A 61,155-nucleotide genomic window follows, 5' to 3' on the forward strand; every position below is an offset into this window, starting at 1 on the left:
GAGCATAAAAGTTCTTCCCCCTCTCCCCTCTCACTTAATCTCTATTTTTCCCTAAATAAACAGAAAGCGATGATTATAGTGTATAGATCATTGTTGCTTGAAACTCAAGCATGTATTATTGCCTTCAAGGTTATTGGTGAAGAATTGGAAACACCTTAATTGCTCTGAACTTGTCGATTATCAAGCATCGATCCCCGATAATCTCTACCCCCAATCACAAACCCCAATAAAAACAATTGAGTCACCAACAAGTTTCTCTCTCTACAAAGTGTGAAATGAAACCAAAACAAAGATCAATCAAACGAGTGTATTAAATCAAGAGAGAGAGAGGGCAAAAGACAGAGGAAGAGGTCAATTTATGCCGATTCATTATGATTTGAACCTCTGTTTGCTATTGCCTAACCACCACCATTTATATATATATATATATTTTTATTTTTTTTTTTATTTTATTTTGGTTTTGTTTTGGGTTTAATTTCACAATTTTTGATGTTATAGAACCAACTTGTTTTCAACATAAACATAGTTTCACCCAGGTTTCTTCTCATGCTCAGTTGATCTATTGTTACTTCATGGATTTCATCTCTTTTCCAATTAATGACTCTTTCCCCTATGGCAGTAGAGCTCTAACAAGTCTATTTACGTTGTGTTTGGTTGAGAGATTTGGGAAGAAAGAAGCAAGGTCTGTAATTTTTTTATTACTATATAATTTCTATGATTTCTAACTCAAATACATTGTTATTCTTTGTGTTCCTTTGTTTGTTGGAATGGTGAAATTTGGATTTTGTAAAATTTTGTGAAAATTTTGAGTTACAGGACTGATCTTCTTGTTTTGCATAATATCTAGGAATGTCCCTCTTTTTTCATCTTTTCTTTTTATTTTTCTATATCAATTGTACATTTAATAAGACTTTCTTCCTCATAATATTTCCTAAAGGCATTTAATCAATGATGATGATTTTTTATTTTTATTTTGAATATGATGTCTTCATTTTGCAATATTGATATATTTTTCCTCATTGGCTCTTAAATCCTATGTAATTCATGAAGATATTCTTTTTAATTTTCATCCCACTTTGCCAAGTAAAACAGAGGCATCTCCAAAATGATAAAGCTGATAATTAAAACAAAACCACTTATTAAACTTACAAAAATGACTTTATCTAGGTAGTGCTATAGAAAAGAACAATCATTTATGCTATAAAAGAACTCAATTCATGATTCACACAGTTTTAATGTGATGCCTAATACCTACCATCATATAGCACATTCTTGTGTGTGCCCTAAGAATAAATGTCTATGTGACACACAATGAACATAGGTGTTTCCTACTTAGTTTCAATATAATATAAAAATAGGAATTTTGCTTGGGATTCTTTGAACTGACTATGTACACCCAAGAATATGTCCTCCTTTCTTAAGCATGCCTAATAAATATATATTGGATGGAAATTTTGTAAACATACATGTCCATATGTGTCTTGTCCAACATGGGTACCTTTGTTTATTTCCAAGATATGTGTATCATGTAATGTATTACAAGCAGTGGTTTTTTATTTTTATATATAATGATGTAGTGCTACTGCATTTCTAAGAATAGGTATTGTTAATTATATGCAATGATTTTTCCTCTTTTTTCTTTAATGCTACAGGTTATAGAGAGATACATGCAGTCAATGTCAGGGAAATGATATTCATAATGATCAATGTCTCTTTCGATATGATTATCGGTGCCTATCTACTTGGTAACATGGCAGCATTGATTGTGAAAGGATAAAAAACAGAAAGGTTTAGGGACAAAATGGCACATCTTATTAAATATATGAATACACACAAACTTGGAAAGCCTTTAAGTAATGAGATCAAAGAACATGTAAGGCTATAATATGAGAACAGATACACAAAAGTTGTTGTTCTTCAGGATATTCCAACACAGAAGTTGTTGACACCTAAAAGTAAAAAATAAAATTTAAAAAACAGTATATACTGATTTAGTGCTTTAAAATAGTTGACCAGTCTCTTGCATTTTGTTGGAAATGTGTACCTGCAGTTTGCTTCGTTACCCAAAAAAGAATCGTACGTTGTAGATTGTTTTGCCCTATTAACTGTTTCTTCTATGCAAATTGCACAAAAGTTATATGAGCCATATGTTAAAGAGGTTCCACTTTTCAATGGGTACTCTTTGGGATTCATCAAACAGATTGTAAGTCATCTTGTTACTAGTAAACAAATGCTAAGATCATACCTGCATTGATTTTACAAAGTCATGCGACATTTATTGGCTTAATTATCTGTGCAAGGTAAATATTTACTGCTAAGGAGGTTAATGAATCTAGCAACTCCTGATCTTATACAACTTCCAACTTATTTAAGAGCATCAACTTACTAATGTCTAGCTGTCTTCAGTGCATCTTTTATAGGATTTTTGGAGTAACCTGAATATTGTCTATTGCATTTCCATACTTGTTCTATCTTTCTATATTATCTATATTATTTTAATAATTACTGGTTTCTTGGTATTCCTTTTTAAAATGCCTCATCTGAAGAGCCATTTTTTTCGTTAATTTGTTGTTTTTGTTGTCTACTGTCATAATTTAATGTCATGTTTATTTCTACTGGAACATTACAGATCTGATAAGATTTGGAGCCTAATATCATATTAATTTATAGTAGTCGGCCTTACTCTTTTTTTTTTCTTTTGATTTTCAGGCAACCAAAGTCCATGAGGAATTTTTCCTCCTAGGAGAAGTAATTATAGAGCAGGTAGATATACTAGATCAACTGTATCTTGTTTGTTTTGGGGAACTGGTATAATTTTTTTCTTACGGGCAACTTGCTCAAGCCTAAATAGACTTGTAGGGACAAACGCGACCTCAATTGGATTTCCGTTTAGAAAATTAGAAAGAAAATTGTAAAACACAAGACTTAAAAGGCTCGTTCGGGGGGGCAAAATTGCAAAATGACCACCGAAACCGCTGATACTTGGCACGAGCAACTTGCTCAAGCCTAAATAGACTTATAAGAACAAACGAGACCTCGATTAGATTTTCAGCTTGAAAATTAGAAGGAAAATTGTAAAACACAAGACTTAAAAGGTCCATTCGGAGGCCAAAATTGCAAAATGACTGCCAAAACCGCCGACACTTAGCACGATGAGCTTGCTCAAGCCTAAATGGACTTTTGGGAACAAACGGGACCTCGTTTGGATTTCTAGTTAGAAAATTAGAAGGAAAATTATAAAACGCAAGACTTAAAAAGCCTGTTCGGGGGGGGGGGGAAATTATGAAATGACCACCGAAACTGCCGAACCTTAACACAGGTAGTTTTCTCAAGACTAAATAAACTTGTATGAAATCAAAATTGGACTTCCCGAATGGACTTCCCGTTACAAAATTACAATCAAAATCGTGAAATTCATACCGAGTTTTTTTTTTTTCAATCTAATATTGTTTTTTCTTTTTCATGTGACAGATTGGCAATGGTGGAAAATAGTTCAGGCTGCATTAGAAGATTTGATTTTGTGTTTTTGGAAATATTTTGACATAGAATTTTGATAAATGACTTATGGGTTAGATGTTTAGTATCAAAATATTTGGTTTTGTGTTTTTGCAAATATTTTGACATAGAATTTTGGTAAATGACTTGTGGGTTAGATGTTTAGAATTTGGTTTTGTGTTTTTGAAAATATTTTGACATAGGATTTGGTAATGGATTTGTGGGTTTGATGTTAATAGTTTGTAAGTACTTTGGTATGAATATTTCAAATTGTTAGAGAATTGTAATTATGTTTATTAGGATGTTTAATAGCTATTAATTTTGAATTATTATGAATGTCTTGCATAAGTGTATTACTATTTACATTGCATTTGTGCGTATATTTTGTAGAGAAAAACAGGTGTTTTGGATTATTTTTAACAAGAAAATAATAAAAATCAAAATTTGTGCAGTGAATTTTTAGTGATAGGTGATATTTTGGTCGTTGTTAATATATTTGGCGACAACATATTGTTTTTGTCGCTAAAAGTTAGTGGCTATTCCAAGAACTTTTTAGCAACCAAAACTTAGTCATCGCTAAAAAGTTGATTTTTAGCGACCAAATTAATTTTGTTGCTAAATAGTTCTTTCAGCGACAAATAAATTCGTCGCTAAAACTACATAGCCTATCCAAATCTTAACCTTTTAGCGACAAATTAGAATTTTACATCGTCGAAATATATGATTTTTGGAGACCAATTTTGCTTGTCGCTAAACGCTTACATACAGTGACAATTTATGATTTGGTTGCCAATACTTTTAGTGACAAGCCTTTGGCGACCAATTGAGTACTTGTCGTCGATTCTTTTGGCGACGAAATTTATACTTTTGGCGACCAATTTTTTGGTCGCCAAATGTGCTTTTTGTTGTAGTGTCAATTCAAGGTGATAGTTGATTAGCTTGCTTTAGTATCTTCACTTGTTGATGATGATGATCTTATTCTTCTGATTTTAAATGGCTTGCCTGATGAATACAATGCCTTGAAGACTACTATACATGCTAGATTAGATCCTATCTCCATGGATCAACTGTGCTCTCTACTTTGTTCTGAATCAATTCATGTAGAGGCTTCTCTTAAGCACATGCAAGCTGCTGAAGCTCCAGATCTTTTCGCTTACAACACACACTGAGGCAATTTTTCCAATAGAGAAGGCCATAAAGGCCATTATAGAGGCAAAGGTAATTTCAGAGGAAGAGATGGAGGTAGGTTTTGAGGAGTCAAGCTAATAAGTCTGGTTATTCTTAGAGAGGTAATACCTTCTGCACTTTTCACAGAGGCAGACAAGGTGTAGACGTGCCCGAACGTCTCGGGCTCCGCATGCGAAATGGCGCGAAAATCCCGTTTTGTTCATTGGACTACTACTGTTCGGACTCAATGTCACGGTTCTGAATCTAATCTCGCAAAGTGCAATGCAAGACCAATAAATCACCAAACAGTCCAAATCTGGCAAATCGTTTTGGAAAATTGATTTTTGTAAAGAAGTGCCAAACATGGACTGCTTTGTCAGATACAGAGTCGCCACCTAAATATTTTGTTTTGGGGGAAATTTAGGAAACCCTGACTCGTGCCTAAGGCCACGTGTCCGTCATCACCAAAGTTGCCTCAGCTCGAGAACTTGGGTACAAGAGGGGAAGGTCATGCAATGAGCACCCCCGCTTGCCCGATCAAAGATCGACCGCTACTAACATGATATTTTGTTTTTGAAAACACATGTGTTCTTATTCCGGTTATTAGCTAGAATTACTATGTGATGCGCACAGCATACAAGTATAGACTAGATCGCCTAAATTGGAACAAAACATTGCATATTCGTTTGTTTGAAAATGGTTTGAAGTTTGCTACTCGCAAGTAGGCTAAATCGAGGATTTTAATGAATTATTCCAATTCAGATAATCCAACCTTCACCCACAAGCATTCAGGCAGTTATATCAACTAAGCAGTTAGCCTCATGGCAAGCATGCTTTCATGGCAATCAATAACACACATGTAGTATGCTAAAGTGTAAATACTTACAGTGTACTTCGAGTCAAAACAAGAGCTAGTTAGTAATCATGCATGATCCTAGTTCATGTTAAAATCGCTAATGCAACGTATATGAGAATGCAACTAGAAATAGGTCGGTTATTCTAAAATGGCATGTGAAATGCAACAATTGATACGTGTATTCAACTTGGTATTGAAATACAATACATTTAGTACGATGCACCGAGCCCGGTGCATGCAAGACAAATGAATGGATGCATACATGCAAACATAAAGATGCTAATCGAAACATGCCCTAAAACTAACCATCATAAGCGGTTAAGTAAAAGGAAGAAAGATGTGGGGTTGGAAGACATTCACACACACACGCACACTCATTACAAAATTTGCCCTCGCGACGGAGGGTCCGAATGAATAATACAAACCGACTAATTAACTAACTAACAAGCTAATTAATTATTACATAACCGAATGAAGAACTAGCTACAACTAATTATTACAAAACTTAATTAATTAACAAATTAATTAATTAATTACAAATTCGAATACTAACTAACAAGTAAGCATTAAAATATGTAAACAATGTTGTTCCAACGCTGGTTGAAGGAGAAGAGGATGCATGCTCAGTTGCCGTCCTGAAAAGCTCTCTGGTTGCTCTCAAGAGGCTCTGTCTGCAGGGTGTCCTTGAGAACTAGCTGCTGGATCTTACCAAAACAGTGCTGAGGAGTGCACCAGTGGCCTGCCGGCCATGAGGAGCTTCTGCCGACCCCCCTGCCGACCAAGAGCAGGTACTGCCGGCCAACAATAAGAGAGTGCCGGCCACTGGTGTGCTGTGACACCAAGCTGCAGCAGAGCACAAAATAGAGAAAATTGAGGGTCTCCTAAGGATATGTATGCACTATGCCACTCCATATCACCTCAAAACATCAAGGGAGAGACATAATCTGATCCAAGACCATCAATCACGCATCTCGATGCATGATGGCCAAAGATCCAACATGTGCAAATTTTAATGTAAAATGAAGGCACAAATAAACATATATGCCTAAAACTCTATCATGCGTTATCAAGAACGTCGGCGACCAAGAATCGAGGCACGTTTCATCACTTGAAGTATGAAACGTCCCTCGTTTCTCGTGCTCAGATTAATACTTAATCCAAACAACAATGCAACACAAGCATGGCAAACATGCAATATGACTTAAGCATGCAAACATACAACTACATGGCATACTCAATGCAATATGATATGATTAACTTAACAAAGCTAATGATATGTAAACAATGCTAATGCATGCATGCACAATGCAATGCTAAAAGGACAAATTAGCCATGTTAGGGGCATGCATACTCAATGCAAGGCAAAATAACTTGGCATACACAATGCAAATAACCACGTGGCATGCACAATGCAATGTAGGATGGCATACTACATGCAATGACCAATATGGCATACTCAATGGACTTAAACCAAAAGGGTAGACCTCAGTCATGCCCCAAATCAGTGGCCATGACACAAAAGTGAAGGCACCAAAAGCATATATAAGCATGCACATGCAATGGCCCATCAAAGAGGCCTAAGAGCACAACTCTCAAGAGTGCTCAAAGAGTGACCAATGTGGAAGTGTAACAACACTAAGTGCACTGAAACAAGGTACTAAATGGTGCCAAACCATTCAATCAATCATAAGTATAGCATGCAAAGGTCCTAAAGCATGAAAGCTAATAAAGAGGACTACAAAGGAGGCGTGCAATACATGGCAAGCATGCATGAACTAACCATGGACAGAGCTGAGATAGGTCAAGACAATGACCGAAACATGCTGAGATGAGGGCTTAAACACCTAGGCAAGCAAGCATACAAGCTAAGCCAAAAACTAGGCAACAATGCACATCACTCAAAGGCACTTAAAGCATGAATGAAGTGAGAACATGGCATTGTTATAAGCTCTGAAATGAAGTATTAAATGATGCCAAATCATCTAAATAGCTTAAAGATAGCATGCATGAGTCGACAAAGCACAAAGCTAGCAAGGCCAATTGCACTACAACTATACAAAGCATGAAGCATATGGCAACGACAACCCAAAACAGTCCTAGAACATGTCAAAATGAGTCTAAAACATGCATGAAAGGAAGTCAAAACAAGCTATCATGAAGGGCATAAGGCATGGTGCATAAAAGGCAAATAAGGTGGATTACACTACACCTATTAAGACCAAGCATGGGATGACTTAACCAACAAAAATTAGAGTTATATCATGGCAAAATAACCCCAAATAAAAACTAAAACGACAGCTCGCAAGCTAAGGCATGAAGGCATACACAATGGTTCATGTTAAGGCATAAAGGGGCCAACCATCCAACACATTGAATGAGTGACAAATGTGAATACATGGACATGAAACATGAACTGAAATCACATTATGAATGATGTCAAATCATTAAAATAGTCCAAGTAATGCATACTAGAAGACTCAATACACAAAGCTAACAAGCTAGATTGAACCAAGGCTATACAAATCAAGTCATGCATGACCAAGATAACATAAATCAGACCTTAAACATGCTAAAACATGAACAAAGTCCTCTCAGAGCTAAGCCAAAAGCATGCTAAAATGACATGTCAAAGCATGATGCATGTTAGGCTATTTCATGGAAATGCACTACAAGTGCATGGAGCATGCAAGGAGCTATTAAACCAAACCCTAACAAAGGTATGACATAGTAAAACGACACCAAGAACATACTGAAATGGACTCAAATCAAGCTAGAATGACATGCTACTTCATGAAGCACACAAGACTAGTTTGTGTGATTTACACTACAAGTGCATTAGGCATGCATGGAGTGACAAAACCAAGCAAAAACAGTGGCATGCCATAGCAAAATAACCACAAATACATCCTAAGATATGGCCAACATAAACTTAACAAACATGCTCACACATGAGGCATTCAAAACAAGTAAACAAGACACAAGGAGAGGGGATGACCCTCTCCTATTTAAGACTCCAAAACCACCTTTCCACCACTGAAAATCCTCTGGATTTCAATGGTAAAAAGGTCATGCAAAGGTTGCAACAAGAGCCTAAAGGGATGGCTCAAAACAAGGCCTAAGAGGGGGTAGATCACCCTAAATGAAAAAGTAACCTTAAACAAACTTTTTAAGCATGCAAAAATAGAACTTTTTCCAGTAAGAAGCTAAGCTTAAAACAGCATGAAAGAAGGGCTAAAAGCTTAAGCAAGAATGGGGGTTTTAAGGGATAGAAACTCACCCTTGAAGACCTTCTTCAAAACTGCAGCTCCAGCAAGCTTTTCAAGCTCAAATCAACCCAAGAACACCAAAAACAACTTCAAGAAGCCTCAGTAACACAAGCAAGGTGTTTGAGTGTGTGTTTGTGTGTTAAACTAAGACAAAGCTACACTTTTGAAGCACAAAACAAGAACAAAGAGAGATATAGATACAAAGCTATATCTATAACTCTCAGCCCGTTTTTCTGAACCTCTAAAATGAAAGAGGAGCCTCTCCTTATATAGAAGAAAGGCAATGCAAAGCTTGTTAAACAAGCTTGAAAAAGGCTTCATCCCTCCATACACGTGTATGGAGGAGGGATGAGTGAAAATCAGCTGGCTCAAAAGATCTGGAGTGAAATCTGCTGAGACAAAGTGTTCTGCCGGCCATCAGTTGTGGCTGGCAGTACCTCATTGATGGCCGGCAGGCTTCATCAATAGCAGGCAGGGGCAAAAACATGGCCGACAGGGCCAAAAGGTGGTTGGCATTGCCTCACAAGAAGCAAGCAGAAAGGGCCAACACATGGTCCAAAAATGGGGCAGAAAGGATACAGGGTTTGAAAAGCTCAAACCTGTGATGTTCCGTTGCGAAGGTCGAGTACTCGACGAGCAATCGAACTTGTGGCTGGATGCACCTACAAGCACAACCAAGTCTTGAGGACGGTCAAAAATGGGATGTCTACACAAGGTTATAATAGCTATAGCTATGCTCCTGCCAGCAGTTCATCTACTTCCTCAGTGACTTGTCAAATCTATGGCAAGTCCAGTCACATTGCCCTAGACTGTTGGCATAGGATGGATACAGCTTTTCAGAATACAGGTTCTTATACCTCACCAAATTCAGGCAACTCTAAAGCCTATGTAGCATCTTCTCATTCCTTAACTTCTGAGGTCAATTGGTTTTTAGATTCTGGAGCTACTAATCATGTGACTAATGATCTTAACCATCTCTCCTTCTGTCAACCTTATCAAGGACATGAGCAAGAAGCCATTGATGATGGATCCACTCTTCCTATTGCTCATACTGGTAAAGGTCTTCTTCCTAAACCTTCATTTCCCTTTCATCTTACCAACATGCTCCATGTTACTACTCTTCCAATTTACTTTCAATTCATCAATTGACTAAAGATAACTATTGTACTGTTACATTTGATGAGCATTCCTTTATCATTCAGGACAAGGCTACACGGTAGATTCTGTATAAAGGCTTCTTCTCCTACTGTTGTGCTACCTTCTTCTCCTACTGTTGTGTCACCTTTTTCACGCATCTACCTTTCTTGTTCTACTGCTGCCTCTCTTATAGTCACACCAAATTGGCATTTTTGACTTGGTCATCCTTTTTCCAAGAAGTTACATCTCATATTGACTCATTATCGTTATAGCGATTCCGGTTTTGGCCCATCACTTGTTGTGTTCCAAACTCGGGTTGTATAGTTCTGAATAGTGATTCATATCTTGTTTCCCTTGTCTCCTCTTTTATTTTGGTTATCGGGTTGTGGTTGTGTGTTTGGAACAAGTTGGTTGCGTGTTTTTCCAAACTTGTGATGCCCAGATTTTGGCTCTTCCACTCGAGTGGCCATTCTTGAGCTCAAGCGCTATTTGTCAACTCTCAATATTTTTGCAGACCTACAAATACTGGGAGAGTGTGTTTAATACTCGAGCAGCATTTCTTACACTCGAGCGAGTGGACACTCAAACGTCCAATCCTACGCTCGAGTAGGGTCCTTCGTTTGCAAAACTTCTGGAAATGTATATTCCACACTCATGCGTAACTTTTCACACTCGAGCAGAACTTTGTGTCTGACGCTCGAGCGTCACTTTCCACGCTCGAGTGGACTGCGTGTATAACAATCCGTGAAATGATGTTTTTGTTCACTTTTTCACTTCTCTCTCTCTCTAAAACCCTTCAAAACCCTAGATCTTGAGTTTCTCTCTCTAAAATACTCTCTCTCTCTCTCTCTCTCTCTCTTTACATTTTGGCCTAGATCCTTTGATCTCTTCACCCTAGTGTCTTTGGAAAAAGAGTAGAGCATCTTGAAAGCTTCATTTTGATCCGATTGGAGTTTGGTTTCGGCACCTTTAAGGTTTCTGTCTTGCTTTTCTTGGTCTTCTAACTTGAGGTAGGGATTTTTTCTACACTCTCATATGGTCTTTAGCTTAGTTATTTGTTATCATGTAACAATGGTGGGATTTGGGGATAATTTAAACAAACCTAGGGTTTAGGTGTGAATAAAAAGAGGGGTTTTTGGCGAATGTGAAATAAATGAGTTTGGGGTTTGAATATGAGGTCATGTTATGTCAAAATGGTGGATTTTGGTACTCGGGTTGATATTTGGAAAAGGGGGGGTTTTTTCCCTAATTGAATAAAATTGTTATTTTCTATAAATAATTGTAATTGACATTGAAAATGTGAAATTGGAGGATTATTGATATGAATGCTGAAATTGGATATGTATTATCTCATACCTTTGGAAGTTTTGAATAAACTATATGTCTTGAGATTTAATATTTGTTTAGAAATAACTGTATTGGGCTATCGGTGGAGGATAACTATGATTGTTGTAGAAATTGCATGAGGATTAGGCAAATTAAAACTAATCCATGGTTGGCTATCATTGTACATGATCATGTTGAAAATACATTGTATATGTATGACTATTTGGGAGGAGAAAATGGATGTACTCCATGTGTGATTATATTTTTTTTTAAATACCACTACAAAAAAAGTGATTTTTTGCGACGGTAAAATGCCGTCGCAAATACTCAAAACGCCGTCTCAAAAGGTTTTTTGCGACGGTAAGTGGCCTTTTGCGACGGCAAGTGGGGGGTCGCAACAGAGGGGGTTGCAAAAGGGCTTTAGCGACGGTATAACACCGTCGCCTTTGGTTTGCAACGACAAAGAAGCCTTTTTACGACGGAAAAATGTCGTCGCCATTAACGCGTAAAAATCTGACTTTTTTTGAGACGGCACTGTTTTGCCGTCGCTAAAAGGGGTATTTGCGACGGCACAAGTACTATCGCTAAAGGGTTATTTGAGACAGCACTTGGTGCAGCCGCTAAAGTACTATTGGCGACGGCAAATTACACCGTCGCTAAAAGTCCTCATTTTCAACCAAATGCCCTATCTTTTGCGACAGCGTTACTGCCGTCGCAAAAAACCCCTATTTGAGACGGTGAATGGGCTGCCGTCTCAAAAAAAATATATTAAAAATATGAAAATAACCTGTATTAAATGAAAAATAACTATAAAAAAAATCAACAATTACATAATAATATAAAAAGTCTAGTATATAAATAAAAATTCATCCATAATTAAAATATTCTTCCATTCATAACAATACATCAGCAAAATTATCCCAATACATAATGTTGCATAATACATACATAATGTTGTTCACAAATCTAAATAACGTAAATCAAAAACAAAAATTTTCGTCATGTTTCTTCCGTGGGTTACAAAAATAAAAGTTAGTCATAATCTTTACACGCCTGCATTCCATAAGAAACAAACTGCTACTCCGAAAATATCTGAAAATAACAAAATAAAAATAATTAATGACAATATAATTGTGTTAATATTTTAATTACAGAAAAACATAAAAAAATAAGTAGTCTACCTTCAAATGCCAAGTAAAGCAACCATCATACCGTCAGTTCTATTAACGACACAAGTCTCTTCATAACTAACATTGGATGACATGTACTCTACCTTCAAATGCCAAGTAAAGCACCAGGGATTTATTCAATATGCACGTAATGTGGGCACATCGTTCAATAATGATAAACACGAGTAGGTGAATTTGTAAAAAAGTACAGGTGATTTTTGTCAAATTTATCAAATCCTGAATAAAAGAAAATGAGAACCAAATTTCCATAATGAATAAAAGTTTGATATGGCTAGCATTTATGGAAATCATCACTCCCATTGATAAAAAGAAAGCAGTTATGATGCACCATCACATGTTCTAAATAGTGGAGGAGCATATACAAACAATATTTTAGAGCACAAATATTGGTATCTCACTCCGTAGTGGAAAGAGCTGACTGCAATACATCTTCAAGGTACTTCTCAGCAGCAGCATACTGCCTTTTCTTGTCCTCAATTACTAGTGCCGCCAAAGGTTTATCCTGCACAAATAGGAGTTTCCGTTATTCATTATTTCATTGGAAAAAAGAAAAAGAAACTCAAATGTATAAATTGAAATATGGAGTTACAGGTGGCAAGTCTTGGTAGCTTCTCAAAGTATCAAGGATGGGCTTTGTTTTCTTCTCCAATTCCTTCCTGTGCTCTGCCATTTCAACTAGCACGCCATGGCTAATCTCTGGGGTGTAGCCCACTCGATTCAGTATTGCCTGCTCCCAAGGATTCTTTGGTATAAGTAATCAACAAAATAATTTAGATAAACCTAAATGAAGATCAATTAAAATTACCAAAAACAAAGCTAAAATATCAACCGCTTGATTGCAAGTCTGATGTCTCATTCTACAAGTTGGTGTCAGCAACAAAAATCCAAAATAGTTAACCATTCTTGCTAATATAGTAACATGTTAGGTCGAAAACAAGATCCAAGATTCTGACCATTGTAGCTATAGAAGCATGAAATTTGATTACTCCAATTCTAGAATCTACCATATCATTCAAATTGTAAGAGCATCTTCCCTGTAAATAGGATCTTTCTTCATAATGTGTCACCATTTATCTTCAACCTGATTTTATCCTCAAAAAAACACTAAGTAATTGTTAAAGAAAGTGTATCTTAACTATTTAAATCCTTAGCATAACTTACCTACCAAAAAACCTTCACTATCGGGTAGCAAAACAAGCTACATAAAGCTAACTAGAAAACTGACCATGAGTGAGATAATACAACCTTAAACTGTTTTCTGTGTAAAACAAATACAATGAGAATTTATGGCATGACAACATTATGACCCAATGCCCACCATAAATAATTGGGACAACCAAATTCAAATAACGAGAAAGATCACCTTCACATTTCTCTTTATTTGTATAAGCAACAACATCAACACAAACAACATGAAAATTATTTTGTTCTTACCTTAGTTGCAGGCACAGTTGATGCGGTGGAACCTTCACTAGATGAGCCCTTATTCTGACATTGTTCAAGCACAAAATGAAAAATCAGTACCAAGCAAATAGTAAGTATTGTTACAACTCAAAAAATATGAGTTCAACTAACACAGAGAAATAAAACAAGACTAACGAGCAACACAAATAAACAAGGGCTAATGATGACTAGTGAGCATTCTGAACCAGGGGATCATATTTCTCTTTGAAAAAAAATTGAATACCACGAATACAATAAAAAAGAATGCAATTCTACAGATCGAAATGATATGGATCAGTCATGGCATCACTATTATCTCAAAACACAAGGGATTTCTTTTCAAAATGAAAGCAAATTAAATAAAATAACTACTTACCATTGGCAGGTCCAATTAATTTATAGCCCTAGAGCACAACCCATATTCACATGAGGATTGGTGATTGATGAGGTTAGATACATAGCTTTGTGAAATAATTCTAGCGCTAGCTACTTGAGAGAACTGAGTTGGTTAAGTTCAGGAAGAATAGATCACATTAATAATTACCCAAAGAGCACATTTCTTCTCTTAAAAGCCTCTTTCTAATACACACTTCCTCGAGCTTCATCATTTCACCGCGTATAGGTTCTAGTTGTTCATTCCATTAGCTACATGAACAACCACACATGGAATAATGTAGTATCTCCAAGAAGCAAAACTCAACTAGGCAATAGAAGCCTTGACAGATCATGAAGCTGACAGCCTTTTGCAATCTCTAAAACCAAAATTTCTGGAATTTCCTTTTAACAGGATTCTTTGGATCTCCTTCAATAGTAAAGACAGATTGACCAAAGCCAATCCCAAAATGGTATGGTCATCGCACTGATATCTAGGGGTGAAATCAGTTCGGTTTAGTCAGCTTTTGCATGTTTTTTGGATAGAATCGGTAGGGTCAGCTTTTTACACCGACCAAACCGAACAGACCGACACAAACAAGTGAACCGCACAGGACCGGCAAGTACCTTTTCGGTCTGGTTCAGTGCGGTTTACCGATTTTGGCATTTGTTCCAAAAATATATATATATATATATATATAAGTAATGAATAACGAATATAACTTTTATTATTTATATCAATCTATCAGAAAATACATCTTGGACAACTATTAAAAACATAAAAGAATTTAAAATAAAATAAAATACACCATAGCAGTTTCATAGAAACAATGGAGAGCAGAGTAGATTAGTTACTATTTGGATTTATTAGTTTCTATCAAGAAAGTGAAATCTTTTGGTTGAAATTTTAATTTGTATAGAGTAGAAAAACAACTTAAGAAAACTCCATAGCAGTTCATAGGAACAATCCAGAATTAAACATACACAATATTGCACTTTAACCTTCTACGTGGAATGCAGAAAAGTAATCAGAACAAAACATCTCTGTTATTGGCTATTGATAAGGCAAAAAATAATATCACAATCCCAATTTTCACCGCCAAAGAGCAGTAAAATAAAACATAAATAAAAAAGAGAGTCAAAAATTTATTTATCATATTCTCAGATTAAGAAACCTTAGTCTATTAACTGATTTTGTAAAAAAAAAATAAAAAAATCACTTAGTTCGAATTACCTTAGATCATATGAGATGTTATTCAAGGAGACCAACGCCGAAGAGGAGATCGACACTGAAGAGCTAAGACGCCGGAGAGTGATTCACGCCACTATCTTCTTTATGCCGGAGGCTGATTCATGCCGAAAGTGAGAGATTGAGGATCAATCGATTAAGAGAACACAAGGTCTTGAAATCGATTGTGATTGCGTGACAGATTGAGATCGAAATCAAGAGACAGAAGATGAAAGAAGATTGAGATAGAGAGATTGAAATGAGAGAGAGAGAGAGAGAGAGCATACTAACTGAGGTCGCGCGAGAGAGAGGGGTCGTACTACGCCGTCGTCGCTCATCGACAGAGAGATCATCGTCGGTGAACAATCGAAATCTCTGTGATTGGGAACTCGAAATCTCTGTGATCGTCCGTGAACACGAACGCGAAATCGTCTCTGAGATTGGGAACTTGAAGTCTCTGTGATTGTGAGGGAGAATGTGTTAGGGATTTGGGGATGAAATTTTTGGGGTTTTGATCGACCGCCAATTTGGCGAAAGGAGGGAGTTGAAAATTCATTACCTTTTGCGACGGTATAGAATAACGGTCGCAACTGATAAAATCCAACTATTAAAACGACGTCGTTTTAATAAGGTTCTTTTGTGACAGCCAATTGCCGTCACAAATGCCCACTATTTGCGACGGTAATTTCCACCCGTCTCAAAAGAATTTTTTTTGGCGACGGCACATAATGCGTCGCAAATACTTCCGTGTTTAAGGCACTTTTTCTTGTCTGCTTATTAGCGACGGGGCAATTACCGTCGCAGATACATTTATTTGAGACGGCTTTGAATGCCGTCGCAAAAGCAGACTTTTTGCGACGGTATACACACCGTCGCAAAAAATTCCGTGTTTTAAAGTCACTTTTCTTGTAGTGTACATTGCATACGTATGATTGTTTGGAAGGGGAAAGGGGATGGACTCCATTATAATTAAGTTGGCCGGAGTGTCCTATGTGAAAGTCCCGAAATTTATACGTGGGTGTCGATCCCGCAGACAAAATATCAGTAAAATGGCAGATTGTAGTGTTTATGTGTGTTTTATGTGCTTAGAAAACTATTGAGTTGTAGTCTCAGTTTGGTTGTTGAAAGATAATGGGTTTGACTCATGAATTGAGGAGTATAAAGGAACTGGAAATGAATTGAAGGAAAATGAATTAAGGTTTGAATTTGGTATCTGTAGACACCCCATTTTTGACCGTCCTTAAGACTTAGACGTCATCGTTTGAACACTCGATGATCATCCATGTTTGTGTTCGTTTTGAATGCCCAAAGTTCTTGGCGGAGTGCCTTGCCTTTGAGCTTTTGAAACTTGTCTGTTTTGTGCTTGGTTGTGGACCAAGAGCTTGTTGCTTTGATTCTGGGGAAGAGGATGACCTATCGGCTAACCCTATAACCCATCGGCCAGGGCTTGTTCCCATCGACCATCAGTGGTGGCCGGTTGGCCACCAATGATGGTCGGCCGCCATTTTTTCTCATTTTTTAGATATTTTATGTGCCAGCTGTTGGTCACTGAATGCATCCTCTATACACGTGTATGGAGGGATGGGAACAAGCTTTTGGCTTGTTTTCCTATATAAGGGGAGGTCTCTCCTCCATTTTGAGGGTTACAAAATTTGTGAGCAAATTTTCCCCCCTCTCTCTCTAGAATCCTCTCTCTCTCTCTCTCTCTCTCTCTCTCTCTCTCCTTATTTTGTGCTTGAAAGTGAGCTTTCTCCATGTATTTGCATACATCCCCTTAGCCAAACACCTTCACCTTAGAGCTGAGGTTCTTGGAGGCTTTGTTTGAGCTTCTCAAAGTGGTTTGAGCTCAGAAATTGTGTTGTTTGTTGCTATGCTTCAAGGGTATTAAGCTTACCCCTTTAAAGCTTTGTTTTAGTTGTTTGTTTGGCCACCTTTGCATGCTATTTTAATGCTGGTTTTAACATCTAAAAAACTATATTTTTTAAGATTTAAAATGTTGGTTTGAGTCTTGTTTGGTTAGGGGGTGATTTCCTCCCTTTGCTCTTTAACTTGTAAAGCCTTTTGAGCCATCTTTCAAAGCTTTTGAAATCCCCTTTTCTTGGCCTTTTAACCACTGAATTCCAGGGGAATATCAGTGGAAAAAACTTGGTTTTGAGGTCCAAAATAAGAGGGGGTGGCCTCCCCTCCTTGTATCTTGTTTGCATATGTGGATGGCCTAAGATGTGAGCATGCTTTTCTACCCTTTTGTAGTTTAGTTCAAGCATGTTTTTGGCTTTGTTTTGACCTACTTCAACTCTATTTGTGGTTGGTTGGAACACTTCTTGTTTGCTTTTTGTACTTGTAGTGCAATCATGCTTACTAGCCTAACATGTTTGATGATTTAGCCTATCATGCTAGCTTGTGTTAGCTTAATTCCAGCACATTTTTGCTACTGATTTAGCATGCTTTGACTCTGTTTGAGTGGTCGTGGTCATATGAGTTTTGCCTTGCATGGCGATAGTGTAGTTAGCTTCACTAGCTTTGTGATTTAAGGCTTCTAACATGCTTTGCTTGGGTTGTTTGCATGCCATTGCATCATTTAGCATGTTATTTCAGTGCATCTATCACTATCACACTCTCACATATATCACTCTTTCATTGTTTCTAAGAGTTGTGCTTTGTGTCTTGCTTGTGAGCCAACATGCGCGCTTGATTTTCCTGCCTTTTGTGCCTAAATTTCAGCATGTTTTGGCTATTATTTTGGCATGTTTAAGCTCTGTCCAAAGTTGGTTTAGTCATTTAAGCTTAATATTGCATGCCTCTAGTGTAGTGCTCTTCACTAGCTTTAATGCTTTTGGCCGTTAGCATGTTGTGCATGTGTTGCTTACATGTTGTTGTATTATTTTTCATGCCATTTCAGCACTGAAAGTCTGCCACCTCCCTCATTTCTTCATTTTTCCATTTGTTTTGAGGATTGGCTAAGCTTAAGGTTGTGTTCAAGCTTGAGATTGAGACTTATGCTCAATGGTTTTAGCCTTCTTTTGAGGGTTTCTACTAACCAAAGGCATAATCTCTCTCATGTCTTGAGTCATTCTTTGGTTGACCCCTCTCGCATTAGAGGACTTTCACATTAGACTTTGTGGGGGCCGAATAAGTTCTATTACGCACCTAGGCCGAATAGATTGAAAAGAGAAACCAAGTTGTGAATTACACGGCTCTATCCCGGAGGGATAAAGGCCGAATAACTAGATCAGCCGAATAGTCAGCTGTAGACCTGGCCGAGTACGAACAGTTAGTCGAATAAGGGATTATTCATTGGAAGAAAAGTGGGCCCAACCGTCAACATCAAGGACGACTATAAATAAGGAGAGTGTCAGCTAACACGAGGTATGTGAGAACAAGTAAGTATAACTGAAGATATAAGCAACCAAGAGAATGGATACTGACTTATCATTCGAAGTGCTAATTCCGCCAACCCCGACCGGAGTGTTCATTCTTTTTCAGGTGACTAGCTAAGGATCACGAGTGCCTTCCAGGATCCGAAGAGTATTTTCGAACCACTTCTCCATAATTGGCGCCGTCTGTGGGAATACTCCAGCATATACATGGCGGGCGTGACGGAAGATCCTCCGGTAGTCGCTGACGACCTTACACCACAAGATGATACCACCCTAAGCAACATGCTTGGACCAGAGAATATTGCCGCACGAAGGGCCTTGAACTTCGACTCACCTTCAACTTCAGCGCACGAGACAATGCAAGCGATTATGGATCAAGCGAAGCAAAATGAACAGAGGTTGGAAAACATTATGGCTAAGAACGAGCGTCTTCGACAGGATTTGGCCCAGGAGGTGGCAAAATCCTAACAGGCTGTGCGCCAAGACCAAGGCCGACCTTTGAGAAAGGACGGTCGACGACCTCGAGTTCGGAGGCACGATAGTGGCAGTGATTCTGACTCATCATCTCCAGAACCTACAAAGAAGGAACGAGTCGTAGTCTCCAGCTCTTCTGAAGGAAGTCGGCGTGCACGAAATAAGCGCAGAAGAAATGATTCAAACGAAGAGGACCAACATGATCCCTTTGTGCGACGGATTGCAAGGGCGGTACTACCCAAAAAGTTCAAAGCTCCATCGTTCACCCTATACAACAGGAAATCGGATCCCACTGATCACACCCGTCATTATAAGCAAGCCATAACGCTGCATGCAGATGACGAGGCCCTCATGTGTCGAAGATTTCTGAGCAGTTTGGGACCGTTGGCCGTCAGATGGTATTACAAATTGGAACCGGCATCGATTAAGACCTTCCACCAACTTCAAAAATCCTTCTGGGCAAAGTTCATCACCAATGAGGTCCAGCCAAAGCAAGCTGATTCTCTTTGGGCAATGCAAATCCAGCCAGGGGAAACCTTACGTGCGTATTCGGCGCGATATTAGGAATGCTTTAATCTCGTCGATAATGCCTGCAATGACTCCATGGCCATCACCGCCTTTAAAATGGGATTGCATCCTGATAGTGCACTCCGCAGTTCCTTGACTAGGAGGCCCTCTAAAACAGCCTAGTCGTTAATGAAGAAAGTCAAGGAATACTGCAAAGTGGAAAATGACTCTTTGCGGGTCAAAGCGGGGCACAAGGCCAACAAGATGGCCCCATCTGAAATCGTTCAGCCGATAAATTCTGTACCACCACGGAGCCCTGAACCATGAAAGCGGACTAAACGAGACAAAAGACGAGATTCACATCGATCAAATGACCAATGTCATCGGGCTAATGAGCAACTTCAAGTGGATAGCAATCGCATAAGGCACGCGGACAAGAAATATACGGAGTTATCGGAGCTGATCAGCACGGTTATGTCTAAAATTCAACATCTGTCATTCTTCAAATGGCCACCCAAAATGGTGGGACCTCCCGACACGAGAAGACGAGATATGCGGTGCGAATATCACAAAAACCACGGTCATGATACCGACAGCTGCTATGCTTCGGAAGATCACCTTGAGGAGTTGGTACAAGATGGTCGGCTTAAGCAACACATCCGAAAGAATAACTCAACCAAAACGGTTGCTTTACGGCAGGATTCACCTCCGCTCGGCGTAATCCACATGATATACAGCTTGCCAACAACATCCGCCGTACACACAATTCAATCGCGTCCTAATCTCCATAAGCAGATCACTCCAGTGAAACGACCCCATGAAGCTGCGAGTATCATCTTCGATGATTCAGATCTGGTCGGTGTAACGTTCCTCTACATTGATCCCTTGGTCATCGCACTACGCGTAAATCAATTCACCGTTGAACGTGTTCTCATTGACCAGGGGACCACTTCAAAAGTTATGTACTACAAGACCTTCATCAAACTCGGCTTCACTAAGTCGGACCTGTCACCAACCCATTATCCGTTATTCGGCTTCAACGCTAATCTATAGACACCCCATTTTTTACCGTCCTCAAGACTTGGATATGCTTGCAGGTGCATCCAATGACAAGTTTGATTGCTCGTTAAGTACTTGAATTTTGCGGCGGAACATCACAGGTTTGAGCTTTCCAAACCCTGTGTCCTTTCTGCTCCATTTTTGGACCACGTGTTGGTCCTTTCAGCATGATTCTTGCGGTGCACTGCCGGCCTTTTTTTGGCATTGCCGACCATCAATTTAGCCCTGTCGGCCATTGATGAGGCCTGCCAGCCATCAATGAGGCACTGCTAGCCACCACTGATGGCTGGCTGTAGACACCCCATTTTTTACTGACCTTAAGACTCAAATGTCATCGATTGAGCGCTCGATGATTGTGCATGTTTGTGCTCGTTTTGAGTTTCCAAAGCCTTTGATTGAGCGCCTTGTCTCGGGACCTCTTAACTTTCTCCTCTTGGCTCGATTTTTGGACCATGCCTTGATGCCTTTGCCTAAAGGGAAACAGAGGCCTGTAGGCCACTTTTTGTAGCCGTAGACTACATTTCCCTCTTGTAGGCCACCTTTTGTACCCGTAGACTAGTTTTCGAGGCTTCCGGCTGAGTGCCTCGCCTTGCGGACTCTTATCTTGCTTCCTTTTTGGTTTGTTTTTTAACCAAACCTTGTTGTCCTTTGCCTGGAGAGTGGAACAGGGGTGTAGACTAGTTTTTCCCCCTATAAACCACTTTTTGTCCCTGTAGACCACTTTTGGTGGTCGCCCAGCTAGGGTAGGTGGTCTGTGGACCACCTAAGGTGGTCGGCAGCCTGCCACCACCTTCTACTCTCCCTGTAGACCCTCTCTCCCCTTGCCCACCACTTTTCTTTCTTGTAGACCACCTTTTGTGGTCAGTCGACCAGTGGGAGTGGTCGGTCGACCACCTTAACTGGTCGGCCAGATATTTTCCTTGCCAGCTGTGCTAGCTGGTGAGCACAGAAAGCATCCTCCATACACGTGTATGGAGGGATTGCACCAAGCCTCTAGCTTGTTCAACAAGCTTAAGGCTTGGAATTCTATATAAGGAAGCCTCCTCCCTCTTGCTTTAGGTTCAGAAATTTGTTTAGAGCTATAGATATATCCCTCTATCTCTATATTTCTTTTTCTCTCTATATTTGTGCTCAAAAGTGCCATTTCTTCACACTTTTGCACACAAACACCTAGTGAAACACCTTTGCTTTGGAGCTGAGGCACCTTGAAGCTAGTTTTGGTGTTTTTGGATTGCTTTTGGTCCAAAAAAGTTGCTGGAGTTGCTGTTTTGTCCTTGTTCTTCAAGGGTGGGTCACTAGTCCCTTAAAGCTTTGTTTTTGATTAAGTCTTTGGCCCTATTTGCATAATGTTTCAGGCCTAACTTTCAACTGCAAAAAGTTCTGATTTTAAGTGCTTAAAGTGTTTGTTTAAGGCCTCTTTGGTGTTGGGGGTGGTCTATCCCCTTTGCATGCCTTATTTGCTAGGCTTTTGAGCCATCCCTTGGGGCTTTTGTTTTAGCCTTTGCATGGCCTTTCTACCACTGAATTCCAGAGGAATTTCAGTAGTGGAAAGTGTGTTTTGAGGTCTCAAATGGATGGGGGTTGTCCCCCCTCCTCTTCTCTTATTTGCTTGTGTTGATGGCTCACCTTGTTTTGGCTCCATCTCAACCTATTTTTGGCCTTATTTTAGTATGGCATACCTCTGTTTTGGTTTAGTTTATGCCACCCTTGCATGCTTTATACACTTTAGTGTAATCCTTGCAAACTAGCCTTGTATGCTTAAGGTTTTAGCTCACCTTTCTAGCATGTATTGGTTCCATTTCAGCATGTTTTTGGTCATTATTTAACATGCCTTAACTCTGATTTTGGTTGGTAGAGTCATCTCTTGCTTGGTTTTTACACTTATAGTGTAATCCCCTTTGTTGGCCTAGTATGCTCCATGCTTCATGCCTCTAATCCTAGCCTATCTTGGCTCTATCTCAACATGTATTTACTATTGTTTTTCCATGCTTAAGCTGTGTTTTAAGTGGTCCTGATCATTTGTACCTTGCCTTGTATAGCCATAGTTCATTCTTGCTCACTAGCCTTGTGTTTTGAGTCCACTAGCATGTATTGCTTGGGCTATTCACATGATTTAGCATCATTTGATACATGATTTCAGAGCATGTTTCGTTGTCATACACTCACATGTGTCACTCTTTCAATGCTTTTGGAAGGTTGTGCTTTATGCCTTAAATATGAGCCAATGTGCATGCCATCTTGCCTAAGCTTTTGGGCTACCATTTCAGCTTGTTTTTGGTGTTATTTTGCCATGATACAACTCTATTTTTGGTTGGTTAGAGCATCCCTCATTTTCTTCTTACACTTGTAGTGTAATCATGCCCATTGGCCTATTGTACTTGGTGTTTTGGCCCTTCATGCTAGCTTGCCTTGGCTATACTCCATACATGTTTTAGCATTATTTTGACATGCTTTAGGACTATTTTCGGTGTTCTTGGCCTTTCGAAGCTTGCTTTGTATAGCTATAGTGCAAGTGCATATGCTAGTTTTAAGCTTTGAGCCTCCTAGCATGCTTCATTTGTGACATGTGCATGATTTGGCATCATTTAACATGTTATTTCAAAGCATATAGCATTGTCATGTTCTCATTTCTTTCACTCTTTGAGTGCTTTTAAGGGTTATGCCTTTGTGCCTCGTTTATGGGCAATACATATGCATGCATGCCAAGAGGCATGTTTTGGTCTTTGTTTTGACCTATTTGAGCTCTGTCTATGGTTGGTTCAATCATTTGTGCCATGTATTGCATGCCTCTTGTATAGTCCCCTTTAATAGCCTTGTGTGTCAAGCCTCTTGACATGCTATCTTTGTGTTGTTTGGATGATTTGGCATCGTTTCACACATGATTTCAGAGCATATAGTGTTGTCACACTTCCATGTTTGTCACTTCTTGATCATATTTGAGAGTTGTGTCCTTATGCTTAGTTGATGGGCCAATGCATGAGCATGCATTATCTTGCTTTTCATGCCATCATTTCAAAGTATTTTGGCCAACTATTTTGGCATGCATGAGGTTTGTTTAGGGTTGGTTTCATCCGTTGAGCATTGCATTACATAGCCCTTGTGTTGTATCCTTCACTAGCTTTCATGCTTTAGGACTCTAACTTGACACGCTCATGTTGTTTGCATGTTGTTTGGAATGTTGTTGCATTGCATGATGTTTGGATTGAACGTTAATCCAAACACGAGAAATGAGGGATGTTTCATACTTGAAGTGATGAAACGTGCCTCATTTCTCGATCGTCGACGCTCTTGATCATGCATGATAGAGTTTAAAGCCATTATGTGTTATTTGTGCATTCATTGACATTGAATTATGCAAACTTGGCTTCTCGGCCATCGTGCATTGCGATGCTCGGTTGGTGGCCCGAGAGTCGAGTACCTCATCCCTTGAGCTTAAGAAATGATAGGGAGGGTGGTTGTGCACACATACCTTACAAATACACTGTTGTGCCGCTTTTTATTCTCTGTTGCAGTAAATTGGAGCTTGGCAGTAACTTATAGGCGCTGTTTGGGAAGCCTCAACTGAGGCTATTGTAGCCTATTTTCAGAAAATAGCCCAAAAGCAACACTGTTGCCAACTTTTTCAAAAAAAAAAAAAAATAGGGCTGAGCGCTGGACAGTGTAGGCACAGCCTACACTGTCACAGCCGGCAATTGTTACATCAACAGCTCAATTACCATTTTACCCGTTAGCCGGAAATTGAAAAATTATAATTGTAGGGATAAAATGGTCATTTTAATTACAAACATCTTTTCAACACATTTTTTAATACACCAACTCAAAATAAAATTTAACCCAACTTCCCAAACACAAAACTAAAATAGCCTACTAAAATAGTCAAAAAGCCAAATAGCCTACTAAAATAGCCACTTCCCAAACGAGGCCATAGTCGGCAGACCAGAAAAAGTAGCTGGCCGACCACTTTTTCTGGTCTGCAGCATGTTTAGGTGGTCTACAGCACCATTTTCTAGTCGGTAGCCCTCCTGGATGTCTCCATGTTGGAGTAGAAGCTATCTGGAGGTTTGTGCAGTGTTCTGAGATCAAATGCAAACAGAGACAAGTTTGGGCATGGCAATGGATTTCTAAACGAGGCAAACCAAGCATGCATGCACTTCTCGCCCCGGGGGCCTATCTTAACTGCTTTATGTAGCTACTTTACTTAGTTAGCTAGTTTGTCAGTTTTGTACTTAATTAGTTAACGTGCTTAACTAATCAATATGTGTTGTAATAACTAATTAGTTAACTAGGATTAGTTAGTTCATTTTGGTTTGTAATAATTAGTTTAATTAGCTTAGATTAGCTAGTTAGCTTATTATTCGGACCCTCCATCAAGAGGGCAGATTGTTGTAATAAGTGTGCGTGTGTGTGATGCATGTCTTCCAACCCCATTTCTTTCTCCCTTTATTTACCAGTTTTTGATGGTTAGTTTTAGGGCATGTTTCAATTAGCATCCTTATGCTAGCATGTTTGCATCCATTCATTTGTCTTGCATATACCGGGCTTGGCGCATCATTTAAACTGCATTGTATTTCAATACACTTTCTTGAATACGTGTTTCAAAGCATGTTATCAAGTGTTGCATTCATATGCCATTCTAGATAGCTGAGCCTATTTTAGTTTCATTTTTGCATGTGTTGCATTAGGCATTCTTGACATAGCTAGGATCATGCATGATTTCTAACTAGCTTCTGTTTTGGCTCGAAGTACTGGGTAAGCTTTTACACTTTAGCATACTGCATGAGATGTGTATGTTGCCATGTATAGCATGCTTACCATAAGGCTATGTGCTTAACTGCTATAACTGCTTGAATGCCTGTGGATGAAGGCTTCATTGCTTGAATTGGAACAATTCATCAAAATGTGCATTTTAAGCCCACTCTGTGGAGTAGCAAAATCATGTTTTAAGCCCATTTGAGGGTGGCAAATCTGCGTCTTAGCCTACTTGAGGGTAGCAACTTCAAACCATTTTTCAAAAAACAGACATGAGATGTTTTGTTCCAACTTGAGTGATTGAGTCTATATTTGTATGTTGTGCGCATCACATAGTAAGTTAGCTAATAAACTGGAATAAGAATACATGTGTTTTCAAAAACAACATATCATGTTTAGTAGAGGCCGAACTTTGATCGGGCGAGCGGGGGTGCTCATTTCAGGACCTTCCCCTCTTGTACCCAAGTTCTCAAGCCGAGGCAACTTTGGTGATGACGGACACGTAGCCTTAGGCACGAGTCAGGGTTTCCTAAATTTTCCAAAACAAAATATTTAGGTGGCGACTCTGAAATCTGGCAAAGCAATCCATGTTTGGCGTTTTTTTATTAAAATTGATTTTTCAAAACAATTTGGCAAATTTGGACTCTTTGGTGATTTATCAGTCTTACATTGCACTTTGTGAGATTAGATACAAAACCATGACTGCAGTCCGAACTATAGTAGCTAAGAACTACAATTCGCGCCCTCGCGCGTAGAGCGGAGTTTGGGCGGTCTACAGTTTTCGGAATATCCGTTAGGAAAAATCACGCTTCCAGTCTGAGCAAGCTCCCAATCAGTGGATGTGGAATTTTTGGTTGTCAATCTTCCTTCACCGTATAATCTCATCATGGAACGAACTTGGCTACATACCATATAGGCCATGCCAAGCACCTATCATCAACTACTTCGCTTCCCAACTAAACGCGGCATTAAACAAATTCGTGGTTCCCAGAAATCGGCGCAAGCATGTTATCTTCTTGCCGCAAAAACACCAAGAGTGCTGGAAGTGAATTCCATTGAGGTGCCGGATCGAGAGAGCCTCGACAATGTTGGGCGGCCCCTAAGTGAAAAGGAAATCGAGGCCCGGCATCGAGTTGAAATTGACGGAAATCCTGACAAGTTCTTCATGGTCGGTGCTACCCTGAATAAAGTCGACAGGCAGCAGCTCATTTCTTTCTTACTCGATAACCTTGATGTATTCGCGTGGTCGCCGTATGAAATGCCAGGGGTGGATCCATCTGTTTCTCAGCACCATTTAAACATTGACCCCAAATGTAAACTGATTATCCAGAAAAGCTGGCAGTCAGCCGCAGAACACACTATTGCCGTTGTTGAAGAGGTTGACCGGTTGCTTGATGCCGGGGCAATCCGGGAAGTGACCTATCCCCATGGTTGTCGAATACTATGGTTGTAAAAAAGAAAATTGGGACTTGGCGTGTTTGTGTGGATTTCACGGACTTACAAAAAGCTTGTCCCAAGGATTGTTTTCCCCTCTCCAGAATAGACCAACTCGTAGATGCCACCGCACATCATCAACGTATGAGCTTCTTAGATGCCTACAGGGGTTACCATCAAATTTCCATGCATCCGGAGGACCAAGAGAAAACTGCATTCCTCACCCCAACAGGAACCTATTGCTATAAGGTTATGCCTTTCGAGCTGAAGAATGCGGGGGCAACTTACCAAAGACTAGTCACCCCCATGTTCAAGGAGCAACTCGGCTGTACTATGGAAGTGTATATTGATGATATGGTGGTCAAGTCCAAAGAAGAGCAAACCCACCTGGCCGATCTAGAAGAGACATTCGGCATTCTACGCAAGTACAAAATGAAGCTGAATGCCTCCAAATGTGCATTCGGGATCGGATCCGGCAAATTCCTTGGCTTCATTGTTAACCACTGCAGAATCAAAGCCAACCTAAGGCAAATCACAGCAATCCTTGAACTCATCTCTCCTCGATCGGTCAAAAAGGTTCAAAAGCTGATGGGAATGGTCGCTGCACTCAGCACGTTCATCAGTCGCTCCACAGATCGCTGCCGACAATTCTTTCATACTCTTCGGCAGGGTAAAGCTTTTGAATAGACCTCCGAGTGCAAAGCCGCTTTCAACGGTTTGAAGACTTACCTACGATCAGTTCCACTTTTGACAACACCTTTGGCAGGTGATCCGCTCATTTTATATCTGGCAGCTTCCGACCGGGCTGTCAGCGCCGTACTGATAAAGAAAGAACTTGGGGAGTAGCGGCCAGTCTATTATGTGAGCAAAGTAATGGTTGATGCCGAAACACGTTACCTTCCGTTGGAGAAACTCATCCTGGCTCTTGTCATGACAGCAAGAAAACTAATGCATTATTTTCAAGGGCATTCCATTGGGGTACTCACAGACTACCCCCTCCGATCAGTACTCCGCAGTGCAAAAGTATCAGGGCACATTTCAAAATGGGCTTTGGAACTCGGCCAATATGATATTCAATTTTTGCCCAGAACCTCGATCAAGGGGCAAGTGCTCACCGACTTTGTGGCCGAATTCACTGGATGCCTCGCCGACTATAAGTTTGATCAAATTTAACCTAAGCCGAAGTGGAGAATTTATGTGGGGGATATTTGGCAATTTTACTATGACGGATCATCCAACCAACGTGGCAGTGGGGCGGGTGTAGTGATCATGGCTCCCTACGGGGCAATAATCGAGCAAGCAGTCAAACTCGGCTTTGAAGCATCAAACAACGAGGCCGAATATGAAGCACTGCTAACCGGCTTACGGAATACGCATCTCTTGGGTGCTCGGCGTCTGCTTATCTTTTGTGACTCAAAGTTGGTCATCAATCAGTTGAAGGGGGAATACGCGGCCAAAAACGACCGTATGGCAGCTTACATGAAAACAGCGAGTTCCTTGCTGGGAAAATTCAACCACCATGAATTGAACCAAATAACCCAAGATCAGAACACACATGTAGATGCCCTGGCTTGCCTAGCCTCAGCCATTAACTCAGAGATTAAACGGAGAATTGAAGTGGGGTTCATCCCTAAACTGAGCATCGACCCTTCGAAGTCAGTCCAAATCAATGTTATAGAGTCAGGCCCGAGTTGGATGGACCCTATCGCTACATTTCTATCTTCTGAACAGCTCCCGACAAATAAGAAAGAAGCACACAAGCTGCGAAACAAAGCCCTGCGATATTAGTTGGATCCTCAAGGAAAGCTCTACAAGAAATCCCTTTCTAGTCCATACTTAGAATGCGTTCATCCGGATAAAGTCGATGAACTCTTGACTAAAATTCATGAAGTTAGTTGTGGTGCCCATTCTAGCAGACGCTCTTTGGCTCATCGAGCTGTAACATAAGGATATTACTGACCGACAATGAGAGTAGATGCCAAGTGTTACGTCAAGAAATGTGAATAGTGCCAGAAGTTTTCCCCTTTAACCTATCTGCCTGCTAAAGAGTTAAGCTCTATAACCAGTCCTTGGCCGTTCGCCCAATGGGGACTTGACATCGTCGGACCATTACCTCGCGCCCTAGGCAGCAAACGATTTTTTATTGTCACGATGGATTACTTTACAAAATGGGTCGAAGCGGAGGTACTAACATACATTCGAGATACAGATGTGAAGCGTTTTGTATGGAGAAATATCATAACACGATTCGGCATTCCAAGAGTGCTTATTTCCGACAACGGCACCCAGTTGGATTACGGTGTCTACCGAGAATTGTGCAGCAAGTATGGTATTCGGCCCTACTTCTCCACTCCGGCCTATCCACAGAGCAATGGTCAAGCTGAAGCCTCTAACAAAACCATTTGGGACGGCATCAAAAAGAGGTTGGAGAAAACAAAAGTCAGATGAGTCAAAGAACTACCGAGTGTGTTGTGGGCTCATCGCACTACTCCGACGCGATCCACTGGGAAAATGCCATTTGCTTTATGCTTCGGAACCCAGGCAATCATCCCCCTGGAGATCGGCCTCCCAACCTTGAAATAAAAAGTTTTTGATATGGGCCGAAATGACATGATGCTGACTCTAGATTTGACTCTAATTAAAGAACAAAAGATTGTGCCCTAGCATTTGTGACACAGTACCAGCAGCAGCTTGCTAAGTCGTATAATCAGTGAGTTCAGCTACGCCGTTATGCACCAGGAGAATTGGTCCTGAAGAAAGTACTTCCAGCTGCCAAGAATCCGGCTGACGAAAAATTGGGTCTCAACTGGGACGGCCCCTATCAGATTGAGTCAATCGCCAGCACAGGGGCATATCGGCTTAAAGACATGTCTGGGAGAAGTCTGCCACGTCCTTGGAACTCCACGCACTTGCGTAAATTCTATCATTAACCCGACTTGTGGGGCATGATACTTGTTTTGAATGTTCACCGTGTACAAATTTCACTTTTGCAATGCAAAGTTTCTTATTCCCTCACCAAGAAATTGAATTCGCCAAGTTAAAAGCCTCCGAATTTGGAGCCCCATCCGTGTATGACATGTTTAGGCCGAATAAGACTCCGGATTCAGAGCGCCCTTCGTGGATATCACGATTGGCCAAGTGAAAAGCCTCAGAATTCGGAGCCCCATCCGTGCATAACACGCTTGGGCCGAATAAGACTCCGGATTCAGAGCACCCTTCGTGGATATCATGATTGGCCAAGTGAAAAGCCTCCAAATTCGGAGCCCCATCCGTGCATGACACGTTTGGGCCGAATAAGACTCCGGATTCGGAGCGCCCTTCGTGGATATCACGATTGACCAAGCTAAAAGACTTCGGATTCGAAGCCCCATCCGTGCATGACACATTTGGGCCGAATAAGCCTCCGTATTTGGAGCGCCCTTCGTAGATGTCACGATTGGCCAAGTCAAAAGCCTCCGAATTCAGAGCCGCATCCGTGCACGACATGTTTGGGCCAAATAAGACTCCAGATTTGAAGCACACTTCGTGGATATCACGATTGGCCAAGCTAAAAGCCTCCGAATTCGGAGCCCCATCCGTGCATGACACGTTTGGGCCGAATAAGACTCCGTATTCTGAGCGCCCTTCGTGGATGTCACGATTGACCAAGTCAAAAGCCTCCGAATTCGAAGCCCCATCCGTGCACGACATGTTTAGGCCGAATAAGACTTCAGATTCGGAGCGCCCTTCGTGGATATCACGATTGGCCAAGCTAAAGGCCTCCGAATTTGGAGACCCATCCATGCATGACATGTTTGAGGCCGAATAAGACTCTGTATTCGGAGCGCCCTTCGTGGATGTCACGATTGGCCAAGTCAAAAGCCTCCGAATTCGGAGCCCAATCCATGCATGACACGTTTAGGCCGAATAATCCTCCGGATTCGGAGTGTCCTTCGTGGAATTCACAATTGGCTAAGTTTGAGCCTCCGAGTCCAAAGCCCCATCCGTACAAGACCGAGTAAGCATCCGGCTTCGGCACGCTTTTCATGAATATTCTTATTAACAAGCACTAACTCAGTTGAAGGATAGAAGATGATTCTTAACATGTTTAAACATAAACTGAAACCACATGCAACATAAGCTGAAACAACATGCAAACATGTAAAGATAATATGTTTTATTGAATTAATCGATAATACATAATTCGCTCCAAATTTATGTTAGAGTGGTGCAATGTGTTTAATTTTATTCGGCGTCCCTCTCATCATCGCTCTTCTTGACTTCAAAGGCCGCAAAAGGAAAATGACGACTCTGGTGTAATGGCGACGCCAAATCAACTCCTGCTCCACGGAGAGACTCTGCGGCCTGGAAAGCCTTTATCCACCCGTGTTTAAATCCACGGTTCTCACATCGGCAAACCTCCTCAACGAGCTTTTCCTTCGCCTTCTCAATCCCAACTTTTCGGCCCGCATGGAATCCTTGTTCATAAGCTCGAGCCTTTGCAGCTTCTATTGCAAACATGCTTGTCGTGTCGCAATCGGCAATCGCGTGACTTATAAGACGCAGGGGCACCCTTTCATCTACAATCGGGTTAGATAGGCTGGCCGACTGAGTTTCAGTGATTTTGGCTTTTCTTAACTCCCGCTCGGCTTTCTCCGCGTGGTCCTCTAAGCTACGAATGGGTTTATCTTTTTGTTCGATCTCCTACCACGCGGCACGAAAGCGCATGCCAATCTCGTAAGCAGTGTATAGTCTTTTCACCGCTCTGTGAACACCCTCTCGAAACACTTCGAAATCTTGTCGACCAATCATCGATTGCTGGACCTCCGATAGAAAAATCTATCGTGCAAATTCGACTGCCACACTTGGATCTCGGATGATCGAATCTGCTTCCGTCATCAGTTTGTTCCCAATAAAGACTGAAAAAATCAACAGGCGCGGAGGCCCACTAGCCTCGCTTCACGAATGAAGGGAGTTCCCCCGCTGTCGCTTCTCCCTTCTAGGCGACCTGCTTCGACGACGTAGAGAGTGACGCCTCTCCCGCTCCCTAGACGCCCTAGTTCCCGTTCATGAAGGTTCCCCACCTCGATTCATCGTTGAGTCTAGCTCAGCCAATGTCCTACCCTCTCCTCTGCTGTTGAATAATAGTCTACCTGACATTCACACTTAGCTAACCTTCTTCGACAAACTGGTTTGAGTTGAGTCTTAGCACACTAATGGGACCTACGTGCATGAAGCAACTCCCTTTTTATTAACCACAGATGCACTGCTCCCAAAGCGATCCCTTTAACGCTGTCCCAGCCAAATCATAAATGACTGATAATCGGCGGTAACGTTCACTAATCCACTGGGACCGGGGCAGATTAATTAATCTATTCGGCCCTTAAATAGACAGGTTGCCCTAGCCAATTCATGAACGGCCGATAATCGTTATCCACATCCGCTGGGGAAAGAGCAGATTCATCAATATATTTGGCTTAAATATCAAAGCTCCTGGCCAAATATCCACGGTGGCCCAGCAGAGTTTTGACCTGCTGTTTTTGGGACGTCTAATTCATTAATTAGGCAGTCTCGTTCCAACCTACTGGGCCAAGGGCAGATTCATCAATCTATTCGACTTAAATATCAAAGCTCCTAGCCGAATATCCATGGTGCCCCAGCAGAGTTTTGAACTGTCGTTTTTAGGTGATCTTGTTCAAACTTGCTGGGGCAAGGGCAGATTCATCAATCTATTCGGCTTAAATATCAAAGCTCCTAGCCGAATATCCACGGTGTCCCAGCAGAGTTTTGACCTGCTGTTTTTAGGTCTTATTAATTAATTTGGCGGTTCATTATTTGACCTGCCGTTTATAGAGTTATTCGTGAGCTGGATCGACTTTGCAGTTCGTTTTATTCATTTCATGATTTTATATCTCACTTAGCCATTCACAAGCACGTTCATCAAGCAGAAAGGCAAAAGAAAGACAAAAGTAATTTTCATTCATAAAATGAGCACAAACCAAAGTCATCTTACAAATGAAAACTACCCTACATCAGCTTCTCAAAAAACCTGATAACTCTAACAAAACCTACGTACACACAATACCAAAAACAGAATGAAAAAATACTTGACTATAGGTCAGTCTTCAGGGTCAGACACCAGCGGCTCAATGTCTACCTGCTCGTACGGAATCGACTGATCCGATACCACGTTAGCGGCAGCCAAGGCTTTGAGCCAACTGTGTTTGAACCCCCTATTTTCAAACTTTGGCACTTCCTTTACATAGTCCGCCAAGGCAACGTCTTTGCCTTTCTAGAATGACTCAGAAATCTCGGACTCGGCGTTTGCCATTGCCCTCTTTGACTCTTCTAAGTCGGCCTCCAGCTTGGCAACCGTCTCATTAGCAAACTTGAGTGCTTCTTCGTTGGCATTGGCCCTTCCCTCGGCATCCACTCTCAGTTTGTCGGCAGTCTTGGCCTTATTTTCTTCGACATCGGCCTTAGCTCTCTCTGCCACCGCTTTCATGGCCTCAAACTCGGCTCGAAGAGAGGCCTCTGCTGCCTTAACCCTCTCATTTTCCAACTCGGCTGTAAGAAAGTCGATCTGTTCGATAGCGTCGCGCTGGTGACGGCCAATTTCAGCTATCCTCCCCGCCGCCTGCAAAAGAAGAGATCAATAAGCTAATATAAAAAAATTTCTTTGGGTTAACCTCGCAAAATTATAAAGGGGCACGTACCAATATCGCCAATTGAGCGGCTAAAGTGATGGTCAGCAGGTCGGCCTCAGCCCTAAAAGCTGCTCTGTCAACCGGCAGAGAAATGGAAGACGCCAAGCTCAAGGCCACAGCTGGGTCTCTTATAGCCGATGCATCAGACGCAACCGGCGTGTTCCTTATCCTTGGTTGTACTATAAACGGCACAACCAAGTCAGATTCATCCATGCGTGGCCATTTATCAATTGGTTCTTTCGAATAATCGGCCTCATGCTCGGACGGGCATTTTTACCCCCTTTGCTCCGACACTTGACCCTCCTATTGATCGACAACAGGTTCCGTTTCGGCCACTTCGGTCTCAACCTCCTCAACCAGAGCAGGTGGAAGAGTTTCTTCCCTGGTGTCGGGAAGAGGGGGTGGAAGTTGGTTTCGCTCGGCTTCGGCTCTCCTATGCACAGCCATCCTCTCGGCGTTTTTCCGTCTGGCCAATTGAGTGAGCGACTCACCAGCTATGTTGTTAGAATAAGAGCCGGGTAGGTCCCCTAAGTCACTAAAAATATTCTCGAAGGACACGTCCGCTCGGTCGAAAGTGGATAGAGGATTGAGGCCGACTTCCTTAAAAGCAAAATTTAGTGTCGCGTCAACCTCCTCTAGTACGTCGGATCTGTCCAAAGATGGCTGATTCGACTCCTCTTCGACTCCTTCGGCAACTTGTTCAGCCGCTGGCTCTGATTCTAATTCCTCAAAACCGATCTACCTAAGATTCTTGAAACTCAGAAAAGCAAGTGTCGTAAGGTGCTGTTCGCCCCTTGGAATCGGGATATGTTCCGCCGCCAAAAAAGTGGTGCAAGTTAGCTCGTATCGCAGAAGAATGTGGGCCGCCCTCCCTTGTTTTTGGAGATTCGGACAGCCAACAAACTGGAGTACCGTTCTGATCTGTGCAAGTACGGCGTCGTCGGTCGGAACTAGAACTTTCTTCAAGTTGTTTCCTGCACAATTAAAATGGTAAATACATGGAATTTGAATAGAAAATATTTAATAAAAAATTGTGGGAGGTTAAACGGCCACCTGGTTCGCCCCTTCACCTAGGCACTGGATCTTGGCGATCTTCGCCCTTGCCGAATTCCCAGTTTCCATGAACCACAACCATAACATCGTCAACCCGCTTGCCAGAGCTGGCAAGCATAGTGACCAAGTGATGGTCGATGTCCTTGCCCCTGAGAAAGTAGCGCCCCTGTCGTCCAGAGGATTTGGCCAAGGCATAATAATGTCGAATGGCAGGGACTCCAAGGTTAAGCCTAAGGCTCCGGTTTAGTTCTATAATACCCATTATTATTTAGAAAAATTTTACATTTAGCTAAGAAGGGATTAAACCCAAATAACAAAGGACAGCCCTTAAAAGTGGATGAAGGGAGAAACGGACTCCGCCCTGCGCGATTGACAGGAGAGGAAAGACGATTGTACTCTCATCAATCCTCTCTGTGTCAATCACATTTGTAGACACTCCATTTTTGAACGTCCTCAAGACTTGAACGTCATCATTTGAACACTCGATGATCATCCATGCTCGTGTTCGTTTTGAGCTCTCGAAGGTCTCGGCTGCGCGTCTTGCCTTAGGATCTCTCAACTTGTCTGTTTTGTGCTTGGTTGTGGACCAAGGATTTCTGGTTTTGCTTCTGAGGGAAGAGGGTGGCTTGTTAGCCATCCCCTCAACCCACCGGCCAAGGCATGATGCCATCAACCTTGTTTTCTTGCCATCGGCCAAAAGTGGTGACCGATCGGCACTTTGTTTGGTCGATCGGCACTTTGTTTGGTCGATCGGCACTTTGTTTGGTCGATCAGCCATATTTTTGAGCCGAGACCTTTCCATCTGCTTTTTGCAGATATTTTCTACCAGCTGTGACAGCTGGTGGGCACAATTCCCATCCTCCATACACGTGTATGGAGGGATTTGCACCTTGTTCTAGCTTCTCCAAGAAGCTTTGGAATTGAATTCCTATAAGAAGGGAGCTCCTCCTCCCTTCTCAAAGATTCAGAAAATTGAGATATATAAAATATATATCTATCTCTGTATTTCTTCCTCTCTCTCTATATTTGTGTGTGTTTGTGCCTAAAAGGGTGTTTTGTCTTCACTTTTGCACTACAACACCTAGTAATACACCATCCTTTGGTTATTGAGATCCTTAGGAGTCGGTTTTGATGTTCTTGGGTTGGTTTGAACTCAGAAAACCTGCTGGAGGTGTGTTCTTGAAGAGGTTCTACAAGGGTGAGCTCTTAACCTTTTAAACCCCCATTTTTGCTTAAGCTTTTGGACATACTTGCATGCTGTTTTAAGCTTAGCTTTCTAATACAAAAAGTTCTGATTTTTCATGCTTGAGATGATTGTTTAAGGTCACTTTTTGGTTGGGGGTTGTCTACCCCCTCTTAGGCCTTGTTTGGCCTTGTTTTGAGCCATCCCTTTTGGCCTTTGTTCTTGCTCTTGCATGACCTTTCTACCACTGAAATCTAGAGGATTTTTAGTGGTGGAAAGGTGGTTTTGGAGTCTTGTATAGGAGAGGGACACCTCCCTCTCCTTGTGTCTCATTTGCTTGTATTTATGGCTCATAATGGTAGCATGTTTGCTTAGCTTGTTGTGGCTCCATTTCAGTAAGTATTTGGTGTTATTTTTCCATGATATACCTCTGTTTTAAGTTGGTTTGATAGCCTCTTACATGCATCATGCACTTGTCTTGCAATCCTCTCATTTGCCTTAACATGCATCATGCATTTGGAACATCATGCTTGCATATTTTGGCTCAACATAAAGGAACTTTTAGTCATGTTTAAGCTATGTTTGGTGTTGTTTTAGTCATGCATGCATTGTTTTGTGTAGCCTTGGTTCAATCTAGCTTGTTGGCTTTGAGTGTCCAAGTCACTAGCATGCGTTGCTTAGACTATTTTCATGATTTGGCATCATTTCATATGTGATTTCAGTCCATATAGACTGGTCATACACTTGTACTTGTCACTCCTTTAATGCTTTGAAGATTTGGTGTTTTATGCCTGATGAATGGATCATTATGCATGTCATCATACTTGGGTCTTTGGGATGCCATCTAAGTGGATTTTTGGGCTTATTTTGACATGCCATAACTCTAATTTTCATTGGTTAAGTCATGCCATGTTTGGTCTTAATAGGTGTAGTATAACACCCCTTGTTAGCCTTGCACGCCTCATGCCTTTTGGACTTTTGTTCTAGCTTGTTTTGGCCTTGGTCCATGCATGTTTTAGACCCGCTTTGATATGCTTTAGGACTGTTTTGGTTTTCTTGGGCCATTGGCTTCATGTTTTGCATAGCCTAGTGTAAGTCCCTTTGCTATCTTCAAGTTTTGAGCCTCTTGCATGCTATACTTGTGTTGTTTGTGTGATTTGGCATCATTCCTAGCATGATTTCAGAGCTTGTAGTGCTGTCACACTTGCATGCTTTTCACTCTTTAAATGCTTTTAAGAATTGGTGTCTTCATGCCTTAATTCTTGGGCCAATTGACATACATGTTTGTATGTGCATTTCATACCATCGTTTCATCACTTTGGCCACTATTTTTGGTATGGCTGAGGTCCATCCATTTTCAGTATAAGTCCATAGATCATGCGGCTTGTGTGTTGTTGCATGCTTGTTGTTGGTATTGTTGTTGCATGCCTATTACATTGTATGTTTGCATGTTTAGGTTGCATTGCATTTTGCATGCTTGGCACATTACATGTTTGTATGTTTAGGTTGCATTGCATTGTGCATGATTGTTACATTAGCTTGTTTACATGCTTAGGTTGCATTACACGGTTTGCATGCCATTATCATTGCGTCTAACATGCTTGCATTGCATTGTGTTTGGTTTGGGATGTCAAACCAAACACAAGGAACGAGGGACGTTTCGTACTTGAAGTGACGAAACGTGCCTCAACCCTCGGTCACCGACACTCTTGATCCAACATGATAGAGTGTGAGGCATTCGTGAGTTGTTGTGCATTCATTCCATATTAATTTGTGCAATTCCTCTTTGGCCATCATGCATCGAAATGCGTGATTGATGGCCCGAGGGTCGAACACTACACTCATTTGAGTTCCAAACATGATAAGGGGTGTAGTTGCACATATTTTCTTGCAAATGTATTGCCATGCCCTTGTTTGTCCTCTGTTGCAGCAAAAGGAGTATTCTGCAGGAAGAGATGGACGGTCGGCTATCTTCAGTGCTAATCGGCTAAAAATTTTTGGCCGATATCATTAATTGTGGTCGATGACCATTGTTCCCTGGCCGATGGCCTCATATTTTGGCCGATGGCCTCTCACAGTGACCATGAGGTGGTTCAGAAGCATCACAGAACTTTCACAGTTTTTAGAGGAACACAAGTGTGCAAACAGAGGCAACATAAGGCATGGCAACGGATTTCCGAGCGAAGCCGATCGAGCATGCATCATTCAATCATTCTGAGGCGGAGCTGTGGCAGCCTCTTTAATTTCATACTTAGTCTGTTTTGTAACTTAATTAATTTGTTTAATTAGTTAAGAGTTTTGTAATAATTAATTAGCTAGGGTAGTTGATTAATTAGTTGGCTTGTATTATTCATTTGGACCCTCCGTCGAGAGGGTGAATTTTGTAATAAGTGTGCGTGAGTGTGTGAATGTCTTCCAACCCCACGTCTTTCTCCCTTTTACTTACCTGCTTTCAGTGGTTAGTTTTAGGGCATATTTCAATTAGCATCCTTATGCTATGCATGTCTGCATTCATTCATTTGTCTTGCATGCACCGAGCTCAGCACATCATACTAACTGCATCGTATTTTAATTCCTACTTGAATACATGTTATCAAGTGTTGCATTTCATATGCCATTTTAGAATAGCTGAGCCTATTTCTAGTTGCATTTTGCATGTGTTGCATTAGCCATCTTAACATAGTTAAGATCATGCATTGATTACTAACTAGCTATTGTTTTAGCTCGGAGTACTAGGTAAGCTTTTATGCTTTAGCATCTTGCATGCGTGTAAGTGTTGCCATGACAGCATGCCTATCATGAGGCTATTTGCTTAAATGATATAACTGCCTGAATGCCTGTGGGTGAAGGTTGGATTACTTGAATTGGAACAATTCATTGAAATACTAGTTTTAAGCCCACTTGAGAGTGGCAAATCCACGTCTTAGCCTACTTGCGAGTAACACCTTCAAACCATTTTCAAACAAACATGAGATGTTTTGTTCCAACTTAGGCGATCTAGTCTATACTTGTATGATGTGCGCATCACGTAGTAAGCTAGCTAATAAACCGGAATAGGAACACATGTGTTTTCAAAAACAAAATATCATGTTAGTAAAGGCCGATCTTTGATCAGGCGAGCGGGGGTGCTCATTGCATGGCCTTCCCCTCTCGTACCCAAGTTCCCAGTCCGAGGCAACTTTGGTGATGACGGACACGTGGCCTCAGGCAACAAGTCAGGGTTTCCTAAATTTCCCCAAAAATAAAACATTTAGGTGGCGACTCTATATCTGGAAAAGCAGTCCATGTTTGGCACTTCTTTATAAAAATCAGTTTTCCAAAACGATTTGCCGAACTTAGACTCTTTGGTGATTTATCGGTCTTGCATTTCACTTTGCAAGATTAGATTCAGAACCGTGACATTTGAGTCCGAACTGTAGTAGCTGATGAACAAAATGGATTTCACGCCATTTCACGCGCGGAGCCGTGGCGTTCGGGCACGTCTACAACGTTCTCTACCAAAAGTGACAGATAAATGTTGTCAGGGATAGAAAAGTGGCGACAGAAACCAGAGACTCGCTCCGTAGAAAGAAGGGCTCTCAAATTTTTACCATCATAGCATGAAAAACAGACACTCTACACAGCAAGCAAACAAAGAAAAAGGAGTCGAGGTCGAAGAAAGAGAAACTTACAAAAAATGAGAAAGATAATGAAGAGCAGAAAAAAGTTACAGAATGCGAGAAGCGAGGAAGTTGAACTGACAGGCAACGAGAAATCTTGAGCATTCAAGAAAGAACATACAAACGAAAAGACAACGCGGTTTCAAATCATATTAAATGAATGAAATGTACGAAGGGGCGGGAAACTGTAATGATGCTTAAAAGTAGTAGGCGCCCTGACGCTTGCGTTGGAGTAAGGGATACCGCCGTATTTTCTGACTCTCTAGGTCCAAGGACCAAACATGCCGACTAACTAACGTTAATAGGATGTTTGGGAGGCAATTGTGGGGGCCGAATAAGTTCTATTACGCACCTAGGCCAAATAGATTGAAGAGAGAAACCAAGTTGTGAATTACACAGCTCCATCCCGGAGGGATAAAGGCCGAATAACCAAATCAGCCGAATAGTCAGCTATAGACCTGGCCGAGTACGAATAGTTAGCCGAATAAGGGATTATTCATTGGAAGAAAAGTGGGCCCAACCGTCAACATCAAGGATGACTATAAGTAAGGAGAGTGTCAGCTAACACGAGGTATGTGAGAACAAGTAAGTATAACTTAAGATATAAGCAACGAAGAGAGTAGATACTGACTTATCCGTCGAAGTCCTAATTCTGGCACCCCCGACCGGAGTGTTCATTCTTTTTCAGGTGACTAGCTGAGGATCACGAGCGCCCTCCAGGATCCAAAGAGTATTTTCGAACCACTTCTTCACAGACTTAATCGGTTAAAGAATTAATTGGTAAACTAAAATGTGTAAACAAGAATTGAGCAAAGTAAAACATGAACAAGATAAGCATTTGTGTTGCATTGCATGTGTTTGGATCGGACGTTAATCCAAACACTAGGAATGTGGGACATTTCATACTCAAAGTGATGAAACGTGTCAAATTTCTTGGTCGCCATCACTCTTGATCATGCATTATAGGGTGGCGGCCATTTGAGTTTATTTGTGCATTCATCGACTTTGTACAAGCTTGGTCTTTGGCCATCATGCATGAAAATGCTTGATTGGTGGCTTGAGAGCCAAGTGCCACACTCTTTTGAGCTTGAGAAATGATAAGGGGAGTGGCAGTACACACATTCCTTGAGAAATACATTGTTGTGCCTCTATTGTTCTCTACTGCAGCAAAACCAGAAGTCTGGGGAAGCTGGCGGCCGACCCACCACTTGCAGCAGCCAACCGGCCACTTATACTAGCCGACCAGCCAGTTAAGGTGACTGGTAGCCACTTTTTGTGGCCGACTGGCCACCAGTCCATTTTTGTGCAGAAATGATCCTGTTTTGGAGCAAAAACAGTGTGGAGGTTGGTTCAATGTTCAGAAACCAAGGCGAGTGCAAGCAAAGGCAATTGACGGCAAAGCAATGGATTTCCGAGCGGACACCAACCGAGCATGCATATTTCCTTCACCCGCGAGGCCACTCTATCGTTTTAATAGTTAGTTGTAGCTAATTATTTTATTCAAGTGTTGTAATATTTTAATTAGTCTGTGTAACTAATTATTCAATTTCAATTGTGTTGTAATAATTAGCTTAGTTTAGCTTAGCATAGCTTAGCTTATTCATTCGGACCTTCCTTCGCGAGGGCATAATGTTGTAATAAGTGTATGCATGTATGTGAATGTCTTCCAACCCCACGTCTTTCTCCCTTTTACTTAACTGCTTTCGATAGTTAGTTTAGGGTCATGTTTCGATTAGCATACCTTATGCTTGCATATTTGCATCATTCATTTGTCTTCCATGCACCGGGCTCGACGCATTATTTAAACTGCATCACAATTTCAATACATTTATTTGAATATGTGTTTAAAAGCATGTTATCAAAAGTGTTGCAAATGCCATCTTAGGTAGCCGAGCCTATTACATAGCATATTGCATGTGTTGCATTAGACATTTAACATAGCTAGGATCATGCATTGTTTCTAACTAGCTTTTGTTTTGGCTCGGAGTACACTGCAACTGTAACACTTTAGCATACTTGCATAAGTGTGAGTGTTGTCATGATAGCATGCTTGCCATGAGGCTATGTGTTTATATGATTAACTGCATGAATGCCTGTGGGTGAAGGCTTTATTGCCCGAATTGGGACAATTCGATGATTGTGTGTTTTAAGCCCACTTTGCGAAGTGGCAAATCATGTTTTTAAGCCCACTTGAGGGTGGCAAATCCGCGCTTTAGCCCACTTGAGAGTGGTACTTTCAAACCATTTTCGAAAACAAACATGAGTTGTTTTGTTCCAATTCTCGCGATTTAGTCTACTCGGAGAGTTAGTCTACTCGACAAGACACAAAAAGAACGACTTGCCGTACGATTATAAACTCGAAGAATATATACGTTGAAGGCAAAAAAGCAGGGCTATTCAAATTTTTGGCATGACAGCTGTAATAGAAAAACGGGGCTAATGGGGGCACGCCACCTGTCCTTGGGATAACGTCGTATCAGACATGCCGAATTAGTGGAATGGCGTGCTGAGCAATTGACCAGACTTGTTGGGATTGAACGAGTTGTGAGACCAAACAAACTTCCTTAGTTCGACAGAGTTGAACGTTTTTAGCTCGGCTAGAGGAGAGTAATCCCAATCATGCGGCGCAGATGGAATTAAGGGGCAATTGAGAGGGTAATTTCTAAGCAAATTGGGCCGAGCTAGGAAAGTCTTCTTTGGAAGTTGGGCCGCGCAATGGGCTGAGATAAAGGCTGGTGTAGCTCAGTCTTAGGCCAAGAAGACATCTCATATTACGAATTTGGGGCGAACTATGGGCCGAGGGGTTTGGGCTTCGCAAGTTGGACCTCGTCCTTGTTAGTTCAGTCGGAGACTGTTGCAGTTAGCTCGGTCTAAACAGACAAAATCGAGGTATCAGTGGGGGGAGAATCGAGCTAAAGGATAGCTCTACAGGGCGTCATCTCAAAGTCAAGACTGACAGTGGTGCTTAAAGTATCACTGAGCCGAAATAACCTGGTTGACCGCAATGTCAGCCGAGGTAAAGATGTCAGCCAAGGTAAATGAGGCAACATCAATGGCGAGGGTCGAGCTATGTATAGCTCGGCAGGGTGGCATTCGATAGATTGGCTTTCGATCACATAGTCCGAATGGCAGGGGACCGAGATAAGGCAGTTCAGTCAGAAATGTATAACCGAGGTAAAGGGTTCAGCCGTCTCACTTGGCTTGTAGTGATGAGACTCCTAGTAGGACTCTGCTAAGGAGAGTTAGAGTCCTACTAGGATTGTGCAAACCATCTCACTTGGTTGGTAGTGAGTAAGAGTATGACTCCTAGAAGGACTCTGCTAAGGAAAGTAGAGTCCTACTACGATTGTGCAAAACCATCTCACTTGGTTGGTAGTGAGTAGGGTGTGTGATTCCTAGGAGGACTCTCATAGGGAGAGTTGGAATCCTACTAGGATTGTGTCAAAGTAGAGTCTATAAAAGCTCATGACCAGACCTATGGACAGGTATCCCAATTCTTACTCTAGAATACACAGAGCTTATTATCTATTGTCTAGTTGCTGACTTAGGCATCGAAGGGGTTTCCGGCACACACCCGCCAGTTAGCTCACGTTTGTGTTTTCAGGTGGCAAAGCAACGTTGTTTAGAGAAGTGCAAACTTGATCAACATGATCATACAAGAAGAATTATTTCGTGCTCGTACAGACATAAAAACTTTGTGTATTTGAGAGTAAGAATTATGAAACTTGTACATAGGTTTTGCTATAAGCTTTTATAAATTTTGCCTAGCACAATCCTAGTAGGACTCTAACTCTCCTTAGCAGAGTCCTCCTAAGAATAAAATTCCCAAGGATAATGTCTATCCTGATAACACCCTATTCCCTACCAACCAAGTGAGATGGTTGTAACTCTCACCTCGGCTGATACCACACTTAACCGAGCTTACACAGCTTGGTGTTGCTTCAAGCAGCACCGTGGTAGTCCTAACTGTGAGATGGTGTCCTGCAGAGTTACCCTTAGCTCGGTCCTCCTTCCTACTAACACCTTAGTCCTCTATGGGGTTTAGCCTGGGATAGCTAGGTTAGGCCCCTGGCAGCCCATCTCTGACTGACTTGATGCCCAGATGATCCATGATCGTGCTATCCAAACACTTACTTCGGCCCGTAGTTCGGCCCAATGTCTAAGATATTAACTTAGCTCGGCCCACACTATTCACATAAATTACCCTTTCAATTGCCCCTTATTCAACCCAACCGAGCTAAAGCGCGTCCGTCAGTAGGTAGCTCAGTCTTCGAGAACCGCGCCGATTGTACAGTCTGTTATCCTAAGTAACTGACATCGTGTCCTTACTGGGACACGTGGCATGTGCCCATTGCCCCTCCACACTGTAATAGCCATCTCACACTTACGAAAAAAATTGAAAAGGCCCACCATTTTACCTCCATTATAAACACAGCCTCTTAATTTTGAACAGTCACCGTTTATTGTTCATCTTCAAACCCAAAAAATCCTTGCGACCAATACTTGGAATACACATGTCATTTTATGATTAGTCCAAAATATATTTAATAATTGCCAAAAATATATTACTAAAATAAGTGTCATTTCCTTAAATTTTATAATGACTACATAAAGCTGACTTATTTGAGAAAACCGTGCAATATATAAGGAAATTTTATGATGTTTACGTTAATTTAAGGAAATTTTAGTAATAGGTAGTGTTATGTTATTATATGGTTGAAGCAAATATTTTAACATTACATAATATTAACGGCAGCATAATAAAAAAAAAATTAAAGTGTAAGTTATACCAATAGTCTTTATATTTTGGAGTATTTTGGGAAGATGGTAAAAAGTGACCTTTTGACTTTTAACAAAGTTTTTAGTTTTTTTAGACAACTGATTTGGATAATTGATAAAAGTTGTTGTTGCTTTTGCTTTTTTGATAAATACTTGTTTATGATGTCAAATCACAATAAAATGACCAAATTACCCCATTCAATTTAAAATATTTACAATTTCACCCATGTAGCACATTTTGACCCATGAGAGTTGTAATTTCACCAGTACTTCCCAAATGTCTTTAAATACAAAAAATTCAACTTTTGACTTTTGCTACAAACACACAAACGTTGCTAAAAGCCAAATACCCAACAGAGGCCTTTATATCTTTTGTCATTTTGGTTCGTACACTTTTAATTAACTCAATTTTTGTCTAATTGATAATGCCGTTAGTATTTTTGACAAAAAATTGATCACTAAATTAGTTGAAATTTACTCACTAAGTTAAAAAAAACTTATAAGTTTGACCATAAAATCATGACACAAGCTACTTATTGTTCTTTCTCATCTCTTCCTCAAACCCTCCTCTTTTTGTTTTTGTTTTTTTTTTTTAATTATTTATATATTGTTTGGTTTTGGTCATACAAAGATATATATATATATATATATATATAAACAATTGATTTTATTTGACATACCAGAACAATGCAAGTAAATTTTATATTATTACTAGCGGTGGGTTCAAACACTGCAATTGTTTTGGACGGTTTGATTAATGAGGAAGATGTTGAATTTGAAAATAGTTTAGTAGATGTTAATTTTATTTTTTGTCTCCTCTACTACCTTCTCATGAACAGTGAGCACTTAAACATGAAACAACCTAAAACATCATAATATGATTATTTTTTTTAATAATTTCACTATCATAACCTATTTAATATTTGTTTCATCCACTACCTTCTCATGAACGATGGGTGAGAGAAATTTTGTTAGATTCAAATCAAGAAAAATCATGAAAATATATAAAGAAAATAAATATTTTTGCAATTGATCTACTCATTTGTAAGAATTTCAGCTTTCAATATTAAAAACACTTAAAGTCCCCATTATTATTACTCTTTGTTTAATTTTTTAATTTAACTAAAAAAATAGGGAAAAAAATTCTAACTACTCCCTTACGCAACAATAAAATTATCAAAATTGTTCATTAAAAAACTATTTCTCATATCATTAAAAATCGTTAATTCACTTAATAATTTATATTTACAAAAAAATTAATTATTAATATTATAAAAAAAATAGTTATTAATATTGCATACAAATCAGAAAACAAATTTCACTACAAAAAATTTGACTTTTTGCGACGGCATCGAAATGCCGTCTCAAAAGCTTTTTTGCGACAGCAAATGACTTTTAGCGACGGCAAGTGAGAGGTCGCAACAAAGGGTGTTGCTAAAAGGTTTTAGTGACGGTACAATGTCGTCGCCTTTTTTTTGCGACAGCAAAGTTGCCTTTTTGCGATGGAATTATGCCGTCGCCATTAATACGAAAAAATATGGGATTTTTTAAGACGGCACTGTGTTGCTGTCGCTAAAGGTGTTATTTGCAACAGTAAAAATGCCGTCGCGAAAGTATTTTTATTGCGACAAGATACCTGCCGTCGCTAAAAAATATTTGAGACAGCACGATATGCCATCGCTAAAAGATTATTTGCGACAGCAATGTGGTGTCGTCTCAACAAAAAAAAAAATCCTGCAATAAAATTATTAAAAATATGAAAATTACTTGTATTAAATGAAAAATAACCGAAAAACAGAACAATAATTACATAATAATATAAAAATCCCAGTATAAAAATAACAATTCATCCAAAATAAAAATATTCTTGCATTTATTACAACACATTAGCAAAATTATCTCACTACATAATACATGTACAACGTTTAAATACATAATATTGTTCACAATTCAAAATAACGTAAATCAAATGTTGTTCACAATTCAAAATAACGTAAATCAAAAACAAAAGTTTTCGTCATCATTCTTCCGTGGGTAACAAAAACAAAAGTTAATCGCAATCTTCACACGCCTGCATTCCACAATAAGCAAATTGCTACTCGGGAAATATCTAAAAACAAAAAATAAAAATAATTAATGACAATATAATTATGTGTTAATATTTTAATTACAAAAAAACATAAAAAATTAACTATTAAATAATTACAAAGATAATTAAGTAAATAATTTTGGCTAGACGAAAATCCGGCTCTAACTCCCAAACCGGGAACCCGATTGGAGTCCCGTCTTCTCTCACAAGTCTCTCGTGCCTAGGCGGTCGTGTGTGCCAAGTTTCATGCTAAACCGACACCGTTTGGTGATTTTGGGGCGTCAGCACCTCCAATTCAAGTTTCTTAAGGAACTAGTTTGCCTAGAATGAAATTCGACTCTAACTCCCAAACCGGGAACCCGATTGGAGTCCCTTCTTCTCCCACAAATCTCTTGTCCTAGGCGGTCATGTGTGCCAAGTTTCGAGCTAAACCGACGCCGTTTGGTGATTTTGGGGCGTCAACACCTCGAATGAATCAACCATTATAGGAAAAAGGGAAACCAAAACACAAGAACAAAAGGAGCCAAATTATGCAAAAATGGATTGGGGTGGATCACATTCTGGAGATGTAGAAGGGAACCATGAAATAAGGAAAAGAAAAATTAATGTGGCACGCTTATTGGAGCAAACACACTGAGCATCTTCCAAAGTACTTGTCAGTATATCCAAAAAGTATTCATTAGGGACCCCTCCATAGCTAAGAACTGCAATCAAGTTCCTTGACAGATAATTTTTCTTAGGTTTATTGCTGGAAGATGAAAAATGGAACTTAGGAGTGTCAATTTTAACAATAGAATCCAAACCTAAGATAATTTACTTGGATGTCCTATCTCTATCACGATAAATTATTATCATCCTAAAGTATTATTACGATACCAATTATGGGATTTGGAACCCCAATCTTGAAGTAAAAATTAGATAGATTTCCTGGTCTAACTCAAGTATAATGACAATTTGAAGCTAAAGATCATTTATCAATGTAAGATAAGGAAAGACAACTAATTATATCAAGTGCCACTATTACATGACATAGTGATTGTATATGACCACAGTACAAAGTCAATTTTCAAAAAAAATACATACCTAATTCCAACTATCTCCAATGAGTTAAAAGTTTGCACATTTGAGAGTCTTGAATCTGCCTCAACCTTTATCATTGAAGACCTAACCTGAATTGTTTTTTCTGGAAGCTACAAATATTTAAGAGGAAATTTGTCAACTTAAAAACTTTAAATAAATAAATAAATAAATAGAGGCAAAAACTTAAACCTGTAATTCAAAAGTGAGAATATTGTCAATAGCAACAATACAGTGATTAACAAAATGTTTACAACAAACTCTTCCTTTTTGGAACATAAGGAAACTAATTGATTTTTCCATAACCTGTTATTTTCAGCTCACCTCTCCTCCACCATCAACAACTCTATTGCCACTAAAGCACACTGTCAGATAAATGGTTGGATTTCTATTTCTCAAAGAGAAAATTATCACAAAAGAAAATAAAGAGATACACAAAAGGTGCAAGGGTGACAAGAAGTTCACAAAACCATAATCATTAAACGGAAAATACAAATCATTTCTGCATTGGCATCAGGCACTTAACCAAGGACTTGGCAACTACTTTCATGAAGTGAACATATGCATAGTTATGTAAAACACAGAGAAAAGAATGGTGGTGTTGTGGAGGGAGGGGGATATAGAACAATTAAAGATTGGTTTGCATAAACTAGAGTGCTCCTAAAGGCATAGACAATAAAGATTGGAAACTTTAACAGTGGATAGTCAAAAGTCCAAAACAATTTCAGCAAACTAGTCCTAATTGACAAGTTCCCTTTTGTTAGAAGTCCAGTCATAAATTTCTCAAATGGCACCAAACAACCCACAAGGAACATATATTATCTACTATAGGAACCTAATCAAAGTACAATAAAGCGTGAAGTCATGGACACTGTCAGTGTTCCCAACATTCTAAAGTCTACAATTGTTCTCATTAAAAAGGGGATGTTGCACGGCAAATGCATAGGACACCATTCTATATTTCAATAGAAATTGACAATGTAGTAGCTTCACTCCTAGATGCGAGAAGCACATCAAAGCTATAGCCATTCGAGTAAAAATGCACAAGTCATAACTCACAAGCACATGTGCACATACATCATCATAGATATATGATTCGACATAGAATGATAGTAAGCTTTGAAGTTCTTTTCATTCTCAAACAAGCTTTACATGGTCTTCACAAACACACACACAAACGTAAAGGACACTATAAGCACTTATGGTGTATCTATGATCTATCATCATCAACCTAACACCACTATCATCCTTCTCTAAGAAAGCATATGAAATAGACTACACAGAAAAGTAACACATATCAATGAACAAACAGAGCAAAAACCAAGATATATATATATATATAGATATAGATATAGATTCAGAGAGATTCAAATAGATATCAATAAACAAACAACTCAAAAACCAAGGTCTGATTCAACTATCAAACAGAAAACACAACATATATGTAGAGAGAGACAAAGACAGGGACAGAGATGGAGATGACGGAAGGAGCAGATCTGAGGGAAGGGGGTGGTGCGAAACCCTAACCCTAGGTAGATCGCGGCACAGCGCGCGCACATACACAGCTCTGCAATTGCAACAATGGCGATGACCACCATTCCTCTCTATTTCGCCTCTCCAATTCCAAAAAAAAACAACTTTGCAAAGATACACACCTTTTATTCACTTTCTTCTTGCACCTCCATCTCTAAACGCTCGCCTCTCATCTCTTCTCTTCATCACTCGCCGGCAGTAGTCGTGGCTACAACCGCTATTACATTCATGGAAAATGAGTGGCAAACGGCCATGGCTTCGATCTCCACAGATTGGAGCCTGGATACCCTCTTAGTCAGATCTTCTCGTATTCAGTGGAGCCGTAAGAATTAGGGATTTTTGGTTTTTGAGATTGGGGATTTTGGTTCAAGAGATGGGGAGAGGGGGAAGCCGAGCGGGAATGGAAAAGGGGGGGTGGAAAATCGAGCGGGAATATTTTTTTTGTTTTTTGGCTTCCGTCACAAATGAATATTTAAACAACAAAATGGCTCTTTTTTTAAAAAAAAAAATTATTTTTTGTTAAAATAAATTATTTTTTATAGTTAATGAATTTTTTTTTATTCTTTATTTTTTTTAGTTATTAAGGTTGAAAATTTATTTGTTTCATTTTTATTTTAATGAATAAAAAATTATTCTTATACTTCTACTGTAAGGGTAATATTTTAATAAAAAATATTTTCCATTGAAATATTTTTTTTAGTTATTAGGATTAATGGCCTGCATGTAGAGATTGACATTCTTAGGATGAATTGATCAATGAACCCTTACTGCAAAGGATCTAGAAATATAATAAAATGAATCAAACAGAGGTGAATCGATGATGAGCACTTACCGCAAAGGATTGATCGATGATATCGTTGAGAGAGATACAAGGAGGAAGAGAGAGAAAGAGAAATACAGGAAGGATCGATCGATGATATCACTCAACGCCGTCGTCTGCCTTCCTTACAGTCGCGAGAGAGAGAGCGAGAGATAGGGATTTTTGTGGTTCAAAAATTAAGGATTTGAGATATGGGTATTTTTAGTTGAGGGGGAAAAATGAGCGCCAATCAGATTTTGAGTTTTTTTTTTTTTTTTTGCAACATCAAGTATAACCACCACAAATGAAAATTTAAGGTAGCGTTTGGTAACGTTTACGTATTTTGTTTATGCTTACAAAAATTTTATAAATTGGTTTTTGTTTATTTTTAGAAAAACATAAATTACAAACGCGTTTGGTTTGAACAAAATGTTTTAAAAATTTTAAAAACATAAACTAAAAAACATGTTTGTCTAGGCCTGAAATATTTATATTTTTTTATTATTATTATTTATGACGATGGGATCATACACATTATAATTGGAAAAAAAAATTAATTGAAAAAAAATAATTGGAAAAAAATAATTGAAAAAAAAATATTTGAAAAGAGATGAAAGAGATAAAGAAAAGAGATAGAGAAGAGAGATGAGTGAAAGAGAGAGAGAGAAGAGAAATGAGCGAGAGACACAGAGAAAAAGAGACAGAGAGAAAGAGAGACCCATTTCATTTTTTTATTTTTTCCACTTTCAACAACAATGGGCTCAGAGAAAGAGATAAGTGTAATTGAGAGAAATAAACGATGGAGAGAGAAGAGAGATGAGTAAGAGAGAGAGAGAGAGAGAGAAAGAAAAAAAGAGAGAGATAAACAAGATGAGCGAGAGATAGACAGAGAGAGAGAGTGTGTGTGTGTGAGAGAAAGACAACAAAAGGAGATGAATAAGAGATATAGAGAGAGGGAGAGGGAGAAGAAAGATAAGCAAGAGAGATAGAGAGAGCCAGAGAGAAGAGTGATGAATGACAGAGAGAGAGGGAAAAAAAAGAGAAAGAAGATAAGCAAGAGATAGACACACACACACAGAGAGAGAAAGACAACAAAAAGAAATGAACAAGAGATGGGGAGAGAGACATAGAAAGAGAGAGAGAGAGAGAGAAAGAAAACAAAAAGAAATGAACAAGAGATAAAGAGAGAGACATAAAGAGAGAGAGAGAGAGAAGAAAGATGAACAAGAGAGATAAAGAGCGGAGAGAGATAAGAGAGCCAGAGAGAAGAGTGATGAGTGAGAGAAAGGGAAAAAATTTGGGAAAAGATAGAAGGAAAAAGACAAAGAAAGACATAGAGAGAAGAGAGATGAGCGAGAGAAGAGAGATGAGCGAGAGATGAGAGATGGGCGAGAGAGATAGAGAGAAGAGAGATGAACGAAAGAAACAGAGAGAGAAAACAGATAGATAAGTGAAAGACACACACAGAAAGAGAAAGAGAGACAGATAGACAGACAAACAGACAGACAGACAGACAGAGAAGAGTGATGAGTGAGAGAGAGAAAGAGAAGAGAGAGAGGAAGATAAAAAAATTGGTGAAAATAGATAAACAAAGAGAGAGAGAGAGCGAAAAGAGATAAATGAGAGAGAGACAGAGAGAGATGAGCAAGAGAGCGAGAGAGATAAAGAGAAGATAGATGAGAGAGATAGAGAGAAGAGAGATGAGAGATGGGCGAGAGACACAGAGAGAAAGACAGACAGACAGGTAGAGAAGAGTGATGAGTGAGAGAGAGAAAAAGAAGAGAGAGAAAGACAGAGACACAGAGAGAAAGAGACAGACAGACGGAGAAAAGTGATGAGTGGGAGAGAGAAAGAGAAGAGAGACAAAGATAGAGACACAGAGATCAAGAGAGAGACAGATAGACAGAGAAGAGTGATGAGTGAGAGAGAGAAAGAGAAGAGAGACAAAGACACATAGAAAAAGAGAGAGAGACAGACACACAGAGTAGAGTGATGAGTGAGAGAGAAAGAGAAGAGAGACAGAGACAGAGACAGAGAGATAAGAAGATGAAAAAATGTGTGAAAAGAGAAATGTTCAAAAGAGTAAGACGACGTCGTTTTTTTTTTTTTTTTTTTTTTTTGGGTGACAGAAAAATACCATTCCATTTATTTAAACCATTTTGTGACTATATATATATGAAGCCGTCTCAAAGCCACAACTTTTTTTTTTGTAACGGTACCTATTACAGTCGCAAAAAACTCTTTTTTTTTTTTTTTTTTGCGGCATCAGCTGGTGTCGTCATAAAAACTCTATTTTTTTGCGACAGCAATCTCTCCCGTCACAAATACTCTATTTTTTTTTTGCGACAACAATTTCTACCGTCGCAAGTACCCTCCTTTTTTGCGACAACATTTTATGCCGTCACAAATACTCTATTTTTTGCGATGGCAAGTTGTGCTGTCTCAAAAAGTCACATTTTTTGGCGACGGCAAGTTGTGCTATCGCAAAAAGTCATTTTTTGCGACGACAAATGTGACATCGCAAAAAGTTCCGTCTTTTAAATCCCCTTTTGTTGTAGTGTTTTAAATTAAAATATTAAGATGTATAAAATATATAAAACATTAAGTATGTGTAAAATATATAAAAATGCTTCATTTAAATATTAAGTTGTATAAAGTGATAGTTTAAAAAAAGTTTCGTATTACAATATTGAACCACGTGAAATAAAATTTTAAAATTTCTACAAAAATAACAACAATGATTCATTCCTCTTTTCCCCCACCCCCTTTGACCCCCTCTCTTTCATTGGTTACATTTTCTTTTTCTTTTTCTTTTTTTTCATGCTCCTCCAATCACCACTCACCACGTGACAAAGGGAGTGAAGGGGTGACCCCAAAAGGGGGTCCCAATTCCAAAAATAATTGTTTAAAAGAAGTTTCATATTCCAATTTTAAAACGACAAGAAATTAAACTTTTAATACTAGCAAATGATCACATCACTATGACATAATGGAAGTTGCGTATAAATCAATCTAAAAAAATAGAAAGATTTATATTATTTTTTTATTTTTTTAATGGAGAGGACATAATTTATAAATTAAAAAAAAAAGAAAGAAAATACAATAGTGTTAAGATTTATAAGAGAAATTCAAACACCTTCAAATATCAAACACTTTAAAATAACCAAACATTTTGAAAAATCATAATAATATTATTACAATATTAATTGGTTGTTTTATTTCTTCACCTTAAATAATAATAATATTACAATATTAGTTCGGTGTTTTATTTGTTCATCTTTTAATTACAAAATGGTTTCTACATACATATACATAACAAAAGTGAAACAAATTGGTGAATTACATATTTAGTAATGAGTCTAATCATGTGATATAAATTACAATTATTTTATATAATTGTTTCAATCTAGTTGCCGAATTTTAATACTTAAACATAAATATAAATGTCCCGTCATATGTAAGAATTCATACATTATTTTCTTGAATTGATAAAAAAAAAATCACATATAAACGACACAGAATATGGTTATAAAAAAAATATTTATTATATACATATATATTGTCTAATAATATTAATTTCTTCCACAATTATTTTATTTAACTAAACACTACCTAAAAGTGTAAAAATATATCAACGATCAAATATTCAAAGATTCAAATACTTTTGAGTTTGTATACTTTTAAACATAAACATTAAACATTAACAAAAAAAAAAAAAAACAAAACAAAACAAAACGGCTAAAAAGGTAAAACTATTACAAAACCTAAAAACCCAAAAAATAATAATAATAATAATAAAAATAATAATAATAATCACATAAAGAAATATAAGAAAAATTACCAAGTGCAAAGCACGTGCATCACCACTCTTATATATATAAGACTGAGAAAATGAAATTGGATGATATTAGCATAACTTTAATCTATCTTTTAGTTGTATTGTATTGTATCAAGATTAGATTCATAGTCATTGAGTTGCGCAAATCCACAACTCTAGCCTAATACCAAAGTAACTTGAGGACTATAGTAGCCTAAAAGAATCGGTAGAGCCTCCTCAACAATCAATTTTTCTACATTTTCTTTTGTTGGGATTTGTTTAGAGCTTTTGACAATGTATTAATCAGTTGACATCAGTCTTTTTGGCACAAGAATTCCAAGAGTGTCCATGTCAATTTTTCAATGTAGGTGGCCATCATTTTCTTTGCACATATTGATCTTCATTTATTTAATTTATTTTTTTTAGCAGCTACACTAAATTTAGTCCGTTATCGATTGTTGTGAAGTGTTGCGAGTTCTCCACCTCTCTAAGTTTTTATTTTTCTCGTTTCAGTCCCACAATAGGTAGTTTTGTATTATTTGTTATGAATTGATAAATTTTGAAATTGCAATGTAGATATTGATTCTTATACATTTTTTCAAATCTTGTGCATATTTGAGCAAGCTAAAAGCAAATTTTATTGAACACAACGTTCTCTCTTTGTTATGAAGTAAAATGAACCAAACTATTTGAGTTGGCGTTAATATTTTGTTTTACATCTACTCATTATATAAACGTGTTAATATTCAACATATTTTCGAGTTCATTATGTTTCTAAACTAAATTTGAACAACACACTGTACTTGGTACGTTAATTTTTCATGCACTTAAAAAGCCAAGCTACCTAAGCTCTGTTTGTCATCAGGTCAATTTAAAACTCTTTTGGAATTGGTTTGAATGATAAACATATCTATCTTAAACACAAACATTTTAAAGAAAAAAAAAATTCAAATGATAAATTAGAAGCCCAAAAACATCTCAGAATATATAAATAGATGTTTTATTACTTTAAATATGAAAAAACCACTAAACTGATATAGGATAATCTGGCTACTTATCCATGATGATAACAATATATACTATAATATTAACAGTTCATAACATCATAGTCAAGCTACTGAAGTAAACAGGTCACTTTAGGGTTATTGGATGTGTTAGATGTTCCGTGAGCATTAATGCAAGTGGATTGAATAATTGTTCCCGGCTTCATATCTGGCGCTGGCATTATGTTGATCTGATTCAATGCAATGTCGGTACAAGGTACCTTTGAATTGCATTTGAGTTGGATTGCATCTACTGTATTAGTTGTTCCACGAAATCCAGTAAATGAGACACTGCTGATTCCTAATGTCGATGTCTGTCATCAAAGTTTTGTTAAACAAATATCAATTTCATCATTTGTAAATTAAAAAAAAAATGATAAACAATAATAACAAATTTACATAACCATATAAGGTATCGATAATAATGTATATGCTAATCCAATGTATATACTCTTACTTGATTTTTGCAAGTGTCATGTGGGCAGTAATATTGGTCGATCAATATAGGGTTGCCCGTTTCAATAAGTATAATTTCAGCGAAAGTAATTATCTTAGCATATCCGGACCCGCCCTAAGAGACACACAAAAAATAAACATATGAATTTGAGAAAAGGAATAGTGAACAAAATATATGATTAAGGCAAATAAAGTCAAATTAAATTAATTTCTTAACTCGGTTTGAGTTTCTTACTTGCCATGTCTTGATCCTTGCCCCATTTTGAGTTCCATTGAAGGTACAGTTGTTCACATGTAGTTCTTCCACTGTAGTTCTACTTCCATTGATTCCCAAGCTTCCAATGCTACAAACGAAAGAAAAGAAATATATATTTTTTCAAAAAACAACTCATTGGAACTTAATTATGAAATTTTATGCATAATTTTCTCGTAAAATTATGTAGTGGAGGCAATTTTGTAATTAAAGTTCATTTTAATGAGAATTTTGACCTTATTCCATGACCTGGACCGCAATTTACGCCAGTAATATTGATAAATTTGCAACCATCAGTCATAGCAATGCAGTCATCACCTACAATTATTGCAATTTTTTTTGACAAAATTCATATAAGTAAATATGTAGTAATCAACAAACATCAAATGAAAAACTGCTAAAAAGACCAAATAAAAAGTTTTAGAAAAATAAAATACCAGTTCCAATGTAAGAATCGTGAATCTGAATACGAGTGGAATTGTTGATGTCAATGCCATCGGTGTTAGGGCTAGTTTTAGGTGCAGTTATATGAATGCTTGAGATGGTGGCAACTTCGCAGTTGGTAATCGAAATGTGGTTATCAGCGCTATCGACATGCGTCAATCCACTTAGCTGAAGGTTGTTACATCGATTGAACGTCAAAGCCTGGCAATAAAAATTGTAAACATCATTAATTTAACAACAATATGTGCTTCTAATACATGATTATAGCAATTTAATCTGATTTTTCAAGATACCCACCATGTAGTATTTTCTTAAACTCAAAGAGAATTTTTAAACTTGTTTCAAAAATAAAAAATAAAAATTGGGTTTAGGATCAAAGACATAGATTTATTATTTTATTAAAAAAAATTAACTTTTTATTTTTATTTTTTATATGCATGCTTTGATGAGTATGAGCCAATAAAGAATATAAATTGCCAAAGAGTAAAAATAGAGATTTTTACTTACAGCAGGCCTCTTCTTGCAATCTGTTTCCTGTAGATGAAAATTGAGAACATATGTAAGAGATTTTTCAAATGAGTAATGACGTACAAACAAAAATTCTATATAAAAATTTATACAACAATGATATGGTAAAATTAAACGTGAGATAATTATTGAAATATCAAGTATAATCCAAACAATTTTGAATGTTTTAGAACAAAGGAACAAGGATTTGAGACATATAGATAATCTCGTGCCATGCATGAGTTTAATTAGGATTAGATGAAATTAATAAGTAACATTGTATTTGGATTGAGGGTTTGGTGGGAAAAGAAAAGATTCAAAGAGAATGAGATATTTTTTATCACCCCTTGTTTGTATAATTAATAAGGTGAGTAATTACAAGAAAGAAAAAAAAAATGGTGATAAAAACAAATAACTCCAAACATAAATCTTATTTTTCACCAAAAGTTATAAGATTTATTGAAAAACTAAAATAACTCGTTACAAAAAAAAAAAAAAAAAAAAAAAAAATTATGATACCTAAACTAACACTCTAAACATAGGGGAAATTAAATTTAAAAAAAAAAAAAAAAAACACAGACACATGTATCCTCCTCTTTTAATCCTTGTCCATCCAAATAAAAAGTGAGAAATTGCAATAATACTTTTTTAAAAAAAAATTCTAACCAAGATGAGAAACTCCAATTATTATTATTATTATTTTATCTCACATCCAAACAGAACCCACCTTTGGACAGGAATCCCACCAAGATTTTCCAGTACCATCAATTTTTCCAGTTCCACTAACAATAAGCCCATCAACCTTTGAGAAAACAAGCCAAGTATGAGAGTTAATATCACCAAAATTCATCATGTCTGGTGCTTTAATGTCACCCCAAACCTGTATTTCATCAATGAAAAAAAGAAAAAGAAAAAGAAAATTGCATTACAATCACAGTAGAATTGTTGGGTGTTTTAAAGTCATCAAAAGAAAAGAATATTAATGCAAAAATAAATCACACAAACACAATAAATGTGGGACTTACATGCAGTGTGTCTCTGGGGGTGTTTAGTGGTGCTTTTTTTAGCTAACTTATGGCTTCTGGCTTTTAAAAAGTTATTTTGGACTGTTTGGTTAAATTTATTTCAAACAGTTTCTGATTCTAACAATTTATTTTAAGTCAAAAAAGCTGATTCTGAGAAGCTGCTCACCCCTTGCTTCTGATTATCAACTTCTGCTATGGACATGTTAATTTACGGTTATACTCTTAAATTTTTTTATTTTTTATTTTTTTTAAAAATAGAAAAAGACCCAAATGGACTATAAAATATTATTATTATTTTTTATGAGAAATGTAGACAAATAGTGAATAATAAAAAATAAAAATTAATTGAAAAAGTTACTTCACAGCTTATTTAACAAACATTACTCAGCAACTTTTATCTATAATCCAATAGTTATACCAAACAGATTAACAGCTTCAGATTAAAGTCATAATCTATAATCTGTTAAGTTATAATCTGTTTGACAGTTACACCAAACAGCACCTCTGTTTGGTTACTATTAAAAAAGCTTCTTTTTTTTCTGTCTATTCAAACCAAAAGGGAAAAAAAATTGCATGTCTGGACAAGAGATCGTTACTGAAAAAACATGCTAATTTAGATGACAAGATTATAAAAAATAAAATAAAATAAAAATAAAAGAGTTGCTTTTTTAACAAGACACATTACCTTTGGCAAATGCTTAACGGTTATTTTTTTTTTTTTTTTAGTTTTAGTGAAAATTTGTAAGTTATTATTATTATTATTATTTAAATTTCAAGTACTTTTAATTTTGAAAGCTCTAAAAAGGGTATTTTAAACACCAAAGTCACAATTCCATACCCCAGCCCAGCTTTTCAATAACAAAATGTAACGTTACCAATAACTTTATCTTAAAAAATTATTAAAAAAAGGAAAAAGAAAAAAACTATTAAAAACGTAATTGTTAAACCAGCCATGTGTCTCATCCTATGAGTTTCTGTACTACTGATTGAAATTAAGGAAAAAAATATCAAAAAAATTGCAATATAAAGTATACACACATATATAAATGTATTAAACATAAATAAAATGAAAATCATGAGTTTTAATAAATAAATACCTGGACATTGATGGAAGAGGAAAAGCATGGACCTTCAAATTGGACCGGTTGCTTCACCAAGAATGTCTTGTTTCCAGGTATGATCATACTAGGACCGTTCGATGTTGATCCACAAGTTGCACTCCATGCCTTCAAAAATGCCTTTTGTTTTTGGAAAATTAAAATAATTAAGACGTTACTAATCCATAACATAGGATAAAAAATAAAAAATATTTGAAAACCAACACCCCCGAAGCCAACTCTATGACCCAGGAGAGTTCTACGTGGATGGAATTATTTTTTCCAAACTAGATCATTTAAATCACTTAGAGTAGGCATGTGGAACGTTAAAACATACTAGTTGTATTTTATAAAACACACAATTCAAAACAGTTTTTTAAAATTTTGTCACATAATTTTGATTTTCAAAAATATTACTTGAACGAATAACTATATCATCATAACTGCTAATCAGTTTTTATAACCAATTAATATTTTTCATTTTGATTTTCAAAAATATTACTTGAATGCATAAACATATCATCATAACTGCTAATCAGTTTTTATAACTAATTAATATTTTTCATTCAGCGAACAATTCAAAAATTCACATATAAAATTGCACGTGTATAATATGTATACCACCAAATCCATATGAACAGCAATGATTTAGAGCTCTAAATAAGGAGCACTAAATCCACCACTAGTGAGGTGGAAATTGAAAAAAGAAAAAAAAAAAAACAAGGCATAACATACACTGTGGCAATGGGTGGGACTCACTACCACATCATTAATGGTGGCTCTAATTAGAGCTCCCAAGCATTTTTGTCCATATGAAACCACCATCATCAGTCATGGTCATAAATAAAAGTTTTTTTTTTCTGATCAAAATAAAAAATTAATAATAATAAAACACTTACAAAGTGAGTCCATCTCATCTATTGTATAAGCATTCTAAATTTGATTCTATGACATGATTACAAAAAAAAATTAAAAATTAAAAATTCCTAATAAAATAGGACGCTAAACATTGTGTGGACATACCTATCAGAGTATTGTTAAGGTCATATGTAATTATGCGGACATTTGGGGGTGAGTTATAAAATGTCAAAAAGTCTCTTTATTTATTTATTTTTTTATTTTGATGATCTAGGAACTTCCAAGGCTGAGTCCATTTATGATCCGACCCTACAAACCAAGTCAGGGGAAGATGTCGAGAAACCCACTCTTCACCCCGCAATTTCAGTCAAGGACTATAACAAAGTTGGTATAAGTTTCGAACTCAGAACCTTAGGTCACGCAAGCCGTTATCTTACTAAGTCATCCAATCCTTACGGTTAAAGTCACTTATTCTTTTATCATCAGTTAAAAAAAGTCAAATAATACATCAAAAAAATTCTCTCACAAAAAATGGTTTTTTGAACGACTTCCCAAACCTCTTTTTAAAGCTTTTTAAAAAGTTGAAAATTTTAAAAATTACTAAAAATAACCAATGCCATATAGATTAAATTTGTGCCATTATTTTACATATTGACTTCATGATATATTTATATATTTTATAAAAAAATTCTCACGAAGTAGAGTGCGGTTCCTCTGCATGGCATCACCATGCAAACTAATGTAAGGGCATGCATGAATGAAAGAGAGTACCTGGGAATCATCAGCACTTCCATCTCCGATAGCTCCAAAATTTAACACATTTATTAAACTTGTTGTTCTAGTTAATTTGAAGTCCATCCAGTCATATGTGTATCCTAGCATAGCTACAATGCCCATGATAACAAAAATAGCACAACGAAAACCCTACATGTATGTAATACAACATAATAATTTAAATCAACAACACATTAAAGTATATAAAATTTTAAAAAGAAATTACTAAAAGCACATATTCAAAACACGTAACAATTTATAGAAAAATATGTAAAACAGACATTTTGGTGAATCATTCGTTCTGAGCGAGGGAGAGACAAGAGAGGAATATCCATGTTGATTTGAAGAAAAAATAGAGAGAGAAAGAGAGTGAAGTATTGTATTGGACGATGAATGAATTCAAAGTATTTGTGTTGTAAATTGTGTAAAGATATGTGCCATAATGCAAGTATATATAAGCTTGGAAGTGGAAGAATAAAATGGAAATAATAATGTAATTGTTCCTACTTTCCAAAATCATGTTTAAACAGAATCTAGAGTGTGCAACGGACTAATCTTACACATGTGCATTTTAAACAGAATCTAGAGTGTGTAACGTACTAATCTTACACGTGCATTTAATGCTATGATATTTAGAAAATTGTCAATGTTAATAATAATGTTAAAAAAAATAAGAAATTGCTTTTTCATGATTACCGAACCCTCTTCGAAGGGTAAATATCATGCTCAATGGTATCTACACAAAAAATTTCTATTGCATTATCATGTTGCACACTGTATTTGGATTTTTTTTTTAAAAAAAAAAATTGATAAAAAAAGAAAAGAAAATTATATGAACCAAGAAATTTTGTCTTAAAGTTAACCCGACAAGAGATGTGTGGTATACATTTAAAGTAAATAGGATTGGGCTTTACCTAGAATGATTGTGGTTTTTTTTTTTTTT

At 38.3% G+C, this 61,155-nt stretch overlaps 2 protein-coding genes and 1 long non-coding RNA gene across 8 annotated transcripts in view; 1 reads left to right on the plus strand and 2 right to left on the minus strand.

The window, feature by feature from the left end:
• Positions 1-3,824, plus strand: part of LOC114313648 (uncharacterized) — a 4,107-nt gene extending 283 nt beyond the window's left edge. Inside the window, exons 2-4 of one of the 3 annotated variants that reach the window (XR_003647250.2) lie at positions 1,653-1,788; positions 2,710-2,763; positions 3,472-3,824. This is a non-coding gene — a long non-coding RNA (uncharacterized LOC114313648). Of the gene's footprint in view, positions 1-1,652; positions 1,874-2,709; positions 2,764-3,471 lie in introns of all 3 variants that reach the window. The other 2 variants (XR_003647249.2, XR_014330994.1) reach the window with 2 other exon arrangements.
• An 8,278-nt stretch (positions 3,825-12,102) lies between these two features.
• LOC114313646 (AUGMIN subunit 1) lies at positions 12,103-16,020 on the minus strand. 4 transcript variants are annotated; one of them, XR_014330997.1, is made up of 7 exons: positions 15,768-16,020; positions 15,487-15,654; positions 13,243-13,925; positions 13,027-13,164; positions 12,836-12,939; positions 12,429-12,520; positions 12,103-12,339 (listed from the first exon to the last, which is right to left on the minus strand). XR_014330997.1 is itself a non-coding variant. In XM_082871383.1 (6 exons), the coding sequence occupies exons 3-6, from the start codon at positions 13,336-13,338 to the stop codon at positions 12,228-12,230; spliced, it is 450 nt and encodes a 149-aa protein (XP_082727509.1). In that variant the 5' UTR covers positions 13,339-13,925; positions 15,487-15,654; positions 15,768-16,020; the 3' UTR covers positions 12,103-12,227. The 4 variants fall into 4 exon arrangements, 2 of the variants coding, with proteins under 2 accessions (XP_082727509.1, XP_082727510.1); XR_014330996.1 differs by having other exon boundaries at positions 15,487-15,598; positions 15,772-15,962; XM_082871383.1 differs by lacking the exon at positions 12,429-12,520.
• Positions 16,021-34,069: 18,049 nt separating this feature from the next.
• On the minus strand, positions 34,070-60,335 carry LOC114290685 (putative polygalacturonase At3g15720). Its single transcript, XM_082872545.1, has 14 exons — positions 60,210-60,335; positions 58,581-58,721; positions 57,186-57,338; positions 56,459-56,485; positions 55,945-56,152; positions 55,744-55,825; positions 55,490-55,598; positions 55,256-55,369; positions 55,020-55,112; positions 48,786-48,881; positions 47,613-47,719; positions 47,183-47,277; positions 34,679-34,740; positions 34,070-34,504 (listed from the first exon to the last, which is right to left on the minus strand). Exons 1-14 carry the CDS (start codon positions 60,333-60,335, stop codon positions 34,070-34,072), a joined length of 1,848 nt encoding a protein of 615 aa, XP_082728671.1.
• Positions 60,336-61,155: the final 820 nt, after the last annotated feature.

This window comes from Camellia sinensis, chromosome 5 (assembly GCF_055761805.1).
Source record: "Camellia sinensis isolate YWXY chromosome 5, ASM5576180v1, whole genome shotgun sequence".
NCBI lineage: Eukaryota > Viridiplantae > Streptophyta > Magnoliopsida > Ericales > Theaceae > Camellia > Camellia sinensis.

What these genes read in the sequence shown, in the direction of transcription:
- LOC114313646 (XM_082871383.1), bottom strand. Translation starts at nt 13,338, where the DNA reads ATGGTTAACTATTTTGGATTTTTGTTGCTGACACCAACTTGTAGAATG. An exon ending in GCTACCAAGACTTGCCACCT is followed by an intron (nt 12,940 to 13,026) that starts GTAACTCCATAT and finishes CTATTTGTGCAG; the next exon opens with GATAAACCTTTGGCGGCACT. An exon ending in TCAGCTCTTTCCACTACGGA is followed by an intron (nt 12,340 to 12,835) that starts GTGAGATACCAA and finishes TGTTATTTTCAG; the next exon opens with ATATTTTCGGAGTAGCAGTT.
- LOC114290685 (XM_082872545.1), bottom strand. Translation starts at nt 60,335, where the DNA reads ATGGGCATTGTAGCTATGCTAGGATACACATATGACTGGATGGACTTC. An exon ending in TTGGAGATAGTTGGAATTAG is followed by an intron (nt 47,278 to 47,612) that starts GTATGTATTTTT and finishes TTCATCTTCCAG; the next exon opens with CAATAAACCTAAGAAAAATT. An exon ending in CTTTTTGGATATACTGACAA is followed by an intron (nt 34,741 to 47,182) that starts GTACTTTGGAAG and finishes TTAATTGTGCAG; the next exon opens with GAAACAACTTGAAGAAAGTT.